Source organism: Falco biarmicus, chromosome 5 (assembly GCF_023638135.1).
Source record: "Falco biarmicus isolate bFalBia1 chromosome 5, bFalBia1.pri, whole genome shotgun sequence".
NCBI classification, from domain to species: Eukaryota; Metazoa; Chordata; class Aves; order Falconiformes; family Falconidae; genus Falco; species Falco biarmicus.
The window spans coordinates 51,769,237-51,841,325 of NC_079292.1; the positions used below are offsets into that span (position 1 = coordinate 51,769,237).

At 37.7% G+C, this 72,089-nt stretch overlaps 1 protein-coding gene across 4 annotated transcripts; it reads left to right on the forward strand.

The window, feature by feature from the left end:
• Positions 1–319: 319 nt before the first annotated feature.
• SLC6A15 (solute carrier family 6 member 15) lies at positions 320–39,100 on the forward strand. Of its 4 annotated transcripts, none has more exons than XM_056341216.1 (12): positions 320–558; positions 11,176–11,653; positions 20,359–20,516; positions 21,003–21,129; positions 22,964–23,145; positions 24,299–24,409; positions 27,932–28,173; positions 28,275–28,467; positions 29,675–29,867; positions 33,133–33,292; positions 35,896–36,058; positions 37,708–39,100. In XM_056341216.1, the coding sequence occupies exons 2-12, from the start codon at positions 11,365–11,367 to the stop codon at positions 38,077–38,079; spliced, it is 2,190 nt and encodes a 729-aa protein (XP_056197191.1). In that variant the 5' UTR covers positions 320–558; positions 11,176–11,364; the 3' UTR covers positions 38,080–39,100. The 4 variants fall into 4 exon arrangements, with proteins under 4 accessions (XP_056197191.1, XP_056197189.1, XP_056197193.1 ...); XM_056341214.1 differs by having other exon boundaries at positions 320–548; XM_056341218.1 differs by lacking the exon at positions 320–558 and adding an exon at positions 703–825.
• Positions 39,101–72,089: the final 32,989 nt, after the last annotated feature.

The following is a 72,089-nucleotide window of genomic DNA, read 5'->3' on the forward strand; positions in this document are numbered from 1 at the left end:
GCAGGGAAGCCCACACCCGTGTGCCTGCCGCCCGCCTCCAGGCCACCCCAGAGGCCACCGCCCCGCCAACGTGGGCCCAGGGCAGCGCCACCGGCCCCTCGCAGGCCGGGGACAGCGTGACCGTCCCGCGACCAGGCAGAAGGCGGCAGGGGACGGGCCGCCGCAGTGCCGGGGCGCGGCCGCAGGGCGCTTTGCGCGGCAGCGATGCCGGCGGACCTCTCCCTCTTCCTCTCCCGCCGCCACCGTCTCCGCCCCGCCCGCCTCCAGCGAAGCAGAAGCTGCTGCAGGCGGGGGGAGCTCCTCCCTGCGTCAGGAGGTGCGGCTCCCCCTGCCCGGCGTTGCCCTCCCCCTTCCTCTCCCCCCGCCGCTTTTATGTCTGTCTTTAAACGCCGTCGCAGCGAGGACTGGGCACATGTGCCTACCGCAGCCTGCCCGCCGCTGAGCCCCGCGCCCGCACAGCTCCGCTCGCCGCTCCGAGCCCGTGGGGGCACCCAGCCCCCCACCGCCTCCTTCCCGCAGCCGGCGCCCAGTGAACTCCGCGGGTGGAGGTAAGGCGAGGTGAGGCGGTAGCCGCCCCCACGCTCTCCCCGCTCTGCCGTGCGGCTGGGGCCGCGGGGGGGGGGGGCGCCGCGTGTGTGCTGGCGGGGGGTGGGGGCGGGGGGGCCCTTTCCGCCCGGGGTCCGCTTTGCTGCGGGTTCCCCCAGCCCCCCCGGGGAGGCTTGCCTTCGCCCCGGCGGCAGCCTCCCGCGGGCCGGGAGGGCGCCGGCCCGCCGGGAGACAATAGCGAGCGCCCGCTAGAAGCCGCCCATGTGGTTTAACTCGGCGGTAGGTTAGGATGCACGGGGCTGTTGCCGCTTTGGGGGCGGGGAGCCTGCGCCCGTTCCCTACCACGAGTGGCAGGCGTCTCGTTCACCGCCCGCCTGGTGCGCGGGACACCTTCGGTGCGTGTGTCGCGCGTTTCAGGGAGAGCGGGACGAGGGCTGCCTCCGTCGGGCAGGTCCGTGCGGGCCGCGCCACGGGACGGCCGGCAGCGGGACCGGCCTCGTCGCTCCGGCTGATGAGGGAGCGGGAACATCGCCGGGGGCGGCCCGCGGGCGCCGGTCCCCGCCTTGTGCCGGCGGCAGCGTGCGGGGCGCGGGGTGGCGGCGCGGGCGGTGGGTGGGGGGCGCCCGCGCGCTGCATTGTTGCCGCGGCGCGTGGGCGTCGCCCGGCGGGCACCAGCAGCCCCGCGTCCCGCGCCGGCGGGAGCGGCCCCGGGGCTGGGCTGGTGCGCCCTGGCGTCAGCCATGTTTGGGTGGGAATGGCGGCGAGGACCGCTGCTCAACCTTTGTGCGTCCTGCATTTGTTTTCCATACAGGATTTGAATGGTTGCGGTGCTCTGCGTGCTGGGGCTGGTTCATACCTAGGGTTTTCTCCCACTGATCTAATTTTTTTTTTTCTTTCTCTTCAGTTCTCTTATTGATTCTTCTCATTTCCCATGCCCGTTTTGGCAGGTCTTGTGCCGATTTTGCTAGTATTAGAGCAAAGTGGAATTTCTTCGCAAGGCTTTGCTTTTGTTGTGGAAGTAAAGGAGATGACTGAAATATGTCCGCGCAGACACACTGACCTGCCACATGAGAGGTGCAATGGGATTCGTTCCACTTAAGTAAATTGCACTTTATTTGTAAAAGGTGTAGTCAACACCTCATCCTCATCAGCCATTTTATTTTCTGTGTGGTATTGCTTCATAACAAGCTCTCTGCTGTAGTATTGTTTCCTAAGAGAAGCTTAACTATTTCTCAGTAGTACGTCACCATCAATATGTCACTGTGACATACTGCTTATAAGACAGGGTTCCAAATCTCTGTTTCCCTCTCCAAATAAAAGTATAAATGAAGTAAAGATTTTGTTATTTGATGTCATCTACGTGTGCACTGGGTGTGTTATGTAGACAGCGTACTCCATTTGATTAAAAAACTATGACAACATACTGAAGCCTTATTTTTCTATTTAGTAGCGTGTTTCCCATCAACAGCTCATCAAATAGGAAATTTAAAAAAATAAGGAAAGATTGCTTGGTTTTTGTCGTGGTTAATGTACAAGATCTTGGTTTACACGTAGACCATATTAAGATAAATATAGAATTACAGCCTGCATTCAGTGCATATCAGACACTCTGTTTGGGCTCAACTCTGCACTTCAGATTCAAGAACAAAAATCCCATTGGTTTTGATCTCTGTGTCAAAACCCAAACCATTTCATAGCTGTTCAGATGTGTCACCAATAGTGAAACTGAGTAAGTGAAACTGCTAAGGCATCTTGAAACTAGTTTTGCAGCATAAAATGATTTCTGTTGACCTTTAGTGTCTTGTTATTCTTATGATTTTTTTTTTTTAAAAAAAAAGTAGTGCAGATGAGAACCATATAGATGGAACAACTCTGTCAACTCTCTTCCCTGCTGTATATTGCAAAATACTGTATGTACAGAACTTCTAAAATGCTGAATTTATCAGAAAAGAAAAAAAAAATCACAGGTTATTTAGAATCACAATCTACTAATTACAGCAATTCATTTTGGCATAAATAGCAGTGTTAGATATACTGGAGTAGTTGCTGCTCAGTGGTATGGAATTACATCACTTGGGAAGTATTTGTGGTAGGAATCTTTTTGGGAAGGCAGATTTTTATTTTTTTTCCCCGAAATTCTCTAGTGTACAACCAGAAGTGTGTACAACATTGAGGACACATTCACCAGTCCATGTCACCTCTCTTAGCTACTTTCCATTGTTCTGTTTCACTCATACCAAGGAATAATGTTCTTGCTCAAAAGGCAAAATATCAGTAGAACAGTTCTGAGCCCTTTGCTCATAAAGTTTATAGATCAACATGGCAATAGGTTGTAGAAAATGATAATACCAGTAGCAGCTTTTCCATGTCACTGTAAATATCTCTGAATTCTCGGTTGCAGAATGACATTGATATATCAGCAGGTAGCATCTCGAAACTTAAGAAACTCCCTTCTTCCTTGAAATTTGATTCAAAGTAAATCTTGCCATTACTCAGGAAATGTTCTTGAATAATTGAGGAATGAAAGTATCATCGACAAATGATAACTGAGCACTACTCTGCTGAAGAGCAGATGCACAAGCCCATCTGTACAACGTGTGTGAAAGAGCAATGGCAACTACCAGAACGGTTGCTTTAGGCAATGGCAGTAACTGGGCTGAGCTTCCCAGAAGCCTACACTGAAACAGAGTGCTTCATTCTTACCCTTCACTCTTAAGACTGGGGGTTCCTTATTTTCTGTATGGGAGAAGGAAAAGAAAAAGATGTAACACTGTGTACGATGCCTTGAATCTAACTCACATGCCAGTAGTGTATTTCCCACTTTGGGGAAAAAATTTTTTTGCTGCTGGCAAATGGTATTATTTTTGCATTTCAAGTGTCGGAAATGTGTACTGCAGTGCTAATGATTCAGCATGCTCTTAAGCCAAAATGGAGAAAGGATGGGAAAGCCTACAGTGTTTGATTTTTCTATAGTGGAATTGGTATTAATGATTTTCTTTTTAAAGATGTGGGGTTTTACTGTAACATAAATTTAAAACATGATTTATATAATGGAATTAAACAATCAGATTTGAGGAGAAGCAAGATTTCTGCTAACCTAAGAACAATTCAGCTTCTTTGCTTGTGTATAAAAACCAGACAAAGTAGTAATCACATAAATTCTTCCCAAGGACAATGTGATTTATTTATTGATCCATCCCGAAGCACAGAAGGCAGAGAATTAAGGTCTCGGGGCAGCTATATATCTGGTAGTGTCTAACTTTCAGTACTTGATTTTGCAACTTAAAGAACTTCAGTACTTTAGTGAAATATTTCATATACTTTTATATCCTCTTACTTCTCAGAAGTGTTACAAGATTTTATAAAGTTGTGTTCCTCTTGCAGCTTATAAGGTGAACTTAGAAAACAGAGACTTTGTTTCAAGCTGCCAGCAGTTAAGCCTTTTGAGCTTCACTGGTCAAGGGTGGAGTATTGTCAGAATTGCTGAGATTACTTCCCTCAGCTTCAGCTGGAGGAGTGGTAACTATTGAATTTGTTCCTTCGGTAAAGTACACATAAGAAAAGACTGCAGAATAAGTGACGTGTTTTCTTCATCTGAATAGGAAATTACAGTAAGCACGTAATGTAAGTCTGTGAAGTATTTCAGTGAAGTTGATTTGTGAGAAGAAATATGGAGAAATCTGTGAAAGCAGGTGAGAAAATACAGTAAGGCCAATAAAGTGTTCAGAGATTATATGCAATAAAAAGGGGAGAAAAAAAAAAGACATTCAAGAGCTTTAGGTTGTAACATTCTCTCTTAGACAGATATTTCTGTTCATAGGTATTTCTATTGGGCAGTGATTTGGAAGAAGTTGTACATACAAGAAGATCACATCTATTGACTGAACAATTTCGAGAAAGAAATCTTACTGTATTTGTCAACTCATTGTGTTTGTTGTTATAATAATAGTAGAAAGTATTCTCCTGTAACTAAAATTTAAGGAGACTGGCCTGGGAGAGAAGCTGCCTGCATTTGAGACAGATGCAGGGTCTTGATGTAAGATAAAGCCAGGAAGAACATTTTGTGGGAACTGAGAACAAATTTTCCAGCAATATGAAACAGATGCAGTGTCACTGAAGTCGCTATAACTACCGTATTTGCAGCAGGTGTGAATTTAGTCTTGCATCTTTTAAATAGTTCTGCTATAGTCTAAATGGTTTAATTGTATAGAGACACCAGAATCAAAAACATTTAGTCTTTCTAATGCTTTCAAGTCTCCTGTAGCCCAAAGAGCTCTTACTTTATTACAATGTAATGTAGTATGTGTAACATGCATTAGCATGTCTCAGATAGCATCAGGGAAGAATGCAGAGAAATTGAAGTTTCATTGTATACAATATAACTATGTTTCACTATGATTGAGTTCAGTACTTACTGAATCTGTATGTGTTACTGACAAGCTTATTAAAACTAGCTAGGGAAAAATGCTCGATCATGTAGTTCAGGCTGAAGAGCAGCATAATGGCTGCTTCAGTAGGTAGATAAAAATGGGCTTGACTAGGCAAAAAGGCTATGGTGCGTATTCTTATTTCTGCCAAAGAATATGATGCTGCATTGCAGCAGTAATTCAGTCTGTGCAGTGAGTGCTGTAACTCGGTGTAACTGTTGCCGAAATAATTATCTATACACAGATACCCCCAGCGATAGCCATTCTTCACAATCACAATACTCCCAGGACACCTGGTTTGCTCCTGCAGTCTTCCTTCTCTCTTTCTCATTCAGATATGATGGTCATTAGCTATTCCCCCCCTGCCCTGGCACCATCCTGTCTGCCCCAGTGGCCCAGTTCCTTTTTTGCAGACTCACAGTAGTCCTTTGTTCCTAAAACTTTTGGTTTGCCTTTTCCTGTATTGGTTGTTCCCATCATGCTTTCTTCTGCCTGGCTCGTAGACTGGTATTAGAGATGCATTTTACAGGTTTCCTTCAAGTTGAAAAAGCTCATCTTCTTCACTTTTGCATACAGTTCTCATCCAGTGATTTCATACAGACTGAGATGTTTGGCATGAATATATCCATCAGGATCTGTAATGAACATCTGCTGTGGTGAGAATCCTGACTTTTAGTTCTGTATCCTCTGCTGAATCATACTGGTGTCTTCACTGGGAGTCAAGGTGGAGATTTTGTAGAATGGGAGTGTAAGATCATAAGCTTGTAGGACTGGACTGGTATACTGTACTATCATAATCTACCTTGAAAGCAGATATTATAGTAATGTGAACTGGCTGCAGCTTTATATTGCATTTTGCTCCCCCCCCCAGCAGCATGTTGATATGTTAGCTGCTTCACTGGAGAAGAACACAGAGGTCTGAAGAACAGAACATTAATCTTTTTCTCCCTTTAATGGCAAACATTTAACTTAAAAAGGTATCCTTTCTTTTATCTGGTTTTTGATGATCTACAGTAGCCTTGTAGAAAGTTGCTTTCTGTCTGGACTTTCTTGATAGTCTTTTATGAGGTATGAACATGCTATTTTAATACCCCACCCCCCCCAACTCACATTGAAAATTGAAGCTATTTTTGATCAAAGAAGATTTGAGGATTATTTGTAATGTGTTAAAATTTGAATGTAAATAATTTTGCTAAATTGTTGTGTTTTCCTCAGATATAAAAATAAAATAATGAAGAAAAAATAAAGTTCACTGTGTTAGAAAAGAATGGAGGGTTTATTGGACTTTCCTTTTTGGCAAGGAGTGCAGGTTTTAAAAAGGAACACAACGTAAAAAAAATCATGTTCTAATTTATGTCAGAAAAACATTGTTAAAAGTTCTTTATTATTTAGTTCTATCAGTTGTTGCAATAGTGTTGTGGAATATTTTAAACATGAAGTTGCTTTACAAATAGCTTTTTTTGTAGAGACTTGTGCTGTAATTGCAAGAACATGGGGCAGTTGTACTCATTATACTTCCAAATTTGTAAGCAAGTGAGATATTTTTTTTTTTTTGGTGTTTGTGTTTTCTGCACGCATTGTGAAAATCTCCAGCCTCATAACTTTTAATTGTTTACTGGTACTACACAGTTGAGAGAACTAGAAGTAATGATGTTCATCTACTACTGCCCGTATATTGGCAAGAAGAGCTCTCTAGACCTGTGTCAAGACGGAGCCTGACATAAGATCCATTACTAGCTTAATGGTAAAGAGGAGCAGGCAGCATTGGACAGAGCTAGTACAACTCCCTTACTTGGTATTATGTATAAGAAAGATGGGGAGAAAAGGGCATGCAGCAACATTTTTCAGTGTGTCTCGGTCCTTTGACTAATGAAGTTCCTTTGAGTCTTCCTGCAAACGCTTGCAGTTTAGTCAGCGGAGGCTTTACAGGTCTTATCTCCCTGTGCCAGTGTGTCTGAATGTGGGCCTGAAGCTGAAGTAAAAGTTCTATAGCAAGCTCAGATCTCCCAGGGAGCTAATTTGGGTCTGAATTCTCTGTCGCAAGGGATTATTATTGCTTAATCTGCTAATAATGTGGGAGTCTAATCAGGTTACTTTACTTCTGCATGCTGATGTATTAAGGCTTGCTGCTTCTTCTGTAGAAGAAAATAACAAAATTCCTACTGTGTTCTGAGAAAGGAAGTTTGGGTCTGCAGTCTGCATGATGTGTCAGAAAAGACTCCCTGTTTTATCTTTCAGTATGAAAAAGAAATAGAGACTGTAACATATTGAGGACAGTGCTAGTAAGACATCATAAAAATCCAGCTGATTTGTTTGATTTAGTAAGTTGTTTCCAAAAGTTTGTAACTCAGATTAGTTATTACTGGTAATTCAGTGACACAATTTTCTGAATGTTCTTCCGACTGAACCATGTACTGTTCAGCAATTACCATTCTGTTAAATTCCCTCAAACAATACACACACCTGTCAGGTCAGTTTTAAGATAAATTTTTGATTTTTTTTAAAGTTATTTTACATAAGAAAAGAGACAGCATCTTTATTTTTTCATTTTAGTAGTGGAAATATTCAGAGAAATATTAATATTTTCCAGTAAATGTGATAATAGAAATTTCCCTTCAGTGTTTTCACCTGACATATGACATCATTTGAGTTATGAAAAGGATGAGTGAAACTGCCTGGAAACCAGAATTAAATCAGTCGATCAAATTCCATGATCTACATCTTATATATGGGAAAAAAACCCCACCCAAAACCAAAGCAACCCCCAAACAAACAGGTTTGATAAGGCTAAGTTATACTTCAGACATTTTGCTTTTATTCCAAGGTGCTGGTAACAGTATAGTATAGTAATATTTTAAAATATGACACTGTTTAGAACTTGGAGTTTAAAATGGTCTCAGTAATGACTGAGTCTATTATACCAAATTCTGTACTTCACTAGTAAATACGGTGGCTTATATAGATTTTTAATGATACTTAGCACAAACAGTCCTATCACATAATAATGTATTACTGCACAGGACTGTGTAGAAGGTTAGCTAGTAGGGGAACTAACGAAAGAGCAGTTTAACAGAATTTGGCATGATATTTCCTAATTACTATTTGATGCTAACAAAGAACTTCAATACTGGACTAGATCCATGTGGTGTGGGAGTCTAAAATAGCATTTTACAAGTCAAAGTGCTGAAGTTCAATATGGTGATGTAAAAAAAAGAAAAAAAAAAAAGCTTGTTCAGTGGTTTGTGTTTAGCGAGACTGTGCTGGTGAACTTTACTAGGTATCTATGCAGTTTTCACTAGGGAGCACTCATATCTAGGCCTAACTCGGGCTGAGTAGTTTGGTATCTGCCTTCTGTGCACATTTGTTTTGGGTTGAAGAGGGAGGCTTCTGTGCATGTTTTGGAGTGTGTTCTGGGAGTGCTGAGCACACAATGGCAGACCCTGCACAAACCAGCTGGGACCATGCTTTGAACATTTGTAGCTGATGGTAGTGTCTGGTGAGGTAGGACTCCTTGTTTAGTTTGGTACTGACTCCTTTAGTACAGAGAACAAGTTGTTAAATCTGACAGTGAGAGACCACTTACGGATTTATGATGTATCCTGAAGGACTCTCCTGCATTATTGATTCAGTTTGACCAAGAATACGTATTCAGTTAGAAGACCAGTACTGTTAGAACCAAGCACCAGTCTGCTGAGCATTTCTCCCACATTTTTCTCAAGCTCTGCAACTATTGCAGGTCTTGTACAGTGATGAGTGCTATGGATAACATCCTGCTTAATGGAAGGTTAACGAAAGGGAAATTAATATGATACTGTCCTAGGAATAAAAGTATCAAGCCCAGTTTATTCTGAAGTGTAGTAATGCAATGTTTAACGCATGACAGGACAGAATGATGCAATTTCAGTTTGAATTGACTCATCTGAGAGCTCCAGATAAATCGTACTGCTGCCATGAAAGTTACTACTATCTAAAATAATTAATACAGATATGACCTTTTAAAACATTTTAATAAATACTGATAGATGTTTTATGCCTTTTCAACTGAAAATATATTTTGCTTATTACAGTTCGAGAAGGATTTCAGATCTACAGGCAAATACTGATGTAGTTTCACTTGTGCAGCTGTTATATTAAATACAGAGAGAAGATTGTTTTGTTTTAATGTATACCCTAAACTTATTATTAATTACTGGAACTGAGAAGCTGTGCTCTAATTTACATCAGTGGAACAGAAGGAAAAGAGAAGTTTGCAATGTGACTAAAAGTAGTGGTTGAAGTACCAGTTGCTGTGGCGTATAGTCCCAAAACTCCTTTAGGACTGCTTAAGTGCTTCAGCTCAAGGTATTACTGCGTTCTGGTTCTACCTAGATGTCTCGAGTCAGAGCTAAGAGCTACTGAACCATACATGGAATAGAAGAGGGTGTAGTCCTTTGAGTTTACAGCCCAAAATATCAAACGGATAAAAAGAGGCTGAAGATACATTACTTTAGCCCAGATGTACAGGATACAGTACTAGGATTTCTCTATTGTCTGAACAGCTCTCTTTCCCTATTATACTGTTCTGTGTATAGCTCATGCACTTAATTTTAAGAACTGGTATCAGTCACAACAAAGCCTGATGCTAGTTTCACCACGTATTAGAAGGAAGGTTTATAGTACCCTGAACCCTTCTGCAACAATAATGAGCATGAAGCAGATCACAAACCAGTAGGCTTTACAGTGCTTAAAAAATTTGGGCTGTCTGCCAGAGTTGGAGTTGCTGAGAAGAGACAGTAACAGGAGAGGGAAAGTGAAAAGGCAGTGACAGGAGTCCATGGAATGAATGAAGAGAGGTAACAATGGAGTTCAGTAGGCAACTGGAGTGAAGTTCAACTTCCAAATCCTTGGGAACTATTGAAAAAGGTAATTGTCCTGTTGGTCAGGAGGCTGCTGATAGTCCTTTTGGTGGCAGAGGTTTTAGTTCTGTTGTTGGGAAGTCTCATCTTCATAAGCTGTGGGCTGGGTTCTAGTGGCTTAACATCTTTCCTTCTGATCCATCACTGAGGCAGCCGTGAGATGCTTGGTCTCTCAATTATTGTGCTAACAGTCCAGAAATAATACCTTGCAGTTCCCAGCTACGTGGGAGTTCATCAGAACATGATACAGCCTTCGTCCTATGGACCAAATGTTTCAGCAAGTCCATAAGCAAAAGCTGAAAGGTCTCATGTATCCCAGAGTAATTTCTGATTCTCATCAGTTAGCAGCTTTTGATTAGACTACTTGTGTATTCCCTCGTTAGGGTTTTTGTGAAGCTTTACACATAATCTAAATCCCTTTTAAGGCTCTTAATTGTGCAGATGGCTTTGCACATACTAGTTTTATCCCATGTGATTAGTGAAGAATTTCTCAAAAAACATTCCTCCCCAAAAACTTACACTTACCTTCAGCATGGCAGCTGCAAGCAAGTCTGTCTTTTTAAGTGATTCATTGTGTTAAAGAAAAACAAATATTCAAGTGCAAGCATTTTTGTGTCTGTACGTGCATGTTTGAAACAGCAGGCTTTTTAAATGGGTTTGGTTACAGCTTTTCAGATGTTTCAGATATGCTTATTTATTTCCTATTTCTAAGCAACTATCTAAAGCATCAAAGCTCATTAAAGATGAGCATCTCTCCTTTGAAAATATGATTGTGATTATAAATTCCTTGATGAAGAATATAGGAAAATAAGTCACCCTTGCTTTTGAAAGCACTGGGTGCATCCTGTATATCAAATATTTAATTGCTGTATGACTTCCTGAAATGGTCTGAAAAACTTAGATCTGCTTCTCTTAAAATATTTTTAATAAATTCAAGTACAGCTGCTAAGTCAAAAAGTAATAGAATTGGGGTCCTAAATTTTATGTAAAGTGCATATGTCATTATGCCCGATAAGAAGAATCTTGTTATGCTGTCAGAATATGAGCGATTTAGGAAACAAAAATCAATCCCCCAAAAAACCCTTAGCAAGTGAATGAAATGTATTCAACATAAATATTTAAGACCAAACAGTGGATTTAATTCCTACAATTTGGAAATGGTTTAACATCCCTTTTTTATCTCTTTCTCCTCTTGTCAAGTCATTGAGATCAGCAGAAATTGGTAAACCAAAGCATATGTCTTCTAAATTATGTTTGTTCTGCATAATAGTGTAATATTCTTCTTTTTTTTTTTTTTTTCCCCACAGATACTTTCAGTAGAACAAGTGTTGAGAAGCAGAAGTCTTTACTCTTGGTTGCCTACTATCAAGGACTCATCAGGCACTATCTTCAGTCTGTTTCTTCAATATTTTTAGTGGAACAGGGGGAGAGCTTTCTTCAGCGCTTGTCCATCTGTCTCAGCTGAACTTGATCTTACTGTTTTTCTCGTATTACAAATGCCTAAGAACAGCAAGGTAGTGAAAAGAGAACTAGATGATGAGGTCATTGAGTCAGTTAAGGACCTTCTCTCTAATGAAGACTCTTCAGATGATGCCTTTAAGAAGAGTGAACTTATGGTTGATGATCAGGAAGAAAAAGATGTAGATGTTGAAGAAGGCTCAGATGTAGAAGATGAAAGACCTGCTTGGAACAGCAAACTCCAGTATATTCTGGCACAAGTTGGATTTTCTGTGGGATTGGGGAATGTGTGGCGATTCCCATATCTGTGTCAGAAAAATGGTGGAGGTAAGTCTTGTGATAGCTAGTTGTAGCTAAATGATGAAGCTAACCTTTCAGGTCTCAAGGTTAGCAGAGATATCCACAGTAAAACTTGCTCCATCGTGTCAGGTTTTTCTTTTAACTTCTGCCAGAGCCTATGAGGAAAGCCCTATATTCTCTCTAGAGAGACACATCTGTTAAAGTAAGTAGAAGATTCTTCTAAGATTCCATTTGAGGGGAGAAAGTTCTTGATATGACCTTAACAAGTGGTCAAACTAGTGGCTAAGCAAAACGCATATTTATGAAGGGGTTGCATTATTTAGGACAGTGCTATTGTGCTAAAGTGTTTTTTGTTGTACTTGGACAACAAATCAAGGCATTAAATCTGCATCCATTTTAAAGATCAAAGCAGTGTTCAGTCTTGAGTATTTAGCAGTACTAAGCTTCATATCTCTACTTTTTAATTGCTTTTAGCTCCTAGGCCATTTGATCACAATTTGCTTTTATGAGAACAACAAAATACTGTAGGAGTGGAAAGGAATTTATTTTTTTTTACTGATAATGAGTATTTTAAATCATTACATTAAGGGAATGCATTTGGTTTGTGCTCTTGCATAGTTAACTGTTTTCCTAAATAACAAGTTATCTTTCACTTTGAACAATAATGTTAAGCAGTTTGTTAGCTGTCTGTCTATGGTCTTGAATGTAGTAGTATTGTGGCTTAACCCCAGCCAGCAGCGAAGCACCACGCAGCTGCTTGCTTGCTCACTGCCACCATGCTTCTAGTGGGATGGGGAATCAGAACAATCTCAGCCCATGGGTTTCACAAGAAGAGTTTAATAATTGAAATAAAGCAAAAATAATAATAACAACAACAACAACAATAATTGTAATGAAGGAGGGAGGGAGAGAGAAGAATAAAACCCAAGGGAAAAAAATAAAAAAAACCCACAAGTGATGCACAATACAGTTGTTCACCACCTGCTGACTGATGCCCAGCCAAGTCCCTGAGCAGCAATCGGCAGACCCTGGCCAACTCCTCCCAGTTGATGTATGTTCAGCATGATGTTCTGTGGTATGGAGTATCCCTTTGGTTAGTTCAGGTCAGTTGTTGCTCCCTCCCAACTCCTTGTGTACCTGCTCACTGGCCGAGCATGGGAAACTCGAAATGTATTTGATTTAGAATAAGCACTACTTGGCAACAACTAAAACGATCAATTGTGTTATCAGCATTATTCTCATACTAAGTAACACGGCACTGTGCCAGCTGCTAGGAAGAAAATTAACTCTGTCCCAGCTGAAACCAGAATAACTGAAGTATGAGGCTGGAGACCTTCCTTCTTCTAATTGCAGGATTGATGTTTTTTATGTTATACTGTTCTCTACTGTACTACATTAATGTACATTCTATTGTAGCTAATTGCTGAAATCAAAACAAACGTCACTTTGTGATACAAAAAGTGAATCTGTACTACAGAATAGAAAATAAAGAACATTTTATTCATGCTGGATTGTAAAAGTTGAATGATGACTGATGTAATTGAGGAGTATAAAAATGAGCCTAGAATATACCCAGAGTATAATTCTGGACTTTGTTTTCTCTCAGCCAGTTCAAGCAGTAAAAATGAAGTTTATACTTCAAAATATTCCATCTTCAGGATAAAGTCTAAATTCTTTCATATCTAGTTGTTGCAAGATTTTTTTCACTCTCATTTAACTTCCTTTTTGTCTCCACTATTTCGGAGAGAAAGTCATTAAATGATTGATTCAGTGATTTGTGTGGAATCTAAAATTTTCTTAATCTGCGACTGATATTAACAGAAAACACATTACATGTCATTTCTCAAGAACTGTATGTAGCTTTTCAGTGGATGGCAGTCTTATGTAGTCTACTAGACAGTATAGAATTGATCACTTCTCATTACTAGTGGAAAAAAATAAGATTTTTTAATTAACAATTTTTAAACCAAACTGATATATTGTTAAAGGTTTTTTAAACTATTACAGTGTTTATATTCTGTGTAGTGTCAAGGATACCACATTACAGTGGTTTGTTTTGTATAGTTGTGTCCCTTTTGAAAGTCCGTGTTTACTGTTAGTTAAACAATTAGTTTGCATTTAGTTACTAATTTTGCAAACCCATTGGATTCTCCTTTGAACCAACAAAAAAGATCCATTGGTATGCTCCTTAGGCTGTTGGTTTCATAGTCAGGGACTTTTGAAGTTACTCTGCCACTGAGTGTAAATTTAATTCACATCAAATATAAATGTTTTAAATTCGTAATTTCACAATTTAGAAAAAAACAGAACCAACCTTCAGGAATTATGGCACTTTGATTAATCAAACTTGAAAAAATAAATATGGAGTCATTTCTGGTTGAAATCAAATGCTTTCCCTTGTGCTGTGATTGCAGGAACTTGGATGTGTAACATGATCTGTGGAGACATAGTATTTTCTGCGCATGGCTGAGACAAGGATGTATTTGTCTTTTAACAATAATTTGGCACCATTTTAGTGAATTGCAACCTTTGGAACAACAGAGAAAAGCAACCGATCATTAGAGCTAAAACTTTCTTGGTTTTCAAGTTAATGAGAATGCAAGATAGAGAAGGTGACACTAAACATGGAAATGTGTAAAGTAAATTGGTGCTTGTATATATATGCACAGATGGACAGATAATTCTCACAAGTGTGTAAAAGAATAGGGAGAGGGAGGGAGGGACAGATTCAAATGCATGGGAAAAAAATCTACACATTTTTATATGAGGCTTCAGTTCCTGCTACACTGCATTGATACTTGGATGTCTGTCGATATCTTTCCAGTCTCTGTTTCTGGGTCTGGTCTGTACCACCAAAACAACTCCCTTAGATTTTATTTCTTGTGATTCTTTAACAGTTTTTCCTCTTGCTTTAATTCATATAAACTCATAAATATTTAGAGTAATATCTGGCATTTTTTTTATGTTCAACTAAGTTACAGCTAGACTGGATAGCTCTTTGCTGGCTTCCACACTTGGCTCTTTCCAAGAAAAAAAGTTTGTTGTGAGAGGTGAGAGAAGAGGCTAGTGTGCAGCTGGGACAAACTCTGATCCGCATTGGGGAGGTAGCTGTGATGCAGGAAGTAGCAAAAGCGGAAAAAAAGATGTTGGGAGGAGACAGAGCACTCCAGAGTGCTCGTTTTCTTGACTTTGGAAGAGAGGGAGGGCCCAGAGGAGTTTCAGGCTCTGTGAATGAGGGGCTGAAGGTGCTCAGTAAAGTTTTTAGGAACTAACTGGATATCTGCCTCCTTCACCTCCGTCCTCACCACAGGTCCTCCTTACCTCTGGTAGGCAATGCCCAGTCCCCACCTGGCATTTAAGGCACCTCTCCCACTCTTTGCAGCCTAACAGATAAAAAAGCTGTTTCTTCCTTGATGCCTCACAAAGGTGATTTACAATGGTGCTGGGTAAGCTCTGACTTAGCTTTAGAGTTTTGTTATATTTATCATTTCACTATATGAAGGCAAATAGGTTTGCCTGTTCAGATAGGCATAGTTCCTGTATAACAGTTTCATAACTTGTTAGTATGTAGTATTGTTCAGAGCTGCCTCCGCTTCCTATGATTGTTGATGAGCCTTAAAAACAAACCGCTCAGATCTACCCAGTCTTGCTGTGAGGCTAACAAATAGTGACAATAGACCTATATTTTCCTGCTGCCTATTGCTATCGTCTGGTGAATAGCTTGCACATCTTCACTTCTTTCAACAAAATTTAAAGTTCATTCTGTTTGGTTGTCATTTTTCTGTGGGATTAGCAGAAATAAAATGGTACTTTCACATATTGGAAGTAACAAAACCAAACTAAATTGGCTGTTCTGCTAAAACAAGTGATATTTGAGTGAGCATTATTATGAAGACAAATAAACATCAGGTGCTTCTAGTGTTGCAGGTGTTACTGGGAGTCTACAAAATACTGCACACAGATTTTTGTGTTGCATTTTCATGAGAATTAACTCAAATTTCCTGATTTTTTTTTTTTTTTTAAGGTCGGTCTTTTTAATATTTCTGTGACGTGAAAAGTCCAAAGAGCTAGTAAACAATAACAAGCAGATAAAAGCTGTGAGCAACGTAGGGAAATCTGTAGTAGATTATCTTGCCATTTTGTTTTTAAAAGATTGGCATGGGTAGAGTCATATCATGAGTTTTTATGGTTAAGTAGTCTGGATTTTCTACTTAAATACAAGATGATTGAACAGTGAAGTTCTGTAGTCATATAAAAAGCACAGCAACTATTGATAAGAACTGCTGAGGAAATAGGTGAACCGTTAAAGACCGAGTAGTCATTAGAAGCTACAGTCTCATTGTCTAATACAGGTGGAATGGGAACAAAGCAAGTATTCCCTCGTATTCCAGCGTTGAGTATGTACTCAGTGGCTTCATTATTTAGCTTTTTGTCAGTAACTTATTATCAGCGCTTTAAACTGTATTATCAGTCTCAAAATTTAGTTGTACTTCAGTGTGCTGAAAATGTCCTATTTTTATTTTGCAAGTGTAATTCTTCCTTAAAGTTTATTGGCTAAGGGGATTTTCATCTTTTAAGCATAGTTTTGTAAATAGGCACACCTGAACATATTTAAACTGTGAAACGCTAGTGATGGGAAAACTATCCTGTCAGTAGGATAGATTACAAACCTACAGATAAAACATAAAGCCTTCTATCAGGGTTTTCCTGATAAAAGCAGTTTGTATCCTGTAATGGTAAATAATTTCACTTACAGAAGCTTTGTAGACTGTAAGCCTATACTGTTTTGTTGCCTGCTTGTTGTACCTGTTGAAATTTTAGCATTTGACATAGAAAATAAGCTTATCTTCATCTGAACATCAGCTTCTTGCTAGCTTTCTGTTAGTAAGTTTCCAGTAAGCTGCAAAAATCGGGATGTCTCTTCAAGACAGTGTTAAAGCTCACCTTCATTGGTTAAGAATTGAATCGGACAGCAGAAACGCAATTAAAAAATAGCACAACAGCAGTTGATACATTTGGAAAGCTGTTACATTTTTCAGGTTACATTGAAAATGGGTAGGAGAAGAAAAGTTCTTCTGTAGTATCAAGATGGTAATGATTATATTGTCTTGCATTACTGCTTCTGAAGTTATTTTCCAACTCTTTAATCACTGTGAATCACGTAATTTTGTGTTATTCCGTGCCCCGCGCGCCCCCCCCCCGCCCCAAGTATTTATAAGAACTTAAATCAAAATCAGTGTTAATATTCTACTTCCCTCAATAATATTGCCAAATGCAGTACATATTGTAATCTCGAGAGAGACAATTTACCAGTTATCCCATTATGGTGCTTTGTTAAATAAAATTAAGAAATCAGCACAGTGCTGTGCACAGTATTAACATTCACCAGTTTATGAAATCTTTTGTATCTTTTTCTTTCGTTCTAATGAAGAAGGATGAGCTATTTTTTTAGATTTATTTTTTCCTTATGAAGTTGAGGTGATTTTTTTTTAATATGCAAGTCAGTGTTGAAGGCTGAAATATGCAAAAAAAATGACTTGACGCTAGAACAGTTTTGAAAATCTAGAAGGGAGACCTGGGTGTCCTGAACTGCATGGAATTGTAATATTCAGAGGTCTGTTTAGCTTGTAGATGTAACGGACAATATAACTAATTGTAGAATGCTGTTCAAGGCCAGCATGTAGTTTATTGTTCTAATTCAAATAAAAGATACCATTCTCCAATATTGTAACTCCAAGGACCATGTTTACATGCACTGGCAAGTAAGAGACAGGCTGAGCTGATTCCATAGTGATTCTGTTTGGTGATGAAGTGAAGATGTCTTAATGGTACTTTGAAGTATGTCTAGCTTCAAGGGAAGCCTGAAACAGAATACTTCTCCGGAGGTGCTGTGGTTTTGTGTTGACTACAGGGCACAGAAGCAATTTGCAGCTGTGATACACAGTTGTATAATCCAGCTATGTCCAAACTGCATCACACTGAAACTCATACATGCACTGTTTTCCATTATGCCCTTCTTTTGGGGAGGGGCTCAAGATCAGAAGGGAGCTCAGCAGGTTTGAATGATCAGAAGATCAGCACTTCAGGTGCTCTGCACAAGCCCTGCAGTATAGAGGTGAACTCTGCTGACTACTCACGCTGAATTACAGGGTTGTGTCATGTATAATGTAATGTGGATTTAACACCACATTTATGTAATTCATGTAGTTGAATCTAACTGATAAATCTTGCAATTTACATTGATACTGCACCATAAAACACGCACGTCAGCCCAGTCTTTAAACATGTGCTTAACTTTGCAGCCTTGTGATTAAGGTTGTGGACTGGGACACTGAAGAGCTGGGTTCAGTTCCTGCTCTAGTACAGTCATCCAGTGGGATACAGGGTAAGTCATTTAGGCCCCAATTTTTTTGAGCTGTTTAGGCTTCTCTCTGCTCAGTTACACAACACCTGTCTCATGAAGACCTCAGGTATCATTTACAGTAGTGTTATAAGATTTAAAAAACTATGTACTGTTGGCTTTCAATTAATTGTATGACCAAATTTCTAAAGACAGTGATGCCAAAGGTTCTAATTTGCAATGTGAATTAACAGTATACTTCTGTCTCACAGGAATTTTGAGAGAATGTTCATGATAAATCAGGGATATTTGATGGTATTATTTTGTCTTATATATTCTTAAGACAGGTAGTACCCCTCATTTTGAAATGTGGTGGTTACTCTGTTCCTCAGTTTTCCTCACATTTATTCCCTTCTGTCTGTTGTCTCTCTTTTCATGGTAGAAAGTAAGTCCTTTGCATTTTTTCTGTTATGTGCATGTACAATGTGAACCACAGGAGACACCAAAGTACTGAATGGGAATGTAGCTGCTACCTCAGTAGAAATAATACTTAAGTTGACACTCTGTAGTGTGCTGAAATGGGTAGACAGACCATGATGTTTGGCTCTGGGAAGGGAGTATTGTAAACTCAAACCCAGTATATTGTTCAGAGCCTGGCATTGGTTTTGACCAAATGCTACTCAAACAGTATCATCGCGTATGATATTACCATATGAAAATAAAACACAAGGAGCTATTTAGTTGCCAAGAATAGCCTATAGACTGTGAGGTAAATAAGATCAATATTCTTTGTCTGGTGCACCAGTAGTTTTTTTCAGATTTTACGTCCTCTGTCGTTTTCCTACTGTTCTTAGACTCAAGACTGTACTTAACTCCATGCTTAGGGTCTTTCTAAGATCTTTGTAATAGAAGGTAGTGTCCAAGTTGTGTGTATTTCATGAAGAGCAAAATAGCAAGTGGACCTGAATAGGAGTGGGTGGTACCAGAAAATCTGAGGCCTTCTGCACAGGTTAGGAAAGTTTAACTTTACTAAAATAAACTGCATTCCATGAGGTAAGCTGTCTACTTATGCAAATGACAGTGTATTTTGATAGACTCCTAAAAAAGCCCTAGAAAGTTGATGCTGGATGAAGAAACTTAAAGTAGAACTTAGTTGGAGTGGAGGATAAATCCCAGATTGGTTTCTGAACTTTGCTTGGCTTCTTCCTCTTCATGGGGTTGAATAGACTTGATTATACAAATTAATAGCTCTGAGCGTAAGCTTCTGAGGTCTTTAAATCTTTGTTCTGTAGCTTGTTTCAACATGCCACAGGCTGCATCTCTGAAGTGCTTTTCTTTAGCCTTAAAATGGTTGCAAATCAAAAGTCCTAAGCCCTTTGAGTTAGTTGGCCAGCACAGGACTCTATACTGCAGCATAAGACCCACACATTTGAAAATCACATGTCACATTGCTAATTGCTGATGTCTGCATGTTTTGTTAGTTCTAGTACTAAGTACTCCGCAATACTGAGGAAGTTAAGACTCTGAACTTGTCAGTGTGCTTAGTGTATGGTTGTATTTGCTTACGATTAGTTTTAGTGAAATAAATGGAGATATATCCTGAAGTTAGAATTCTGTATGACCGCTTCCTGGGAATAAGACCTTGAAAAAAGGAATTGTTTTTTATATATATACATATATATATATATGTATAAAAGTGAAGCAACAGTTACATTTTCCAATATGTCTTTAAGGAAAGCTTGTGAGTACTGCAAGATCTGGATCTATAATACTCCATTTCATTTCCATCTCATGTGTCTAGTCTGTGTCTGTAGCCTGGTAGAAATGGACTGATACCGTTTTCTTGCTTAGATGGGTAGAATCGTTATTCTGTAAACTGTGAAATCCCCTTTCTTGAGTATCTGAGGTGTACATGGAGAAATCAACAGACAATCTCCTTAAACTATGTAAGACTGGATGGAAATCAGAATGTTTTATGCCCGGTGTTTTCTATATTTCCTTTATAAATTCAGCCTTCCTGCTCTGTTATAAGTCAAGGTATAGAGTTTTATAAGAAATGTTGATTCATCTCCTGATTACCTCACTATATTTCCAATAAGTGCAATGAAATGCCCAAAATTTCACACAAGCAAACAAATAGTTTACATAATCACTTGCTTCGGTAAGGATTGCCTCAAAATGCCACAGTGCTTTAGAAATTCAGTGTGTCTGGGTTTTTCATCTTATGTATGGCCAAGATTCAGGTAAAATTATTCATTGCATGTGATGAAAAAAGCTTTGCAGTGAATGACACTAATTGAAACTTGAAGCTATTACAAGTTTTCACATTTTTTGTGTTGCATTCTTAAGTCTTCTTCCACTCACTCTGATTTATGTTTTGTTCCTTTCATAGGTGCCTATCTTGTGCCATACTTAATCTTGCTACTGATAATAGGGATTCCACTCTTTTTCTTGGAGCTTGCTGTGGGGCAGAGGATTCGCCGGGGGAGTATTGGTGTGTGGAATTACATCAGCCCCAAACTTGGAGGAATTGGATTTGCAAGCTGTGTAGTAAGTTTTTAACATTAATTGTGGGGTTTGCTTTCAGTCTATATGATTTAGACTGAATCTGCTGCAGGGGAAGGCCACTGATTCGTAGGTGGGCGTTAAAGTCAGTTTACAATGCTTTGGAAGATCTTAAAACTTAAATTAGTACGTTAAAAAATGTTGATACTGGTGTGTCTATAAAACTAGCCAACTCGTATTTTGTGATTCTTTTGAAATTAGGAACTAGGGAACAGAGTAGTCTTCAGTAGAAAAAATGCATGTAAAAGTGTAGTTGTTACATGATAAATGCAGAGAAAAGTGAAAATTTAGAAAATGTCAGATACTTTAATGGGGCAAGCCATTCAGTTCTAATTTCAGCTTATTTTAGTTAAAATTATGTTCAGTGGCTGATATGCAGAAATATGCAGAAGTTCAGTAGGCTTTCTTTTCCTTTTTAATTTACAAATGTAGTTAATGTAACTTTTTGGTCTGCCTTTTTTTTCCTAATAGGTATGTTTCTTTGTGGCCCTGTACTACAATGTCATTATTGGATGGAGTCTGTTCTACTTTTCCCAGTCTTTTCAGCATCCATTACCGTGGGATCAGTGTCCTTTAGTTAAAAATACATCTCATACCTGTAAGTCTATATTAATGTTCTTAAAAATCATATAAAATCAAGATTTTCAAAAAAGGGTAACAAAATACAATTCAAAGACATGTTTGTGAGAAAAAGTGTTGTATGCAAAGCTGTTTTTCCATCTTTTATATTTCTATCTTTCCATCACATTATAATTTATAATATTTGGAATAAATGCAACAAAGAAACCTAATCTAAAATAAATGTACTTGGAAACGAACATCACTGTGAACAGCATTTTAAAGAGTGTGTTGCAGAAAAAAAAAATCTGTTAACTTTTTTCTCTGATGTTTGGTACTGCTCTTCATGCTTTCTTGGTGAAAAACAAAGGTGGAAGAAGGATATTTCTACACTTCAATTAGTAGGATACTTCTTGGTGAATGTGAAATGTGTTGCATTACTAACAAAGCAGAAAATGCAAAACTAAACATCAATAAAATGCATGCGATAAAAGCATTGTTTGCTTTGTAAACCGATAGAAATAAGATAATTGGTCAGTGGTTTGTTGCTATAATGAGGTGGTCTTTACCTGGACATATTATACAACAGCATTAAAAGTTCCTTATCCCTTGGCTTTGGTTCTCTCATAATAGTTATACACTTTGCGTTATCCTTGCTATTGAAATATGAAATATTTCTTTTAATTTCTTTTTATTTCAGATCCTAAATTTTCTTTAAGTACCTTTTGTGGTGGTTTTTTACCCCTTTAATAAACAACATAACCAAGGATGTTTGAAAAGTTTTACGAAGTTTTTATATTGTCTATGCCGGAGTTGCTTGCTTCAGTTGTTTGAAATAACCAGTATTTGTGAATGTTGGCGCACAGTCAAATCGACTGTATTCCACAAGCTATTGTCCATTAATTGAGCCACAGTGGTTGTTTACATACTCTTATCCTGTCTAAATATTAAGATATGTCAGCTTAACTTCAGCAGAGGTCATCTGAACTAAGCTGAAACAAGGAAAAGTGTTGTAACTGATAACATCCTATCGTTTTTGACAGTTTATTTCAGTGAAGATCCGACACCTGTGTTAAGTTTCTTAAAATCAGTATATTTTTCCTTAATAACTCTGACTCAGGACCTAGTCTAGAGATGTGATTGATTGTCAGATATAAGTAATTTATTCAAATGTTAAGTAAATATTTTCTTTGAAGATTTTTTTTTCTATGTGCTATATGTCTAGAGACACAATTTCTTAAAATCTTTGGTATTACGAGTAAAGCAGAATTATGGTATCAAAAAATCACTTCTGGAATACACAGCAATTTTTTTTTAACATAGAATGGTTCCTACACAGCTTTCTCATCACTTTGGTATCATCATGTTGTTATTTTATCATTTATATTTATAATAGTAGTTATGTGCCTGTTGATTTGAGTGTAATATCAAAGCAGACATAACTGAGAATTTGTTTTCCGTATTTTTTCAAAATTGTGTTCATTTTCAGAGAAATACTTTTTATAGTATGTAAGTCACAGTACCATATGTAGGTAATCTAATCTGATGTGTAATAAATGCAATGCATGTCTTCATCTAGGCCTGCCTACTATGTAGTACTTCAGTGAAAAATAGATTCTGCTTGGTACTCAGATTGGCGGTATGCAGAGGGATACGTTGTTGCAAAAGGTTTTTTTAAAAAGACATACCCAGAATCTTTCACTGATACGTTACTTTTTCTGTTAGACAATGTCTTAAGACTCTGCCAGTTTAATTTCTCAGGAAATTATGATGGCACAATTGAAACACTGAGAATTGGTAGAACATTGTTACAAAATGTTGGGAAAATACTTAAGTCCTGAACCCATTCTTTACTTGCTAACATCTCTTGACAGTTGTGGAGCCAGAGTGTGAAAAAAGTTCTGCAACCACTTATTACTGGTACAGAGAAGCGCTGAATATTTCCAGCTCTTTGTCAGAGAGTGGGGGTTTAAATTGGAAGATGACTATCTGCTTGCTGGCTGCCTGGGTCATGGTATGCCTAGCCATGATCAAAGGCATTCAGTCTTCAGGCAAAGTGAGTATACTGTTTACCTAAATGACGGTGTTTACTTTGAAACATTTTATGACATTTTTGTGCATCACACCCTCTGTTTACTCTCATGAAATCTGTAGGAGCAGGTTAGCAGCTGTGACTTGCCCTAGTATTTGTATAATCTCAAGTAGAGGAATGTTAGTAGTTAAGCTTTAAAACTGTAGTAATTTTAGTGTGAACTGTAGTAATTTAGCAGGAATTGAGAGCTGAAGAATCATTTCTGTTCTCATCAACATAACTGTTGAAGTAACTGCACCTCATCTTTACTGTACTGCATACGTCTGTGTGTTTCTGAATGTCTAAGGAATTAGGTTTCCATGCATACTCACAGTATGATAGTGGTGCACCCAGGTCCTCAAATTTCCACTTTCATTGATATGCATGCTTCTGTCATTAACACAGCTGCTTTTCAGGATTTGGAATTGTTTCTTTTGACTAATGACTAACCAACTCTTTACATCTGAGTACAGTCACCTTGTCTTGTTCCTTTCCATGCAGCCAGCTGGATTGGTTAGTGAATGATTTGCCAGCTCTGTTGATCTCAGTGGGATTTTCAGATGAAAAATAATCTGTTCTAATAGCAAAATTCTTTGCTATTAACAAGTTTGGCACTGGGGTGGAAATTTCTGTGACTTCCTCAGGGTATTTAAGTTAAAGAAACAACTAGCAAGTTTAGTGAGAATAATTTTACTAAACTTTGAAGTACAGAATAGATTTGTTTTTCAGTGATGGAGAATGTAAGATGAGTTTATATTCGTGCTGCGTATCTTTACTATACTATGTACTTGAATTAAAGGGCATTTGTAAAGTGAAGCATTTCTGAAACAGTCTACTGCTGTCCTCGTTGTCATCTCATTGAACTCATTTGAATTTCCCTGGAAGCCCAGCAGTTTGTTATCAGTTAGTCAAAACAAGGACAACTGTATTGTTTTAATACAGTACTCGATTTATTTTACAGTCATGTGATTGTGCTTTCTTCTGCAGAGACATGGGGAATGGGAAGTGTTCAGCATATTCCTTAAAGCATGTGATTTTCAATTCAGTCGTATATCCAAAAGGTACTGAGTAGTGAATGAAACTATTGAAACTATAAGTCCATGAATATTATGTGAAATTTCTTATTAATGTTTTTCAGATCATGTATTTTAGTTCCCTTTTTCCTTATGTGGTACTTCTATGCTTTCTGATCAGAGGACTGCTCCTTAATGGGTCAGTGGATGGCATTCGTCACATGTTCACACCTAAGGTATGTGCTTAATTTCTGTTTGCAGTGTGTTGAAGTTTCAGTGGCAATTTGACCATTTATGAATGCTGTCATTTAAGCTTATTGTTTTCGTAGAACATTTGGCCATATTTCTGTTTGGTTAAGTTGTAAAATTATTATTGACCTTGGTGGCATGATATCAAGCCCCAGGGTCTAAAATCTCTTAAGTGTTCCAGGGGTCTGTGTAGTTACCTCCCTTAGGTGAAAGGTTCCCAGGTTTAGATGCCTTTATAAAGCTAAGTAACTGAAGGTGCTGTTTACAAGATTTGGGATGTTTAGAGAGCTCCAAATACTGAAAAGAGAAGTGAATCTTAAATCTTGCCATACTTTAGGATTGAAATGCCTCGTTCTGGCATGTCACAGTGAAATGCCTTACCTGGAACGTTGTCATGGCTTTACATAATTAACTCATCCTTTTTGGAAGAGGACAGATTTGTTCCTCCTTAGAAATAAATTGGTGATGTTCGCATAGCAGCCTGAAGTACAGGAGACCTGTCTTTAATACTGAAGTACTGTAAGTACTCCCCACTCAGCTTTCCTTACCCTGTTTCTTATGGTTGTTGTGCCTAGATTTTTTTTAATAAAAATGTATTTTTTAATAAAAAAAATACAGTTTTTATTACTGTCAACTTCGTTACAGGGAGTGTCTTAACAGAACTTTAGATTTTATAACTACGGAGGTGAGGAGGGATATTATGAACCATTGTTCTATTCTATGATTGTTTAGCCTGGAGGTCTAAATTCTGCCTCCACCCATCTGAAATGCTTGTAACTGTACAGGAGCAGCATGTTTGAGTAGCCCGAGCCATACTTGGGAATGTGTAATGCTGGGCTTTATATTATATTATGAAATGGACTTCCCAACAAGTCCATTTCAAAATACAGTTGAGCAGAACAGGACTGATGTTTCAAAAATGAAAGCCAAATAAGGTGATCAAAATCAGTGCACATAGTGGCTAATGCCAGATGACAGGGTGTTGTCAATTGTTTTGATTCTGTGGAGAACTGTCGTCCTATAAAAATGACCTTTGTTAGCTATCACATTGTTACTTCTTGCATTGTGATACGCAGTTATGCTCCACTTCACTCATTTCCACCCCTTTAGAGAGCTGTGGTTCTGCAGGAACTTGCATGCAGCAGATTTGGGAAATCTGAGGAACAGAGCAATGTAATGCTTACTGATGAAGAGAAACTCCTATGGCAGAGATGGGATCCCCTTGAAGTTATAATTTGGTTTCTCAACCACAGTGTTAATGCTTTCTTTAACTAGGAAAGTACCATGAGATACCGAGGGGAAGTAAATGCCAAAACTCCCCTTGAATACAAATGCCTTTTCGCTCTTCACTATTTCATTTTTCTTGAGTTAGACCTAAAATAAGTTGCAGCTGATGCTTACTTTGTAGTTACATTAACTTAATTATACAGTTGTTTCAAGTGTTCAGATAAACTATCTTGAAAGAAAAATGGTTTTTAATTTCTTCTGCTGGTTTCCAGTTCTGCATTTTGAAGTTTAAGTTGTGCTTTAAATTTGAAGTTAGGAAGCCTGTATGTCAGAGACAGTATATGTGAATATAAACCTGCAAAAATATTTTCATTATAATCTCTGGTTGTTAATGTACTTGAGCACTAGTTTGGCCTGTAGGTTTGTGTGAAACTACCTGAAGGAATTCAGACTCCCCCACCTGTTGTTAACACAGTGGAGTGAACGGAAACAGTTTATTTGGGCAGGCAGACTGTAAAAGGGATTGCTAAACTATCTAGGCTGAAAATGATCCAGGTAGATAGACATGAGAGGGGAGGGGGAGACATCTTCTCAGCCTTGATTAGTTGAGAAAATGACCACATCTGACCACCGATGATCACACATTCCCAGCGAAGAGTTGTGTCAGCACAGCAGAGGAATGGCACACATGGGTGCTGCTACAGGAGCACGTGGCTAATGAAGAAGGGGCATATTTCTGTGTTTGGTGTGGCTGATGAACAAAGCAGAAATTCTAATCAATAACCTTAATGAAAAGCCTGAAGGTATATGAAAAGCCCACTGAAGTCAACTATTGCAATGAAACTGTAGGACTGTGTGAAGATTAAACACAGAGTCCCCAAAATTTATAAGTTTATTTTGAAATGCTAGGCAGTGTGTATCTGAGAACGTACCAACTCTGACGATAACAAATAACGTATTGCAGAAACTGAGAAGTGTTCTGCTGCTTTCCTAAAATTAAGACTAATTCTCGAGCTCCCTCTAGTGGAAAAGATGTGGCATGGCTGTGATGCGAACATCTCGAGCTATGTGCAGTAGCTTATTCGTGCATTAGAATTTTTATTATAGGTACAAGTCAGGAACAAGTGTTTTCTCATAAACACTTTTTAAAAAAAATGTTGGCTTTTAGCTATATATAAAGGAACAAAGAATGTATCTGGTACCTGTCTATAATAAATATTACACCTTTATGGGAAACTGGAAAATTTTTCATAACTTTATTGTAACTATAGCAGATTTTTTTTCCTCAAACTAAGACAATCAGTCTAATGATGCTGGTATCTGTGCTGATGCTTTTTAGTTTTACTGTTTTCGATAAGCCTAGGGTTTAGAAAAAATAAGTTTTAAAACTGCATGTTTTACATGTTTTACTTACAAATGTAAGGTCTTTCACTGTTAAATGAATGGAGGCCCTGAATCAACCTGGGAAAACCTGATGTTTAAATTTCACATGTACTTGTTTTTTATGATTGATTGTCTAGATCAGAGATGGACAAATTATGACTCATAACTTTGTTACAAAAAGATATTTTTTGAAGTATGGTCGTCTGAACGAGCAATAGAGTTTGATTTTTTTGATAAAAGGCTTAGTTGTCCCTCAAATACATGGCCCATTTAATTAGGGTAAATTTCAAGGCATCTGGCTTAAGGGAGATTTGACTCATGGACTGTACAGACTGTGGTGGCCAGCGTTTATTTCATATGTTGCACTTTGCTTTACATGTTTGCACGTAAAGGAATTCTGTATAAGCATATGTATTTATGTTGGCTATTTTAAAAGTAACAACAAACCAACTTTAAAATACTTATTGCATTTGTAAGAGGGTTGATTGTCCTAAAATACATCTTAATTCTGCACTGAAAAAAAAAATACAGTGAATATTGGGGGGGGGGGGGGGGGGCGGAAGGGAAAGATGGATGTTACTTTTTATTTCCCAGTATAACTAGCTGTTATTTCAATTATCATATAGCTCCAATAGTGTCTCATTGTTGGGAGCAGACTGTATAGCATGTTTTTCTTTAAGGATTATATAATCTAAAATAAGAAGAAATCCTTGCCCATAAGTTTGCTCAACTTTAGGTGTCACATTCCGCTTGTATTTTCATGAAGATAAAATGAATTTGTAATGGAGTAGTAGCGTTTTATAATGTAGGTTGTCTTCCTGTTATTTTTTTTCTGTTGTCTTTACATATAATAGAAATGCATTTTATAGCTGACATATATTATGTCTAATTTCAAACAGCTTGAAATAATGCTGGAGCCCAAGGTCTGGAGAGAAGCTGCTACTCAGGTGTTCTTTGCCTTAGGGCTTGGATTTGGTGGAGTCATTGCCTTTTCAAGCTACAACAAGAGAGACAACAACTGCCATTTTGATGCTGTACTGGTGTCCTTCATCAATTTTTTCACTTCTGTGCTGGCAACTTTGGTGGTGTTTGCAGTTCTGGGCTTCAAAGCCAATATCATAAATGAAAAATGTGTTATCCAGTATGAATATCCATTTCTTTTTTTATTATTTTTATTGTATATTTCATTTATGAATTAACAGATCATTGAGTTTGATTTCTCTGTTTTATTGTGTTTTACAGAAATTCAGAGAAGATTTTGAAACTTTTGAAAATAGGCAATCTGAGCCAGGATATGATCCCACATCATATCAATTTCTCAAGCATTACAGCAGAAGATTACAATTTAGTTTATGACATTATTCAGAAAGTTAAAGAAGAAGAGTTTGATTCTCTTGGTCTGAAATCTTGTCAAATTGAAGATGAACTTAACAAGGTGAGTGTAATAAGTCCTAAATACAGAGATTATGAACAGATGCATAATTTTCAACCTGAATTAAACTGTGAAGTGTACTTAGGCAGAGCATCACTACAGTGTACCTATGAGCAGCCCATCTGTAGATCCTTGTGAAAACGTGGTTCTGAGCAGGGTTGCATTCAAGTTTACGTGAGACCTGAGGACTTCTGGGTCTGATGGCTTAATATAGTTTTCACTGATCTGTAATTTGATCATTATATCGCTGTCCTTAGGAGGTGATAAGTTTTTAAAGTTCTGGTCTTTTTAGAAAAGTTGAGCATGAGGATTTTTTCCAAAGACTAAACAGAGGTGTACCTATTCAATGTCTCAAATGATGATGTCTTCCAGTGTTAAGATACAATTATTAAATATAAATACTACTTTACTAGAAAGTAAAAAATTTATTTTTTCCTTATTAGATAATTGTTTAATGAATATAATCCTGTTTTGCAATTTTTACAGTAAGCCATACCTGTAAAAGAAAAGATATTTTTCTAGCTTTTTCAGAGGGACTTCCAGTTTTAAATGCTGATATCTGTATAGTTGCAGCAGCATCTGAAGCTAAAATCAGTGACTTATACATTAAAAATTCCTATTGTATTCCTGCCATTTAAATTTGAAACAAATAGGTATGAAAATGAAGTCCTTTATATCCTTACTGGAGAAAAGAGAGTGTATTTTGTAGCAGTCCTGTATAATAGCTCTCATGCAAAATTATCAGAGAAAGAGAGAAAGAAGTTTTGATTCGACACAAGAAGAAAATTTTTTACAATGAGAACAATCAGCCTTTGGAATAATCTCCCCAGGGAAGTGGTGGATTCCCCAGCTTTGCACACTTTTAAGAGCTGGCTGGACAAGATACTGAGCCATCTTATCTAGACTGTGCTATTGCTGGGAAAGGTTGGGTCAGATGGTCCTTGACGTCCCTTCCAACCTGGTATTCTATGATTCTATTCAAGAAGTGTCTTGTTAATATCAATCAGCTTAAGAGGTTCTTGGCCAAATCCAGTGTTTCAGCAAATATTATTAAGTTTGCAGGTTTGGAAGGTAGCAGCTCCCCATTCTGCCTTCAAGATTTAATCAATGTCACTAAATGAACACAAAGTCAGACTCTCACACTACTAAAAAAAAAAAATAAAAAATACTGTCCATGAATAATAGTGTGGATTTTTTTTGTCCCTGACAGGCAGTTCAAGGAACTGGTTTAGCTTTTATTGCCTTTACAGAAGCAATGACCCACTTCCCTGCTTCTCCCTTCTGGTCAGTCATGTTCTTCCTCATGTTAGTAAATTTGGGCCTTGGAAGTATGTTTGGAACCATTGAAGGCATCATTACACCAATTGTTGATACCTTCAAAGTCAGGAAAGAAATTCTTACTGGTGAGTTGCACAAACTTTCTTTTCTCACTAGAACAGTAAGCTAATTTTTTTTTTCTTCCCCAAAAGCATGAAGTCTTGTTCTTTGACAAGGAAGTTCTCAGTGCTGACATTTTACAAAGCAGTAGATCACTCTATTCTGTACTTCCATGCGCAGCCAAATTAATACCTGCAAATAAAACCTTTTCCTGAATGTTAAAAGAGCAGGAACGCCCTAGAACTTGTATTTTAATGGAGGATTTCTGTCACAAGTTTCTGTGTGTCCTGAGCTCTTCCAGAATACTTGCCATTTCTGTATCAAACATCAGGGAAACAAAGGAAAAGGAAAGAATGAAAATACATTGCAAATTACTACAAATTATTCCCGAGTAGGCCAAGTGAAATCTTAATTTATGAGAAAGTGTTTATTATGTTAAAAATCAGTACAGTTATTCTCTAGCAGAACATATTTTTCCCCTGTTGAATGTGGAAAGGATCTTATGAGTCTAGTTGTTGGGTTGTTTTTTTTTGTTATTATAAGTCTAGTGGTTGGGTTGGTTTTTTTGTTATTATTTAAATGTCCAAAGTTATGAGGTGTAGCCTGTTCGTGTAACTCTGATATTGTAGCAATTTATCTTTTTGAGATAGAATGTCAGCATAAAATGTGGAAGTTGAGTTTCTGAAAATCTTCAGGACAGCAGCAAGGGACTTGAAGTGTATGCACAAATTCAGATTTTGTATCAATACCTGTGACAAGAGGGATAGAAAATATAATAATCTGCTTTATCCTTACCTAACTCTATGAAGGAAATAATAGTATGTTTTGTAAGAGTTAACCCTTGACACAGCACTTCTCTGCTGCATTCCTGACTGCTTTTCTTACTAGTATTTAACAGAAAACATTTTTGCTTTGCAAATGCAAGGATAAAATTCTTCATAAAGATAAATCAACTGATTTTTCAGAAGTCCTAACCTATTGAGAACTTGTTTGGTGGTGTGTTGTTGTTTTTTTCTATTAGCTTTTAAATCCTTAGTGTGATGCATAAAAATTAGTTGTTCTTTCTAAGTATATATGTAAATACTATGTTATATAGTAGATACTGTGAAATAAGAGCATTTAACGGTAATTCCTTGTTACTGCATGTTGTGGTTTAACCCTGGCTGGTAATGAAGTACCACACAGCCGCTTGCTCACTCCCCCCTCACCCAGAGGGATGGGGAGGAGAGTTGGAAAGGAATGTAACCCTTGAGGGTTGAGATAAGAACAATTTAATAATTGAAATAGCATAAAAATGAAAGAGCAATAATAACAATGATGACAATAACAGTTGCAATGAAAATGGGGAGGGAAAGAATAAAAGCCAGAGGGAGAGGAGGAAACACGTGGTGCACAATGCAGCTGCTCACCACCCATTGACCGATGCCCAGCCGGTCCCCGAGAAATGACCTGCCTGCCCTGGCCAACCCCCAGGTGTATATACCAACCATGGTGTCCCATGGTGTGGAATATCTCTGGCTAGTTTGGGTCAACTGACCTGGCTGTGTCCCCTCCCAGTTTCTTGTGCCACTCCAGCCCTCTCACTGGCAGGGCCTGAGGAGCTGAAAAGTCTCACAATACAGCACCGTGCTAGCTCCTAAGAAGATAATTAACTCCATCCCAGCTGAAACCAGCACACTGTGTTTGACAAAAAACACTGCTTAAGATAAAGGAATATTCAAGAACTACCTTTCTCTTGTAATTTTTTTGAGTGGTATACGTGCATGCTTTTTGCTAAGCTCAGTTGCATTTAAAGGGTTACAACTTGATGTGGTGTTTTTATAAATTATAAAACTGAAATCCCTGGGTTATACTTCATGCAGTATCAGTGGGACTTAACAACAGTTATGTCTGCACTAGAATTTGTGCTTAAACCCCACAAATCTTCATTTTTTTTACAGAAATGTGAGCGCATTTGCAACTTTTTGCACTATTGTTCCAGTTCAGTCCATCTCAAGTTCAGGGAAACAAACTCATATGCTTAAATTTTGTATTCAAGTGTTTCCAATCTGTCTTTTCCAACATGTGTGTGTTCTGAGTTATGATGTGTATACCTACCAGAGCCTTAATTTACAACTAAAGATGCATATTTTTTGGGTGTAATGTGAGACACAATGGGAAAATATAAGAATAGCAAGGATTTCTAAATTTGCTTACACATGATTCTGGTGGTCTGATTCTTTTCTCAGGGTCAGTAATAAAATTCAGTGTGAAAAATGAGACTTGGTTCAAGGAGGTTTTATCTATGTCTTTCTGTCTTGTGTTAGGAGTTTGCATTATTTTGTAGTGATTAGATCTCTAATTATATGAGTTTCTATTCTCTGAAAGTCATAGTTCCTACAAGGTTGAAGAAAGTGATTGGTTTTCTACCACAGTATTTAAAAAAGTGTCATTGTTTACTTTCCACTACTATAATCAATACTAATTGATTTTCTGGGATTTATGCAATGCGTATATTCTGTATGGATATTTTATATTTTGGCCTAAGTTCCCAGTGGGGCAGGGTGGGGGGAAAGGGCACTTTAGCTGGGAGAATCAGTCTTACTGGTGTCCAACCTCCAGCAAATTTCACAATTTATTGAAATTTTGACTTATTTTTTGTCTACTTAGGCTTTCAGTCCTATTCTTGATGAATTTAGTAGGGAAAAAATTACATTGAGATTCATTATGTGGGATCAGGTATTCAAGAAACCTGTTTCAAGTTGTCCCTAAACAAAAGAAGGGGAAGAAATGTTGTTGCTTAGTGGACAAATACATTTAGATAGCTTCTAGTGGAACTTTATGCCATGAATGTTCTTTTAGGGGAAGTCTGTTCAGCCTTTGTATTTTTTACAATCATAGTCTGAAACTTGGGTTCTTTTAACGCTTAAAGTCCAAAAAGTGATCTAATGACCAAGTAATATGTTGTATGATGTTCAGTTTAGAAGTTGTATTTAATTTAGCCTTATATTCACATTAAGTTAAATGTTTAATAAGAAATAGTCACTTGATTAATCTCTGCTGCTTAATAAGGACTGCTGTAATACAGCAATTCCAGTAATTTTAATTACATAACTTTTCTGTTATGCAGAGAATAGTTAGGTTTCCTAATACTCTTAAAATTGGGACCCCCTAAAAAGTAAAATGTTACCAACTTCGATTATATGAAATAATGTGTTAAAAGTATATCTGTGCTGGTTTGAACTCTCTATTTCCTATTTGTCTGTAGGATATGGTTGTAACTATAGCTGTTACTTTTGTCCTTTATTCCAGTCATCTGCTGTTTGGTAGCATTTTTTATTGGCTTGATCTTTGTGCAGCGGTCTGGAAACTATTTTGTGACAATGTTTGATGATTACTCAGCTACTCTGCCCCTGCTTATTGTGGTCATTTTGGAGAATATTGCAGTCACCCGAATTTATGGAATAGACAAGTAAGTGAAAGAAATGATCTCTCTGTCCATAACAACAGTATTCATTACAATAATTACTACTATTTTAATTATATTGTGTGAAGTATTTGTGAAATACACATAAATGCAAATAAGTAGGAAGTGGGTCAATCTGGATGTGAATCCAGTCTGTTTATAAGAACAGGTTTGGAGCAAGATATACTGTAGCAGGAGAGTGCAGTGAAACCCAAGGAGCGATTGCAACAGATCCAAAGAGAGAACGCAGTAAAAGAGACAAAATTAAGAGAGTTAGAAATAAGACAGCAGTAGAAAGATTTCAAGAAATAATAACCATGGTCTAAGCAGCAGATGAGAATGAGTATTCTGAACAGTTCTGCAGTATTCCAGGCAGCCTGAGAAAGGAACAAAGCAAACTCTAATGGCAGTAACAGTAAGAAAATCTCAGTTTATGCATTCGATTTAGTTGAGGGTGTTTTAACAATGAATTGTCATTTGCATTAGTTGTGAGAGAGGAAATAGAGGAAATTACAGCAAAGACCAGGGCCAGCACAGCTGACAGTGATGTTAAGTGACCTTCTGTCTGTGATGGCTGAAGAGAAAAGGCCATCAAGTCCCACTAAATTTTTTTTTTTTGTTTGCTTCTGACTGAAATAACCAGAATATGTTCACTAAGCAAGATCATCAATGTGTGCCACACTTAAGGAATAGAAGAGTTTGTATAAAAAATAACTCAAGCTATCCACAGATAAAACAGAGTATGCTATACTATCATATTGAAGTAATTTAAACATCTGTGATCCCTTTTCATGTACAAAGGGTGACATAGAGTGGGTGGGTTTTCATTTGACTTTTCACTTGTTCGATCTGATTGATCAGCCAGTCCCTCACCATAACGAAATAAAACTGTAATAAGAAAACTTAATTTTACTGTTTCCAGACATTGTTTCTGGTCTATGCAAGTAGTTCTGGTCTACTTGTTCATTAAGGGGGAATTCCCACTTGGGCCGGCCACATGTGTAATCCTATAATTGATCACAGACATGAAAACATGCTGTAGATGTTTTTACACATGTAAACAAAAGATAAAGGAGATGATCTGGTTATCAGGTTGGTAATGTTCTGTCAGCTAGAGTTCCCAGTGTGAAGTGAGATAGGTAAGTTGCTGACTTTTGGCATGTGTGTGAAGAAGTTGGTGTTTAGATGTAGCTAAAATGTAGTAATAATTCACTTCTGAATCAGAGTGAAGTTGATCCATGTTTTCAGAAGGGCTTCTGACAGGGTATAGTGAAAAGTTAGCAGCCAGATTTCTCATTCATAATGGCCACCTGAACCTCCCTCTGGAGTATTCCTAGTATTTCCTCTAATGTATATTTGTCCAGAATACCCTTCTTCAGGAGCCTAGCGTTCTTATTCACAGAAACTACCAGAATCAACAACTTCAGATTGTCATTGGCTGCAATAGCACCAAGGGGTCCTCCTCGTAGATGAAGATACATATATATGTCTTCCTAGCCACATTGTCTTTGATCAGAAACAAAAAAACATTGCATCCAAAGAGATTACAGCCAAAGGATAGAAAAAAAGATATCTGTAGCCCTGTAGCCAAGGAGTAAAATTTGCTATGCTGCGGGCGGTGCTAAAGAGCTTGGTAGTTTTTCAAAGAGGATAAGTGGGATGGAGATGATGAAAGACTTTGAACATAAATCTGTTATCTTCATTTTAATTGGATAAATAAATGGAGAACCCAGGAAGAAAAAGCTATCTGTAGAGGGCACAATCCATTTGTAAATTCAGCTCTTTTTAACAATGTCTTTTCACTGCAGTGTAAACAAGAGATAGAACACCCCAAACTACGCAGTTCAAAAAAATATTTGAGTGTTTATATGACAGTAGCTTCACATGTGTAACTGCTTTGAAAACATATTTATTGCTATGAAGAGCTTTTTTGAGTTGCATATTCAAACGGGAGTTGGAACAGAAGAGAGTTAAAACAGAATCAGTGCTTGTGCATGCTCCAAAAGAATTAATTCTAAAAATATTCTCTCTTTTTCTACTGGCTCTGGAACCATATACTCATCTGTCAAGAGCACAATAATAGGAGTTTTGTTCATATTGTAACTTGAATTTTGAGGCACAAGGAGGCACATTTAAAACTTCACTAAGTTTTATTTCAGTAACTTACATGATGCACACCACAGCGTATGCATTAAGTTGTTTTTTTAAACTGCAGCACACATGTGGGTTCAAGTTAATTTTGCAGAATCTGTAAGATGTGCTGGTTGTATGTGTCCTCAAAAGCAATGACACATGCCTTAGTAAACAACCCAATAGACAATATAAGACAATACAAAAAAGAATCTTACAAAAGAAAGGCGAGATTAAATATCTTTCCAGCACAGTCCAGCAAGCAGTTTACAAAGTCACCATGCTGTGTAGCGATTCCTTCTGTTCATCTGTTCTAACTAGTAATACAATCTGTTTATCATCCCATCAAAGAATCTAAACTCCATTTCTATACATGCATTTTTTCAGTGTCTGCTCCCTCAAATTAGGTGCTATGTATCAATTACAGTACTTGAAATATCAATGTATGCACTAACAATAATTTTTTACTCCCTTCACAGATTTATGGAGGATCTGAAGGATATGCTTGGTTTTTCTCCAAGCCAGTATTATTACTACATGTGGAAGTATGTTTCACCTTTAGTATTGTTATGTTTGCTTGTAGCTAGCATTGTCCAAATGGGATTAAGTCCTCCTGGCTACAATGCTTGGATTGAAGATACGGTATGTATATAACAGATGCCATCACTATCATAATGATCATATCTGAAGTATTTCAGAAATACGTGAAAAGAAAAAAATTGCAATTAGAAATTCAAAATCAGCATAAAGAATGACACGGTGGTTTTATCTCAAGTAACACTAATGTAAACCCAACCATTTTTTAATTTTAGAGTATTTCAGCTTTAAAATGTAACTGCTTAACACAAACCTTCAGGCTTTTTGTAACTTTGTTGATGTATGTTGAAGAAGTTCTTAAGGTTGGGAGATGTTACCTTTCATTTAATTTACTGCAGAACATGGTTGGGTGATAACACTGAATAAATAATTTCAGATATCACATCAATGTTATGTGGAATTAAATATTGATATTTAGCCATGTCATAAATTTTCCCTTTAGGAACACATATCACATTGTAGGTAACAGCTGCATTAAAACCTGTCTCTGGTAATAATGTTTTGATTTGTAAAAAAACTTGTCTGCGTGAACAGCAGAGTGAGTGCTGCGTGTTAGCTCCATAAAGAGATTCAGTCAAGGTAGCTTATAAGAGTTCTGCTAGCTTGTAGGCTCATCAGCCCTCAGCTGTTTCTACAGGCTTGTCATACAAAATATAGGGAGAGTAAAATGTCAGAGAAATGGATCTCGGCGATCCTTCTGAATGGACAGTTGTCTGAATTAAGCAGTGGGGAGAAATTGCAGCAAAGACAGGTGAAGTGTAAATACAAGAGGCTGTCTTTACTATAGGTAGATTCCTGCCTCTGACCAGACAACCACTACTACTTTCTCCAGATTCTCAGAAAAATGCTCATTATGTTTGATTCTTGCCCTCAAAAATTAGAAAGAGAAATACCTTGGAATGCCAAACATACCATTCCTTTCCATGTATAAAATCGGGCAAACTGAGTCTGTTGGCCAGTGATTCATGGATGCAGTAGAAGTGTGGGGTGCGGGGTGCAATCGCTGCCCCAGTAAATGTGTTAGTAAATGTGTAGCTTACATGAAGTTTATACAAAGTGGAACAATTCCACAGGGTGATCTGAGACAATCCCTGTCTAGACCAGCTATTAGCCAACAGAACAAGGACTTACTTCCAGGCACAGTTACAGATACCACTGCATATTTGCCTGTTCTGAACATCCTTTAAAGCAGGGGTCCTCAAACTACAGCCCGCGGGCCAGATACGGCCCCCCAGGGTCCTCAATCCGGCCCCCGGTATTTACAGAACCCCCCCACCCCCCGCCGGGGGTTAGGGGGAAACCAAGCAGCCGCAGATGACTGCCTGCCACTGCATCCGCGCGCTGGCTCCCTGTTTAAGGAGTTTGAGGACCCCTGCTTTAAAGGATCAGGAAACAACTATAGACAAATGTAGCAGAAAGCCTAATGTGAAAATCTTGATTTGTGTTCTGCTAGAGTGCTCTGAGCATCTTGGAAACAGTGGGACAGTGTTTTGGTCCTACTCAGTGGTGGTAAGATAGCAGTCCTACATCTTCATGACACTTCAAATTTGAGATCTGTAGCGGTGCCTGCATTGTAGGTGCAAGGTGCCAAAAGATGAGTATGCGTTTGAAAACTGCTGGCCTTGGCGTGGACTGCAGCTTCGCTCTTTTCTAAGTAAACATGTATTGTTTCTTTTTTCTCTTGGGTTGCTCAGGCTATGGAAGAGTTCCACAGCTATCCAACGTGGGGAATGATTGTCTGTATATCTCTGATGGTGTTGGCTGTACTGCCAGTCCCAATAGTCTTCATGGTGCGCCGTTGTAATCTTATCGATGACAGCTCTGGTAGTTTGGCATCTGTATCGTACAAAAGAGGCCGGATAATAAAGGAACCTGTTAATATGGAGGGAGATAATACAAGTCTGATTCATGGGAAGAGTCCAAGTGAAGTGCCGTCTCCAAATTTTGGCAAAAACATATATCGAAAACAGTCTGGATCACCAACTCTGGACACTGCTCCAAATGGACGTTATGGTATTGGGTATCTCATGGCAGATATGCCTGATATGCCAGAATCTGATTTGTAACTGCAGAAAAAAAATGCTGTTTGTTTCTCCTCTCTCACTGATCATGGCTCTCCTACGAGAAGTGGTCAGCTTCACTTATGAGGGTGTGATCTCAGGTGCTCCATAGCAGCAGTCTTTAAAATGTTGTGATTGTACGTACAGGTTGAGAAAACTCCCTTTGGATTAATTCTCTGGATTTTCATTTGCACTGAAGGGAACACACTGAAAATCAGTGGCAGCCTACATCTGCCAGTATAGCCAAGAATCTGAATTTTTTTAATTGATTTCTAAATTTAAAGCTTTCTATCTCTGAAGCCCAGATCTCGTTCAAGCGATAAAATATTTCTGATGTAATATCACTGAAAATCTTTTTTTTTTTTTTTTTTTTTTTCTGCTTTCAGGTTAACTCCCTAGTATTAAAAGTGAGCTCAGAGGTAGTTCACCAAACCCGTGTTTGTGTAAACACTTGTATATACCTTATGTAGATATGCTGTACCTATTTTGTTAGCACCGATAATTACTTAGGCTATTAGCCAAGTTAAAAACAAACCTGCAAACTATTTTCTTATGTAATAGCTGTATAGAGCAATAGTATTAGAAAATCAAGGTGTAGACTTACAGGAAGGTGAGGAAAGATTCCCTGTTCACTGGGGACTGCATAAACTGTGGCTGTATATTTTATGTAAAATATTTGCTTTTTCAGTGTGAAAACAATGTTAGAGTGAGTCACTCCAAGAATCTTAAGGATTGTGCAGATTCTGCATTTTTTTCTATGCTGTGTGCCTAAAAAAGACCTTGTTGATATTTATTGTGGTTACCAGATTACATATATATTATATTTATATAATATACTTGTAATGTAAATATGTATATTATTCTGTATGTAATCATTTCAAAAGTTGAAGCAAGATGGCTTTTTTTCATTAGTCTCCTTCAGTTTTGCTTCTGTTTTATGCAGATGATTTTTTTTCAGTCAGTAATTGTTAAGAACTGTATGGCATTACATTTTAACCTATGAATAAAGAGATTGATAAGTTATGTATGTGATTTCTGAATACATTTATTATAACACAGCCTGCTTTTCCCTCAGCTGGACTATCTGAAACACTAACATTTACCGGTTGAATGGAGATGCTAAAAGTACCTAAACCCAAAAAATACTAAATCAGTCATCTTAATAAACTGTTGGACAAGGACTTTTTTTGTGAATAAATTAGTTGATGTAGCACAGTAACGTGGCATGATGCTCTGGAAGCTAGTACATGATGTATTCCTTACCTTGAAGAGCTTTAAAGTTAGGTGTAAATTCTGACTTCACTACCTCTAATAAACGAAGGGTAGAACCTAGTTACATTGTCCCAGCATCAGACAAAGAACCAGATTAATTCATTTGAGGTAAATGAAAGTCTTGGAAGCTGTGCTTAAAGAGCTTTTCCACACTGACATACTGAGAACTGTACTATGGCAAACAAATGAAAAATAATAGAATCTTAAATCAAAATACCTTAGCAAAGGTAAACTTTGCTTTATAAAGTTTAATTTGATAAATTAAATTTGGTAACATTCCTTAGGAATAACTCTTTTGTCTTTAGACAAGAACCCAAGATAATCTTCCATTTCTAACCTGGGAGCTTTTGAAGTAACTTCCCATTATGAGAAAGTTGAACTAGTAGCATTAGCTGAGAAGAAGCTGTATTTAATTATGAGGCTTATCTTACATTTGTTAAAGTGTGCACTTAAAATAGTAGCTTTCTAAAATGTATGTATTACAACGTATGGGAGAGAGCTGGCATAATTTAAGCAGGTAGCTCACTCATAACTGCTCAGTTGGCAATATTAGTATGTGTACAGTGGATTGCCATTGGAGGCACAGCAAGCATGTACAAAATATTCTTGCTGGGGCAGAACAGTAGCAGAATTCCACCACTGTATCGCATTGGGCTTCTAAAGTGTATCCTTTCTGTGCCCAGTCCAGAGTTCAGAAACCTGTTGTTACAGGCTACTTCTCTGTAGTGACACGTGCTTTTAGTTATATAGACCCTAGTTTTAGATGTGAAGTGATGGCCAAGTGTCTATACAAGACATGCAAAAAAGAATGCGAGCAAGATCTTACTGTTGAAATGAAATAGCTACTTCTGTCTAATGTTATTTAAACAGACTGCTGAAGATTGTTCTGCTGGGGAACACATCTTGTTTCTGCCCTTTTGCCTCTCCTTGAACACTTCTATTACTTAGATTTTCCACTCATTTAAACCACTGCTGCTCAATCAGTTGCATCCTAATAACGCCAATTAGTATGTCTCACCTCAGCTTCATGAAATTTTTCAGGCTGGAGAAAGCCCAGAATGTATGTCCTGTCTACTGCTAGATGTTTATTTCATAATTTGATCTTAACCATGATCGAACACCCTGAAGTGCAGAAGTTTCTTTAACCTGGTTTAGTCAGATGGACTAAAAATGAAGGCACTGCTTGTCCTGCCTAAAGGAGTCAGACTGGTCCAGAAAAAATAGCTAGATGTGAGTTTTAAAAACACTAATTACTATAAAGAGTGAAATCCAAGTCGTTGGATATTAATGAAGGAACTGCTGAAACAAAGTATGACATTTTATGTACAGTTGTTAAACCCATGGGAATTCACGCTGCTTTCATACTTGAACATTGGGAGCAAGTTGCTACTTGCTGTCCTTACAGATAAAAAGAAGTAAAAGAAGAGAAGAGGGCAGGAGAGAGAGGTTTCATATTATTTATCTACTTAAAAGCCAGAATGTGCGTCATGTCAGTCATAACCACAATTAATTTGCATATTTTTTTTTAAGGAAAAGATCATTGCAAAAGGCAGTCATGCTTAAAATTAAAGAAAATCCCATTTGTGTCTTACACAATCAGAAATAGCCTAAGAACAAAATCATCTGTGTGGAAAGTGAAAATAGATTTCCAATATAATTTATTGCAGAAGGCCTAAGGTTTCTGAAACCAATATGCTTTGTGAGATCTGATTTTCCCAAAGAAAGATAACAGGATCAGTCAGCATCGGTATGGCACAAAGGCCATGTCATTACCTCCGTATTCAATGGAGGTTCAGTGAAGTGCAGGGCAGAGATTATACAGTCTTGATGCCTGTTTTTAGTCTTTTCTGATGTCTCAAAATTTGATCAATACCGTACATTGTCATAAAGAGCAGAAAAAAGGAGAACAGAGGAAGAAAAGATACAAGAATGAAAGAGAATAAAAAAAAAAAGCGCAGCAGATACATGTTAGTTGATGAATCCTCATGCTGGTGTAAGGTGAACAGTGATCTTATCACACTAGGGAGGAATCTGTTGTATCTGTGATAGCAGCAGAGAAAAGAAGGATGTATTTGCAAGTGATTTTTAGATACCCTGAAAATGCTGAACTGTGTTGACCACCATGAAAGAGTAACACACGCTGTTCAGCTGAGATGCAGTCAGTGTATGCAAAAAAATCTTCCTACTGCTACAACATCTTTGAGAAATTAGCAGAAATGAGTTATGCCAGTTTTAAGAAATGCAGGAAATTTAATATAAACATTTAAGTGCCTAGTGAGATTCTGTAGTTTGAGAAAAAAAAGGAAAAAATTGGAAATGCAAAATGTGATTTACTTCCTTTGCCACTGGATGGTGCTCATATTTCATGTGTGTTGGTAAAACGTCATGTTCAGGAGCTTTTAAACAGGGAGAATGCAGCATTTTTACTCTCTACCAAGACAAAGAGCTCTTCAGAATGATCATGGTCTCACCAAGACTCAGAACATTACCAGTTTTCTGTATCTTCAGCTGCTTTAATAGAATTTGGGCGTTTTATATCCAAGAGAGATGCAACAAATCCTTAATGCTACTAAAAGCAGCAACACACTGTCAGTATCCCAGTGCCAAGTAGTACACTTTTGGGTCTTGAGAGCAAGCAGCAGCTTCTTGATTGAATATTTTGAAACCATTGATTTCCTAACATGCCTTTTTTCAAATATCCTCTTATTTGCTAGTCTCATTCCTTAAATCAGTGAATTAATTAGTTGGCAAATTAATTAGTAGAATAAGAGAATCTCAGACTACAGTATTACTACTAAAATTAATAACACTATTAAGGACTTCAGTGCTTCTCACTACTATAGTCACTAAATGCTGAAAGTTGCCAATGAGGTAGATGAGAGCTGAAGGAGCAGCAAGGAGCACAGAGAAGGGACAGCAGCTGAAGGAGTGACAAGCCTGCCACTTTTCTTCTGAGGAAAGCAAGTACTTTGATATCTAGCAGTGTTTTAAAGGTAGTACGGCTACTAAAACATGCCTCGGGTAGCTGTTTAACCCTTTTGGTTAAAAGGGTGTACAGCATTTCTCACTAGCTCTGGCAGAACCACCATGTCTTTCATCTGTACTATATTCGTCATTACTTAGTACTAAATGAGTGGAAAATATTACCTAAGTCACTCTTGTCTCAAATCAGCATCAATATGTGTCTGTTGTTGATATCTTCCCAACAAAGTACACAGAATGGCAATGAGAGCTCCCATGCTGTAAAAAAACAGATGTAGACATTCTCCCTTTTTGTTCAGTCCCGTTTCTTTTCTGGTTTTGAGATGTCCTCTGGATGTCTCATGTCCAATCCAAAGTCAACTGGTGGAAAAAGAAGAGTATGTTTTCCATCCCTAGAAGTTCAGGATAAGAGATACTCTCCTAAAAAAGATTTTCTTCAAAGCAAGTCTAGTTGATTTTCAGGTATTTGATTCAAGAAAAAAGGAAATACATGCAAAGGAGGAGTCAGGTTTGCAATTCAAAGAATAAGAAATTAAGAAAAAATTTAAAAGAGTGTTGAAAGGAGGTGGAACTGAATTGGAGCTCATTAAAAGAAGGAAAAAGATACTGAGGAAATAAGTCTCACTTAATGACAAAGTGTAAATTGAATAGGTAGTAGGTGACTGGAAAGAAAAAGAGGTATGCAAAAGAAAAGGACTTCAGAAAGAAAACTGGTTTTGATGGCTGTGTGAAGTATGGTGTAATCAAACCTGTAGAAGAAATAGTCTACAATTAGATAGAGCTGTTAAAAAGAGGTATGAAGCCAAGGATGGTTGAAGTTTTGTTAGCATATGAGGAGAGGGAGAGAGGAGGAATGAATCAGGACAAGAGAATGCTGGGCTGGGAAGAAAGACTTGGGCTGTGTCAAAATCAATTTCCCTTTAAGTACTCAAGTGCCTTTGACATACTGAAAAGCTTGGTTATTTTCATAAAGCATTTTGAGATGTTCTGGGGAAAGATGTTAATGTAATACAGCCTTCCAAAATTGTTTTATTTTAGCTGTCTGATTTGAAGACAAAACTATCAGGGCAAAATAGCAGGTAAATTGTGCCATGAATTTAAGCTTTAAGGAGAAAAATAATTACTTAAAAGCACAGAAAACTCAGTGTATGAGGATACGAGGTGAAGAAGAAGGAGTTTTGGACTAAAAGCTCCGAGTTGGAGGCTGCTGTGTTCCTGTGATATAACATTGTAGTATATCTCCTGAGCATTTGCCTAGCGTCAAGGATATGAATAGTCCCAGTGATTACTTGCAGACTTGAAATTAGCCATAAACTCAAAGCACCTAAATGGTATGCATTTTACTGCCTGGTCCCATGAATGGAAACGAGATACCCAGCCTCCCATAGGCAGTGCATCTGGACAGTGACGGGTTCCAAAATTATAGATCTATAAATGGGCAGCATTTGGTGTGGGACTTAACTGTGACAGAACCCCTTGTTCTCAAAAAAGGAGAAACTGAGGCACTGGACAAACTGCCAAATCAGACAGATGAGACATCAGTGTCTTTGGGTCTTTATGGAAATTGGGTGTTCAGCTCAGTCCAAGTATAAAATACTTCGAATAAAAAAAGTGTTTAATAACATGGATGTTGTTATTAATGTTCTGCTCTCCCTGGGAAGCATAAAACATAAAAGACATAACCTTACCTGAATAACAAATAATGTCTTCCAAAAATGTTGTAAGCAACATATGTACACCTTGCCTAAATCTGTACATATATATATACATATATATAAACATGATCTAGCTACAATTCAACTGGCTTCCTGAGGGAAAAGCAAAAGAGGGATGGAGAGTTGGCACTTAAGGATCTGTCTATACTCCTCAAGAACATTGATTTTCAGATGAGTTTAAGATTATTCCATAAAAAGTCTTACAAGCAGCAAATGGCTAAAAGTAAGTTCACTAGATAAAGAAAGAGCTTTTGATTTAGAGAAATAAGAGAGTTCTTGAGACACATTTTGAAATTTCATAAGAAACTGTAAAATCTTCCCTGGACCTCAGGCCCGCTGAGGTCAGCTTAAGAAAGCTGCCGTAGACCTTGTAGATATCCCAGTGCAAGATCAGTCTCTTATACATCTTAATTCACACATTGTTATAAGTTTCCTTTTGATTTTGATTCCTCTCTGCCACCCCAGAATTTGTCAGATGGTTCCCATTTTCACCACAGACTGCACAAACAGCTGTGTTGGCACCATGGATGTGGTGGTGTGGAGACAGGCAGGAAGGGCTGAGAGCAGAAATTGCTTAAACCTGCACTGCCACTGAAAAAACAAACATGGAATTTTGCTTTCAGCCTTAGAAATGTTCAGTTCTCTCTATGAAAACTGTTATGAACAACTAAATAATTGCAAAAATATCCACAGTCTCTTAAGGGTTTTACAAAATTTACTGTTGGCAGGTAGCTGAAAATTAGGCAACACATGGCACACAGATATATGGCCATATAGTCATATAAAAAGTGCTGGTAACACTAAATCATGAGTTTACCATGATCATTAAAAAACAACAGAAAGGACTGAATTGCAATTCTTAAACTTCTTTCTACAGCCTTTTCCTTCTGTTTTCAGGGATAACTTTTTCTAGTCGTGCATATCTGTCTTTTCCTTGTTACACAATCACCAACCTTCAGGACTCAACAGTCTGGCGAAGTACTTGGAATTTGCAGAAGTAGCCTAACAGCATTTATCACACACAGACGAATTACATTCTATCTGCATTGGATTTTTTTTTTAATTGCCTTTGCAGTTAGAACATAGAGAAGCTGAATCTGTATTGCTATGCTGGGCAGAAAACACTTGTGCCAATACTGCACAGGTCAGAAGTCTGGTCCAGACCACCCCCCGACTGTGTACACATGCTGCATCTCTCTGTATTGGCTGTGTAAAGAACCCAGACATCTAATTAGCATTCTCTGAAACACTTCAGACCATTCTTAGATGAAGCACCTGTTGTGGGATGTTGTGCTATCAAAAAGCAACTGAACAAATCTATTTGGTGAGGAGGAGGAAGAAGAGGGTGTTGTTATCTTCCTCCTCTCGCTCCTGACCACTTTGGTATTCATCAGACCTTCACAGACAGATCAAACTCATTCGCCCAGCAAAACACTTTGATCTTTATTCTAGTTCATTTTTTGTTAGATTGTGAATTAAACTGGTGCATCACAGGACGAAATGCATACGCAAGCACATACATGGGAGGCAGGAGGTCACTGTACAGTTAGGAAAGGAATAGACAGTTGGAGTGGAAAGGGGAATGAACCTCTCTCTTTTGGTAGTAATGAAATTATATCCACTCAATCATGTAACGCTAGCCCAAGATGGAGACCTACGACTGGATAATCTGAATTTTGGCCTAGCGGGAACAATTCTCACATCCACTATATCATTAAAAAGCCTCTATTATGTGTACATGAACTCCCACAGTATTACTAATTGAATTCGTAAAGTGCATTCTTATTAAAGCAGGTTAATAATCTTCTAGAACAAATTGTGAGGGAAACGTTAGTGCCTTATCGTGGTTTTAATATGAATATAATAATTTGCCACTCCTTTACTTTTTAACTCTGCTTGCTTGCTGCTGCTGAATAGACTCGGTAGGTTTCCCTGTAATCTTGTGTGCTTGAGTGTACTGTTGAACTCTCATCATCACAGCTGTAAAACTGAATGGCTAATTTTATTTTTCAGAATATCATTACTTATCTACGGGAACCCATTTCTTCAAAGACAATGCAAATGTGTCTAGATCAATCAGATCTGAGATTCAATTTCTAGCACATTTACAGACATTTATGAAGTTTTGAGTGCTGCCCAGGCAAAATACTTCAGAAACTCAGCATGTGGTGTAACAGATTTTAAGGCTGTGTCTAGAAATGAAGAAAAATGCATAATGAAAATGTAACACTTCAGTGTCCTTGTTGGCTTTATGCATAATTATTTATATACCATACAACATACAGAAGATCTCACTTGAAGATGCAACATCAGGAATAAAAACAGAAGCGTTTACAGCTATGTTAGACAGTTGAGTTTCTTCAGATGGAAGATTTGAAGAAAAATGACAATAAGTATCACATTGCTCTTAGAGGCATAAGCATACTCTATCTCAGCAGCTTCAGGAACAGGTTTGGGCATAACCCTTTTATCGTTGTAGAGTGGATCAGCTCCTCAGGACTATGTTATCTGTGGAAAGTATGCAAATAGTTAGAAATTCACTGAGATCACGATATGGTGATCACTTCAGACAAGAAGACATCCCATACTAGTGAAATTAACAAAGTACTTAGGTAAACACTCAGGTGACTGGACAATGTCAACTAAAACGGGATCTATGGAATAAATCTGTGGAAAAGAAAATGCAGAGGAAAACATGACATTCAAATGTTAATATCTCAGTGATATAGACCTGAAGATAATTTACTTTAATTTGATTAATAAAGAAAATTCCAATGTTTCTAACTTTTGTGAGCATCCTGAATGAATTTCCTCAAGATAATGTTTTACCAAGCAAGGAGAAACGAGTGCTTAGCTTTAGTGAGACTTGGTTGTAATTCTTTAATGCAAATAGAACAAAAGCCAAGGAAACCTCATCCAGTCTCAAAGCTTTTGAACATTCTTAACTATTGCCTTTTATGGCAGAAGCAACTTGTGGGGTAGCATCATTCTGCTCCCCAGCCTGAATCTCCCTAAACCCAGAAGGTTTATGACAATTGTTGAAAAAGGGAGAGAAATACAACAGCAACAATATGAGATACTAAATGGGATGCTCAGTCATATTCCTCTCTATTTTCCTTTTTTAACAGAAAAGTACAGGAGTAAACTTCAAAATTGAGAAATTAAGTCCTCTACTCAGTTTTTTATTGCTTGTATGACGTTAAGAAGGTGAGTCAGGTGGTGCAAAACAAACCATATGAATTAACCCCTCATTCTGTTAACTGCAGGTCATAAGGGGAAAATGTGGTATTTCATGCTCTGTATATGCTACAATGAGGAAAGTCTTGAAACTGGGACAGAAGATTTAAGCTTTAAACTTCTGTTTACTTTAATGGGTGTCGTGCAGCTTAACCCTGTGAAAGTGTGTCCCTATGCAATCATTAAGGATGAAGATTTTCATTTCTGAATCTTTCATGTACTATGCATCCTGGCTCACATGTCACATATTTGAGCCAAACTGTGCGGTATGTGCCAGTATCTTTTTCATTTTCAGTGCTCTGGCCCCTAATTTAGGTTGACAGTCTGGTCTTGAACTAATATAGCTGCATCACTGAGAGCATTAGAAAGAATTCATCCGTGCTGGCAAGTGCTTCCTTTCCACATGGAGGAGTCAGTTCTACTCATTTATAGGCGCTATTAAGACTAAATTATTCTATTTGTAAAAAAAAAAAAAAAAAAAAAAAGAATACTTTTGCCAAGATTATGTGTTATACAGGAGGAAAGAAGAGAATAACTTCTAGGTGGCTGTATATGTGGTATTTCCCCACCTTTAACTTTTTATCTCTATCTTTTTTTTTTTTTTTTTTTAAAAAAAGAAAAAAAAAAAGAAAGGAATAAACACAGGTTTGGGAATTTATTCCAATGTGGCCAGATTTGTTACCAAAGCTGTGAGATCATTGCCATATTTGTTATGAGGAATGCTTGGTAATGTTGTAAAAACCTCCAAACCAGCATGGGTGAGGATTCTGCTGGTATGGATAGAGCTGCATGTATCCACAAGCTACACCTCCTTCCCAGCAAGTATGTTAGCCCTGGAAAGGGTCAGGTACCAGGCTATAGGAGCCAGGACACTGTCAGCAATTGGGAATGAAGGATGAAGGGTTGTGAGAGTTACTGGAAACAACACTGCAGTGCAAAGGGGGTTGCACAACCTACACAGGACTTCCCTCTTTGCTGGAGTTGTGACAACATTGACTCTCCAGAAGTTTAAGCCTAGAAGAATGTAAGAATAGATTAAATTATTTCCCTTCCAGAACCATTTTGTTGGTTTCTTTTTTCTTATTTTTTACATTAAATCTGTACTTGCACAAAGTTCCCATGAAATAAGATGTGTGATCTCCATTTTACAGGGAAGACAAAGACAGGAAAGATCACAAATGAAGCTTGTGACAGATCTAGATACAAAGATCAGATCACACTCATTGTAAAGGAGAGGAAGAAACCAACACCTGCCTTATGAAGTCAAAGAAAGAAATGTGTCCTTACTTTAAAATGTATTTTTCTGGGATTAGGAGATGCCGGATACTGGTGCAATTACACATGGCTAGTGCAGAGCTGGCTAGCACCATAGCCTTTGGCCAATGTGTCTACCTTTGGTTTTTCTTCTGTGCTAGTTTTATAGCTTTTTTTTAACTAATAGCAAGAGCAGGCATCTAGCTCCCATTCAGGTTACCTACTTTAACTGAGGATTTTAAATATCCTTTTTTCCCATTGCTTTTGGTTTTTTTAAATATCCTTTTTTCCCATTGCTTTTGCTTTTAAGTGTCGTGGTGTAATCCTGGCTGGCAACCGAGCCCCACGCAGCCGTTCACTCACTCCCCTCACAGTGGGATGGGGAGAGGAGCGGGAGAGTAAATGTGACAAAACTCGTGCGTTGAGAAAAAGAGAGTTTAATAGGTAAAGCAAAAGCCACACACACAAGCAAAGCAAAACGAGGAATTCATTCACTACTGTCCATCGGCAGGCAGGTGTTCAGCCATCTCCAGGAAAGCAGGGCTCCAGCATACATAATGGTTACTCGGGAAAACAAACACCATAATGCCAAATGTCCCCTCCTTCCTTCTTCCCTAGTTTATATACTGAGCATGACGTCATGTGGTATGGAATATCCCTTTGGCTAGTTTGGGTCAGCTGTCCTGGCTGTGCCCCCTCGCAATTCCCTGTGCCCTTCCAGCCCTCTCTCTGGCAGGGTCCGAGAAACTGAAAAGTCCTTGAATTGGTATAAGGGTCACCCAGCAGCAACCAAACCCATCCGTGTGCCATCAGCACTGTTCTCACACCAAATCCCAAACATAGCACTGCACCAGCTACTAAGAAGAAAATTAACTCTATCGCAGCTGAAACCAGGACATCAAATTGGAAAAATATTTATTGGGGATTTTTGCTTGAAAAGTAGAAAATTCAAATGCCATGTTGATACTTTCCAATGGTGTGTAGTTACATGTAGTACTTGACTGTCCTTTGGGAGAATGAGATCGTGTGGCAGCAGATGCTGTATGGACAATGTACATGTGGAGCTGTGACGTAAGGTGAATGAATGTCCAAACAGCTGAGCACAAGTGTACAATACAAGTTTGAAACCTGTTTTGCATATGCAACAAGTATCTACAAACATGAACAGGAGAGAATTTCTTAAAGTTCAAGTACAGAATTATGCATCAGGGAATACCAACTCTAAACCTAAATTTGACACAGACTTATGTGACCTCATTTAACTCATCTCTCTTCATATCTGTTATTTTCTCCATAAAGTATGAATATGTCATAACCTGTATCTTAACATTCCCATAACAATAAATTTTTCACTGATATATTAAAGACAGTCAAAACAGGATAGTGACTATTCTTCTTCTTGTTCACAAAAGTTTTCTATTTTAAGTATTGTTTCTTCTCCAGAAGTCATAAGGGAGTCTAGCTGCACTCAAGTGAAGGAAAATTATATTTGATCAGCAGTGATAAAGTGCTAGGTCTCTTACAGTCAGTATTAGACTTGAGCAGCTCTGCAGGCAGCAGAGATTCCCCTGAATTTTCCTCTTCACAGAAAACATTAATCACTTACTAATTTAGCCAAAGCATAGAGTTTGAGTAGCCTGGGATCTCAGGTAATGCTCAGATTGCTTGTATCTTAAACCAGATATACTGGGGTCCACTTGGAGACATAAATATATGCTCTTTCTTACCCTGAAGGAAATTGGCTTTGTACTTTCGTAATTAGGTGTATAATTCATTTAACTTTCCTTTTTATTAGGCTGTGGCTGGTCAGGACAGAAATCCTCTTTGTAAGGGCAGGAGTCATTGATGTACTGTTCCAATTTTCTACCAATATTAGTACACTGGGACTGGAATAGTACAACCATGAATTTGATTGCTGTAATAAGAATAATGATGACTTAATGTGCAGAATAATGAAATTATGTCCCTTCACAGGCAGAAGGAAATTCAGGTAAATTTTAAGATTTCAATCAAAATTTTGCTCATAAATTCAAAACAAAATAGTAAAATACCAGCTGAGATAAACAGATAAAAAAAAGTACATTTCCATTTCTTATGAGAGAGTCCTTCATTGTATACTGTTAAACTGCTTCTGGTCCAAAGATTTTGCCAATAAGAGCACTGATTCCAATCTGTGCAACACATCTGGCGGAACACGCATAGCTCTTGGGAAATAGATTAATGGAGACAGAAATACGGATAGGTACAGAGACAGATAGATCAGTCAACCCCCATGAAAACCATTCCTCTCCATGACAGAAATGCCTCAGAGTTTCTATGACACTGATCTGTTTTCTCCATTATGGTAGTATAGAGCACTATATTCTGGGCAGAGTGTCTACCTATTTCATTCTCTCAAGTGTAGCCATAAGTGTGCATCCAGCCCATTCAATACAGTGTGGTGCATAATATTTCAGTTTTATGGAAACAGGCTTAAGGTAATCAAGTATAAAGTGGGTTAGGCAGAACGATGCATAATGCTGCCCCATACAGAATGGGAACTTGAAAAAACAACCATCAGGGACATTAGCTGGAGCTCTTCTCAAGCAGTTTAGCACCATAATTTGGTGCTCTTACTCCAGGTTTGATTCAGTCAGCATCATGTAGAGTGAGGGGAATGCAGGCAAGGCTGCTTTCATACAAAGGACTACAGAACAAAAAGAAAGGTTTGTGTGCAAGTTTCAAGGAGGGTTTGGGATTTTGTAATCATTTTGCAAAGATGACAAATTGAAGTTGGTTGCTTGGAAATTCTTTGTGGAAGAAAGATGCTCATTTTGTACCAAAACTTTCTTGAAAATATCCAAATTTTTCCAGCTATCTGATAAAAAAACATTCAAAGAAGCAGAGTGAGAACACAACATTTTGCAACCTTGTACTAAGACCTGATTTTACTTGTAATGGGAGGAGATATTCCTCTTTTTAGAAAAACTTTACCATGTGTAGACTGTTGGCTTTTATCTTCGGTGAAATAGTACTGCTACAGTTAACGTACATGCAGATGTTGAGACCTCAGTTGGAGTAGATCTTTGTAGACAACTGAAGGCCATAGCAGCCTGATTTTGTTATTAGGACTATTATATCATGGGGACTGTGAGTACTCAGCTCCTCAAAAAATCAAAGCAATTGTTTTCTCCACGGTGTTGTAGCTAACAGTCGCATTTAAACTCTGGCAGGTTATACAGTCATTAAAATGAGGCTATTTTTGGCAGCTGGGATATTTTGATGCTCAGGGGGATGAGGTGTTTTGTTGATAGTTTTCCTCAACCCACTACAGAAACTGCCGGTGATGGGTAGGTCAGCCAATCGGAGACATTTGCCAGAGCTGTGGATTTCATGAGGCTCAATTTCATTTGAAAGTAAGTTTTCCCTGTCCTTGTAAAATGTGTTTGTTCTTCAGAATGATTTCATTCTAACTGATAGGCTTGGACTTCAAATAAAAGTATCAGTGTATTAGTAATATCCCTGCAGATAACTTGTCAAATGACCACCCACACAAAGTAGTAGGAGTCAGAAGTCATGGCTCAAATTCATTGAGAACCACAGAAGATATTGCAGGTTGCCATTGTTGTTGCCTGGGCATTTTAACATTTGTTTTGAATCAGACTCCTGAGCTTTAGAAAGATACAACTCATGGACACAAGAAGACACAGTACAGTATAGTCATGTAGCTGCTGAAAATGTACAGTACTGCTAGCCAAACTGGCTAAGCAGAAAAAAAATTACATGTAGTGCTGTGATGTGTCATTCTGTTTAGTAACAAGGGACTAGAGAAACCCCTCAAAATGCAGAAAAAGCTAGTTATCAGCAAAACTTCAATTTCTTTTCTCCATATACAGAAAATGAATCTAATGAAGATTTGAAGGGAGACATATTTCTAAAGGTGAACACCCCCCTCGCCTTAAGAACTTTACAGCTATTTATTTCAATTCACAAACATAAAGCAGAAAGAGATTTCATTCTATCTGCTGCTGCAAAGAAATGCGTACTTATTATTTAGTCACATTTTGCTATAAGCAAAACTCAATTTTCCTAAATCGACTGGACGGTCTGTTTTGCAACTTTTCTAGGGAAACAGCCTTTTGGTTTTGTGGAGGGAGATGAACGATTTGATACAAAAATGGTCTGTTCTGTTTTCATACTTGGAAAGTATCTTTTATCGTCATGCACAACAGGAGCCAACTAATGAATAATCGGAAGCAAACCAATTCACTGCTTCATATTTTCATAAAACCATCCAATGAGAGCCCTAGTGTACCTTTTAAAATTTCGTAAGTAGTGGTACGTTCTGCCAGTGACTCCCACATAGCCAAGACCCAACAATCAGGGTAAACGCATACGTAAGAGATTTCTGATTTTTTTTGGGTGGGGAAAAGATATTGGAAATCAGCTGATATATAATATAAATGATAAATAATTTGATGATGATGTAGGACTCTTTTTGGTGAATGTGCTTTACAGGGTTAACATTGTCTAGGAGTGGGCTCCTGCTGCTGCTCCAGCTGCTGCTCCACTTATTGCATAAGAAAAACATCAGCTCTGCTTGTTCAAAGTAATCCCTGTATTCTAAGGGATGTGGGGATGGGGGTTTGGTGCCAGGTTAGTTAAGAGCGAACGTGTGGCCGGGGCAAGAAGAGGGGGAATCAAGGTAGTTAGCATAAAATTACACCAGACTCCTCCTGTATTTGAGTCTACATTGCTGTGGTTTAACACAATGCCTTTTCCCTGCAGCTAAGAAGAAAATGAAAAAAGGGTTAAGGTTGCTGCACCCATGCATCTTAGCTTAGTAGAGCAAGACATCCTGATCAGTATCCAGCTCTGCCTGTTCTTAAGAGACCATCCAAAAACCATTTAACAAAGGCTCTAGGAACATTTGAGCTGTCATCCTCTACTCTGAGAAAAGAGAACAGTTCCAGGAAACCTCTATTCCAGCATGGAGGTGAAAAATGAGCCACCTGTAAATGCCATCCAGAAAAGGAGAGATGACAGTTGGCTAGAACAGGTAGGCTGCTAACACCTGTGGTATGACTGAGAAGGCAAGAATCGAACCAGAAGAGCTTGAAAATGGACTTGATGTCAACTTAACTCACAATATACATGACTCCCAAATCTGAACAGCCCTCATATGAGCTGAGAAAAACTCTCATTTCTATTTGCCAGACTAGGGACTGCATAGCAGAAGGTTGGAAGAAAGATTCAGTAAAACCTCAGACACTGCTTTTCCGCAAAATACAGTGTCCTTAAAAAAAAAGGGGAACTGTACTGATCAACTTGGTTGGCCCTGTGACAGACTAGTGGTGTGCAGCTCTTGTGTGCACAGGTGCTCTGTGAAAAATTTAGCCTTCCTCTGGCAGCTTTTCTTGCTATTCCTGCTGTGCAAAGGCAAGCTTTGAGGAAAGCAGGTCAAAACTGTTGGCAATACAGCCTGCATTTAAAATGAAACATAGTAAGAACCACATGATAGCATATGGAACAATGGCTAATCAATCATTAATCACTCTTATTTTCTGGAGCAGAGCATTATTGTTAATGTAATAAGAATGTATGGTTACTCTGATGGAAGACAGACTGGAAAGCAAAAAACTATTTGAACGTGCCAGCCACAACAGCCTATTAGGGTTATTACTTAATTGTAAATTTGCTTCAGGTTGAATGGTAGACACCTTGTTTTTGCTGGTTTTTGCTGCTGCTGTCAGCAACTGCATAAAAGTCAGCTTCTTGTTGTCTAAAAGGTCAGGGAGAAATACTGTGCTAATTATTCAGAGCTGGACACATTTATGAGCAATTTCTTATGTAGCTACTGAAAACGTTCTGCAAATGTATCCAAAAATCAGTGAAAGTTTCAGCCTGAAAGGAGGTAAGTGGCTACCTATGGTCATAACAATCTGGGACTATATGTACAATATGGTTCGTCATAAGCATGTGGCTTCACCCTTTTTTAGAGCGGTTTCCCCAGTAAATCTCACTTGAATTATGAAAACTGAAGATACCAAAAATCTGGATATGGTGAAATGCTAGTGATCCTACCTATAAAGCAGGTTTGGGTGTGGGTAATTATACAGAAAGAATGGGCTAAGAAGTATCCTGAACTGTCTTATCTTTGCTTGCCATTTGTAACCATTTACTAAAATGTTACCATTCAGACATGCAATGCACATTATTAAATTCAAATACCTCAATAATAAAGAAACTATCCTATGGAATTGTTGGTTTTCTCCAAAATCTTTCCAGTTTGTCTTACGAGATAACACCCAGAATAAGATGCATTAAAAGGAAATCACTAGTCATGCACAGAATCCACACATTTTGTTTGGGTGCAGAGCTCTGTTTATGAAACAAATCTGTTTGCCTTTTTCACCTCTGCAAGCACGTTACTGTAAAATTGTACCTAACTTTCCTTGGTCTTCCTGGCAACCGCTTTTACAACCTATCACTCACATTTAATATCCCTCTTAAGAATTAGCATAGATTTCAAGTCTACAAGGAATCATCATAGCTTGACCTACTTGCAGAAGCTGTAGACTTGAAACTGGCGAGCCAGAGAATTTTTTAGAAAACATTCTCACCTTTATTTAAAGACTGAAGATGATACAGAATTCATTGCCTCACCAGGAAAGCTATTTCAGTTGTTAGCTACCTTGTGTTACAAAATGTATTCCTCAATATTTGTCTGAATTTGTTGTATATTAGCCTCTGGCCATTGAATATTGTGAAGTTTCTGCATGTTAAAGATGCTCATACTTAAAGAAATTTATTCCACACTTACCTACAGAATGAAATAAAACCATCTTTATTTTCTCTTGAATTAACACCATATACAGACACCATCATCAAGTAATGATTTCACAAATGCCATGAAGGGAAATGTAGTAGGAAATCACAGTATCTACACTTGCACCTTCCAATCCTTATGTTCTGCTTACACATAAGACACCCACCATGACACTCCCAAAAATTGTATTTGCCAGAAGGAAATGTCAATTGATTACCCGTCAACTGGTTATCTCAGTATCTTTTTCTTTGTCACTACTTTCTTAAAATTGTCCTCCAGACTGTATAGCTTTTTGACTTTGTATTTATCTGCACAGGCTTTGCACAGATGTATATCAGCATGGATATTGGTAAGAACTGCTCTTTCATTTTTCAGTACTGCAGTGGGTTGACCTTGGCTGGCTGCCAGGTGCCCACCCAGCCACTCTCCCCCTCCCACTTCTTAACAGGACAGGGGGACAATATAAGCTGAAAAAGCCTGTGGGTTGAGTGAGGGAGACCTCTCACCAATTACTGTCACAGGCAAAATAGACTCAACTTGAGGAAGATTAATATTTTGTTTTGCCAGTTGAAAATAGGTTAGGTTAGTAAGAAACAAAACCAAAACTAAACATACCTTTGCACGACCACCTGTTCTCTCTAGGCTCAACTTCTCTCCTGACTCCTCTACCTCCTCCCATCTGAGCAGTGTACATGGATGGGGAATGGGGTTGCAGTCAGTTCATAACACTTCAGGTCTGCTGCTCCTTCCTCCTCATGCTCATCCCCTGCTCCATTATAGGGTCCTGCCCATGGGTTATAGTCCTTCATAAACTGCTTCAACATGGGTCTTTCCTACAGGGTGCAGATCTTCCAGAACTGCTCCAGTGTGGGTCTCCCACAGGTGGTGGCTCCTGCCAGGAGCCTGTTCCTGCATGAGCTCTCTGCAGGCTGCTGGTCTCATCAACCTGCTGCATCATCGAGACCTCTGCAGGCTGCAGGCTGGATATTTGCTCCAATGTGCTCTTTTATTGGCTGCAGGGGGACAGCCTGCCCCACCACGCTGCCTCCATGAGCTACGGGGGAACCTCTTCTCTGGGCTTCCTCCCCCTCCTCCTTCACTGACCTTGGTGTCTGCACAACTGTCTCTCACATTTTTCTCACTCTTCTCTCCCAGCTGCCCTGCCGCCCCCTGCAGCCCCCTGCTACCTGCGCCCCATATACCTACGCCTCACCTCTGCAAAACACATATTTAAGAATTGTCATTAAAATATACATTAATCACACAACCTGCATAAACTTCACTTACATCTAAAGAGTTCCCCACACCAAACGAGTATCATCACTGCACCAACAAAAGCCGACAATATCCACATACTCCACCCCTCGTCCCTTTACCACATTAGAACAAAACACTTCCCCACAAATATTCCACTTTCTGGCAATGTCCAGACCAAGGTTTGCCCATTTTCTCTCCCAGCTACTTCCTTTATCTGGAATCCCTCCAGAATCCACGAGTGGCACCAGAAAGGACTGCAGTGGATCATCAACAAATACAATGAATAACAATTTCATGTTTTCTCTCTTTCACTGGTAAACATACTAAAAATCATTAGACACATACATATTAACTAGATTCCTTTGTATCTTTCATTCTTATCCTTTTAACCTTTTAACCATCCTCCCAGCTTAATGACAAATACATGTATTCATATATCCGTATTTTTCCTAGATAACTAATAAATGTATTTTTATACTTCCAAATCACACACCAGTTTTGTGACAAGCATCAGTTAATCATCTTTCTGGAACTTCAATACCTTTTTTTCATAAACCTCTGATAGTGTTCCTTCAGACAGCTTTCGTCTGACATAATAACATTTGATACAGATGATTTAACTTACTGTGGATAAGAAAACACAGTACCAAAAGTTATGCTAGAGTATAGGTCTGTATTTTAACTGGCAGACTTAGTAAGAATTTGGAACTGTGTACAAAAACCCTCTCTGGCCCAGTAAGTACAGACAGAAGAGCAAAGAATGGGTTTTTTTTTGCCTCCCCCTCCTCCTGTGCTTAGGGAAAGTTCATTTTCACAAACACTTCTCAGAAACTGTGTTTGAGGCAGTGGAAACTGCACAGCGTCTCAGGCAAGCAAATCCTCCCTCTACAACAAAGGATCTAACTTTGGGACACAGAATCCTTGCCTGAATATGTCAAAACCCAGCAGCATTGGCATTGTTGAAATAAGCGTATGGCAAAAAGAAACCAAGAAAAATCTGCACGTTCCTGACACCTAGTCTAATATCTCATGGAATATAGTCTGCAAGAATTTGTCCAGGAATCTGCGGCAATGCAGCCTTTGGCTGCACTGACAGATATCCAGTCTTTCTTTCCCTCATATTAAGAATCACCTTCTCTTGGCCTGATACTATGTCAATGCTTTTATTGCTGTGACAGCCCTATGGCCCTGTATGTCAGCCCTATGATACATGAAGGGTTTGCAATCCCAGTGTAGGGTCTCCTTGAAGTTTATGTTTTTCAACAAAACTAGAGTACCATTTTCCTCCATCATGAATCTTTGTGCCAGCTGAACTGCAGAGAATAGGAAAGAAGTTGTCTCTTGGTATGAAAATGTTAGCCAAATCATCAGGCAACGTTCATGTCTCTAATTCTGTTGCTCAGTGCCAGCCTAGAATATGGTATTGTACTTTTAACGATACAATCATAAAGATCAGTGTCCATTCCACTGTGTTTATATGAAGTTAGAAAATGTTTCCATAGTATGGAGGGTAGCCATCATCTGTTCCATGTCAGATTAGGTAATCTTTCCTACTTAAGGATATCTACTCAAGTAACTGCTTGTTCCATACATTTCAGAGTTTTCAAAGGAAACATATGTTCACTGTTATTGTCATCAGAACAAGTTTTTAAAGGATCTTTAAAACCTTTGGGGTTGCTTCTATAATCATAACCAAAGTTAAAACCCTTTGAAATAAAACACTATTTAAAAAGAGAATGTTATATTATTATTCCAATAGCAGGAAATACAATACTCATTAATAAGATTTTATGTCTTGAAAGTCTCTTTCTCACACACATACTAACTGTAAATGTGGATCAGAATAACTTCATACTGTATTCTTAAAGGTATTTTAAGAAAACTAATGTGGCATGGCATTTTAATTTCAGAAGCGTTGCTTTTCCTTAGTTCTAAACTGGTTTTTATAACCTGAAAATTACACTGAAACAAGAAGTAAAGCTGTTTATTACAGAAATACTTAATATAGGCAGTAGATTCAAGGCAATACTACGAATGAAAAAACTCATTGGGAAATTTAAAGCTTTAAAAACAGATAAGCAAAAAATATCTAGAATACACTCCAGCAGCCTCATTTCAACAGACTCATGCTGCAGTTTATTTTTCACTGATTTCAAATTGATGTTAATAAACAGTTTAAGTGAAAAGAAAGCATTTAAGCCCGATGTGTACCTCTAAGTCTTTGATGATGAGTTAGAAGTCTAATCTTCCTCCACAGGAACCTTCAGGAAGATACGCAATCTTCAGAGCTCTCTGTGAATTACTGAGTACAGAAAAGGAACAGGCTTCTATCTCAGGTAGCCTAACATAAAATATATAAAATAAAGATTAACTTGATCCTGCCCATTTGGTCAGTTAAGAAACAGTCATTCAAACAGCAGCTTTCATGGGTCTTCAGGAAAGTTACTAAAATTTTGATTTTTCTCATTTATCCTTACACTTAATAAGCATAAGAATATTTTCGTACTTTCATTTCAAAAATACACGCGAAGGAAACATCATCTCTCATATGAACAAACTCCTGTGTCCAGATGTGGCTGCTTGTCAAGAGGGCTCTGAGCAAGGTCTGAAAGGGTATTGTCTTGGCCTGTTTCAGGGTATGTGGTTGCCAGTGTAAAGCCAGTAACAATAAAAAAAATAAATCTATGCTTTTAATGTGACTTTCTTCAACTTCTATGTTGAGCAATTATAAGAAAAAAATCTTAACTATAAATCAAAAAAAGAAAATGACAGCTTGGTTTTTTGCCTATGAAAAAGAATGGTTTCCCATTTTGATTTGTATATTTATAATGAAGGTCAGAACTCTTCCACTGGGCCATATTTTAAAAATGAACAAACTCAAGTCTCTTGCAACTTTTCATGCCATATTATTTTTGCACTCTGAATCAAATTCTCATTTTATTTGCTTGGGGTTTTATATTTCAGTCACAGTATTAATTTTTATTTTTAGTTATTTTCAATTTTTAAGTCTTCAGACTTTTTTTTCATAATAATATTTCCAACCACTTTACTTTTAATTATGTTTCCAGTTTTAACTACGCATCATTTCACTTAGGTCAACTTTCTTTTATATTTTAGATTCCTTTGAAGGGCCTTTAGTTCTGAAGTAAATCTGCCTCTTTTTATTTCCTCCTTCCCTTGTAAATTCTGCTCAATTTATTCTAGCCAGTCTGGTTCTGATTTATGTTTCATTTATTTACATTTCATTATTTTCACCTTTTAAACTTTTTGCACCCTGTGATTTCTCATTTTCCAATTCTTTTCCACTGCTTGGATGTATCTCCCCCGCACCTATTAAAAAAATGTTTTTTATTATAATAGCTATTTTTCTTCATCCTAGAAGAAGTCTTTCTTCAAATATTTTTTCTTATTTTTTTGAACAGTCTGCTTTATTTTCAGCTTCTTTGCCTAGTGCTTTTGAAAAGAGTTGAAAACTGCTGCTCTGTAAAACATGGGTTGTGATTTTTCCTATTATGTTTAGCACCTAAGATAGCTAGTTTTTTTCTGTAACTAACACTTTGAAATAGTTTAGGATTTTATTGACATCTCATTTTAAAAAAGAAAAAAAGAGAGGGTGGGAATGTATCAGTCTGTCTGGCGTGTTTCTTCTCACCATTTGACTGTGTTACATGTAAAAATGAAAAAGGAAATAAGGATCTGTTTTGCTCTGTATTAAGACTGGCCCTAACATGGAAAGAGAAAAAAGGCCTTGTTATGAAGGGAGAGACTGATAAAAATCATGATGGAATATTGAAAATAACATTAAAGGCAACATTTTGGCTCTAGTACTTTTTGTCAAGCTGTTAAAATGAGACAAAGAGGTAATCTTGTTCTCTGTTACGTTTCACACTTTTTGGAAAAGACCTCTTGACAGAGACAAAAGTCTTATCTCATATTTTTGTTTTCTAAATCTATTTTCAATTTTAAGACTGCATTTTATTAACCATTTCTGAGGTCTAATAAGCTTTTCTTCTACAGACACTGCAATACTATATTTCCTTTTAAATTTCAGTTTCACATCATTTGAAGATGGAATGGCTTTTAAAACCGAACCTGGCAATGTAATGATGAATACACATTATGCAGCATTGGACAGGGGACAATGTTCAAAGGAGATTCCTATTTGTTTCACAGGACATTAAATCAATCCCTGCTTTTATTAGATTATAATTGCACAACGAGATGTGGAATACTCAATGACTTTCACAACAGGAAACTCCTGTTGTCCTCTATATTTTGTTTATTTTAGCTTGTTTTGTAGTGTCAGAATATCTTTCTCTTTGGTGAAAAAATGGGAAAATTATTTAAACATTTTGATCTTTAACGTTTATTGGCATGATGAGGTTGGTGCACAGGTGTTCCCAAAGCTACAGCATAAACTAAATTTATATTGGCTGAGTATGGCAACATGGTTTCTCCAGTCCTCATGCCATGAGGCAGAATGGGTGAATATGTCTCATTAACAACTCATTAATTCATATCTTTTGCAGCTGCCTGTAATACACAATAAGTTGCTTTATACAAGATGACTCCCAACTTGATTCCATGTTAATTGCCTTACTATTCACGCCACAAAGCTGAGATGAAATCTGCCTTATATTATTACAATTTCATCAGAAGGATTTATCTAGACCACACAGTGAAATGTTTATAAAGGTCAAAACTGGAAAGATATTTTTTTTTTTGTATTGTAGGATTTAATATTTGTCCTTCTATAAACTGAGAAACTGTTGCTTTTGAAACTAGATTATTCTTTTATAGCAGCAAAATACAGGCTTAAGTTCTTGTACAGAATTTAGATAGCTACATAACCTAAACCCTCAGAAATCTCTGCTTCCTAAGATTATAGTATTTACTTTAAAATAAAATGAAACATCAAATTGGTGTTTGTGTGCAATCAAAAATTTCATTATAATGTCTTGCTTTTTCTTTTTTCCTTCTTTTTGAAGGCAGATTTCCTCTGAAGTGCTTCATCTGCAGGGAAATAAGATGAAAGGTTTCAAGGACTCTTTAATAAATCAGAATAGAATTGCAGAACATGAAAACTTATTATCCTGGCCACCACTGTCAAATACTTTCAAAACTATGTTTGATGACAAAGAAATTACTAAGTGGTTGCTCCTTTGGGTAGGCAACCTAAATCACACAGTATTTGGCTTATTATTGGTGCTAAGAAATATTTTCTATCAACATTTTTAAAATAACAAAATTAGCTTTCAATTAAATGGGAAGTGTGCATATTTTCCTCAAACACTCTTGACCAACACCAAATTTTGTGAGAATGCTGACTCCTTAGCCAACACATATAAAAACTTTTGAAGTTTATGGAGAGAAACGTCCAGGTTTCAGTTTCCTAAAATAGAAAAGTCATCAGTGTTTGAGTTTTTAGGTTTGACAAAAAACCATAGATTTCCCATTAAAAAATGTGGAGGAAAGGGAGAAATATGTTTCTGAGAAACTTCTCCATCTTTACTTCCCAATTAACTAGTACTTTGCAAGAGGTCGAATTTATAAAGGTCTGCATGTAATGAAATTATATCTTATAGACTCTTCCATTTGAACTTCAATTTCTCTGTTGTTTTAACTGAAATCCTGAGACATGCACATTTTTATTACCAACTCACATTATCAATGTTAATAAACATTTAAATTTTATTGACCTGCCTAAATTGAATTCCTATACCATTATTAACAATTATGAAAAATGTACATTGCTCTGCTGATGTACATGGGTTCTGTATTAAGAAAATAAATCATCACATGGGCAATTCCTTTCCTTTAGTATTGTCAGACTTATAGCAATTTCAGAAGGGCAAGTCTGCTTCAAGAATGAGGACTTGCACAAGTCTGAGCTCACATGCCAACATAGATGCTAAATAAATGAATCAATATTTGCTTTCATCATTCAGAAAGTTATTTAATAGCCATTGCTTGCAAGACATGCAGTATAACAAAAAATACTGGTTAATCAAGTTGCCTCCATATTTCTTCTGACAGAATGTATGCAATTACATCGATAACACAGAGGAATTATATCTTCACTCCTAGGGGTGCCTATGTAAGTTTAGAGTGTAAAATAGTACTAGCTCACTTTGCTGAGCTCTCACTCATATACTTTTTAGAAGTAGTTGTGTACTAAACAGAAGAAAAAAAACATAAGTTACGTAAATGGCTGTCCTCGCTGTCGACACCTTCAAATACAAAAACATCCCAAAAATTTCCCCAAGAAGGCACAAAAGACACTAAGGAAAAAATTAATAGAAAATGAATTTGTCAGATTAAAAATTCTAGGTGTAACCACTCATTTCTTGCTAGTTCAAGGTAGTAAAAACCACATGACAAAATGCATATATTCAATATATTACATAAGAACTCTAAATGAAAACTCCTTGGTTTATGTTTTTATATATTACATACCCACACTTATATAACTAGATGGACAGAAAGATAAACAGAAACACAAGCTAGAGACAGTGAGGGAGTAATCTACCATCACAGCAAGAGAGCGCTCAAGGGAAAAAAGCAATAAAAATATTAAAGAAAAAATATAACCTGGATAACATGAAAACTTGAGTTTGAACTTTAGTAAGGAGCTCCAGCAGAGATGGGGAATAACTATAACACATTCCTACAGGACAGTATTGCCTGTTCCTTTTGCTGGTAACTCTGGATTTCATCTGCATTGGAAATTTGTAAAAAATCAGGTTTTGCTCAAGGGCAGATTCCTGAGGGACAAAGTGAAACAGGAAGTACTGTTAATTTTGTTCTTTGAACAGCATCCCATTGTGCCAGAAATGCAATATTACAGTTCTGTATAAAAAAAAAGAAAAATACTGTTTTGTTTTTCAAAGGGACTTTTCTTTTTTGTTGCTCACTGGTGATGTAGCTTTTATTAAAGAGGACATAAATATCTGCTGTATTCTGAGAAAAGCATAGCTGTTTTGTTTGTGTTATTTATTAAATTAATTTCCTAATTCAGAGTCAGACTCCTAAACACTTCAAGCTGCAAGTAATTCACCGTGAAGGAGCTCAGCAGTTTTCCAACTCCACTGATTTCAATGGGTAAAACACTGTGCTATGAGAACACTTTGGACAGTTGTCTAAAAGCTGTCTTCAAATCACTGCACTTGACCACGACCCACACGGGGCTACAGGTGAAAGCCCAGTCTTTACAGCGGTTGCAAGCTTGTGTCAGGACTACACAACAGGTCACCCTTACCAGCCTAATTTCTGGTAGGGCAAGTAATTCCCCAACCACCTATGCTCAATGTGCTACAACAAAATCAACAGCAAGGAAAGAGGCTCTCAATAATTACTACTTTATAGAAGCTGGTTGAGTATGGATGCGAGTTGAAAAGGTGGTTAGCCATATGATTAGGAGAGCAATGTATTAATCTGTTTGTGGATAAAAGATGGATGCCATCACAGCTCTAGCACTGGATATCTTGTCAAGTTTATAAAAGGAGATTATGTAACATCTGGATTTGATAAGACAAATTTACACATAGGGATAATATCATGCATGGACTGCAAAAGTGAGAGACACGAATGCTGTTGCTAAGGGTGCAAGAGCACACTATAATAAATGCTTTGTGGACTGGCTTTTTTACAGTGAACCCCTTGAACGCAAGCAGATGAAACAACTTACACCGCATCCACCCATGACTTTTTTGTAGTGTCAACAAAAAGAAATAAAAACAGAAAAACGTTGGTTCTGCTGAGTCAATCAATTCTAGGGGATTCTTATACCCCTTTCCCCCTGAGACCTAGATACAGCACATCCAGGAAAACATCTGTGGGAACTATCTGTAGGACTACCTTGGGATCCCTCCAAAGTCAGCCTAAAAGATGGTTATTTATGAGCAATAATCTACTGGAAGCTTAGTGGAGGGGGAACACAGGAGTGTCACAGCTGGAATCTAGCCCTGGTAAGGGTTCAGCTGACAGAACCAAAAAGTATCATGTGTACCAGTCATAGCAAACAGATCTATAATAGTCCCTTTGTTTTTGACTGTGTTTGCCTTAGTCTTGCCCCCTCTTAGCCAGCTCCCAGTGTTTGTAACAAGCTGATGTAAGTAAACATTAACCATTTCTTCAGCCACATACAGCTTTGCATACAAGAGGAAACCATGGCAATTAGACTTCATTCAAAGCAACTCCATCTCAATTGCCACATTCAAGTTAGCATCAGAGTCTCACATTTTTTCTGCTAAGATCAATAGTTTGCCCAGCTTTGAGGGTAACTGCTTGGGCCTGCAGCTAGAAGTTTACCTCAAAACAGAGATGCTCTTTTCTACTTTTGAAAGAGACTGAATGTTTGCACCATTCCCCATATCTCACGTGAAAGTTAAAATTAGACCTTAACATACCTTGTAGTTAACTGCTTCTTGCAAGAAGGGCACTAGCTCTGAGCTTACAAAAGGAAGATTCATATCCAAACTTGGCATTTTATACCCCCAGCCTCCTTAATCTCAGCTTCACCTACCTCCTTTTCCTACTTAGTTACCTAATCATAATGGAAGATACATATATCACTTCATATAGATCTGTCAAGCCCATTCATATAGAGCACTGAAGTTTGCATTACTCTGATTCATCCCAAGCTGTACTCCCTCTCATCATTAAAAAAAAACCCAAATACCTCAGCAAGGAGCCAAAAAAACCCCTTGAAAGAAAAAGTAAAAAACAAAAATAACTTCAAATTTAATTGAGCTGCACTACTTAAGTAATAGCCACCTACCCTTTAGAACTTTATATATACATAGGAAAATCCCTGCCAGAACATATCAAGCTGCCTTCTTTGATTACCATTCCCAGCAGCTGTGCAAGGCATAGCCTCTGAATCACCTGGTGCTGACTCACAGCGATCCATCATGTCAAACAAACTTAACAGTAAACAAAGAAAAAATTATTTAGGAAAATAAATCTTCAGGTACAACGTCAGAGGCAAAAAGATTACAGGTAAAAAAAATGTGAAATATAGGTCTTGCTTAAATGTAACAACCAGATGCCTCTTCAATATTTTTAAGCTAGCCTCCCTAAGACACTTCAGGAAACCCCACCTGCTTAAAGACCCCCATCAATTCTCAAGACAAAACTTGCTAGGAGCTGCATCAGTTGTGGGACTGATGACTGGGCATTCTCTTCTGAGTTCTCCATAATCCTTTTCATCCTTAACCTGGTTTTGTGTCTCATGCATGCATGCTTGAAGAATTACATCTTTATCTCTTGGTTATCTTCTAGATTTTATGTTTTGGGTATAAATTCAAATTCGTTTGATGACTTAGTTCTGGTGAAGTATGGTTATATATTAACCAGCTGTAGAGTATATGTAACTGCAGGTATTTTTTTACTTTTCCTTAGAGAAGGTTATTGGTTTTTGTTTGAACTGCTGGCTGGCTACTTCCTGCCAAGCATGAGGAGTTTAATTACACCTCTAACCCCTGTTAGAGCTACTATTAACATATATTAAATATTTTATGTAAATCATTTCAATACACAAGCATTTAGCCAAAGTTATGCTATCTGTTTTTTACTTTTCTTCTGTAAAAGCTTTACTACAGAGACTTTAATATTATTAACAGGCATAGCAACCAAACACTTTGGGCTACCTCACTGAACTGACAACTCCAGGATTCTCTTTCTGTTTAACCTCATGATTTTCAACAAGGCCAAGTGCATGGTCCTGCACCTGGGTTGAGTCAATCCCCAATATTATTAGAGTCTGGGGAATTAATTGATTGAGAGAAGCCCTGCAGAGAAGGACTTGGGGATACTGGTGAATGGAAAAATTGGACATGAGCTGGCAATGTGTGCTTGCAACCCAGAAGTTTGTTGTGATGAGAATGGTGAGATGCTGGAAAAGGTTGCCCAGAGAAGCTGTGATGTCCCCATTCCTGGAAGTGTTCAAGGTCAGGTTGGACAATCTAACTATCAGCATCTCATCTTAAAGACTTTGTTTGAATTTGTTTATTTTCTTTACAAGTTTTAAATACTTATATTCCAATTCCCTGTCATGCTTAAACAATCTTCTTATGAGGAACAACGAACATAACAGATATTTGGAAATAAGGATTTTTTGTTACTATAAACATTTCACTAATTAAATAGACTAAATAAATACAAAACAGCTTTCAGTAACAGCAGGGTTGGAACTATCACACACAAAAAAGGCCTTTTCTAGTTTCTACCCCTTTTTTCTGGTGATTTGCTCACCTGTCCAATGCTCCTCTGGATCCTAAGCTGGAATTCTCTCCTATTGTAACAGAAATGGAGGGGACAATATAATGAAGATGGGTCTGCATTTTGAGCTCTTTGCTTATGAGGAGCAAGATGTGGTGGTTTTGGGGTTTTTTTTGGGTTTTAGTTTTTGTTCTGTTGTTTGGGGGTTTTTTTGTTTTGTTTTGTTTTTTACTTTATGTTTTTAAAGACAGTTTGATGCTTTCTCATTGGTTTACAAATAAAGTTTGAAAGGTGTACAGTAGCCTTCTCCAGCCTTATTTGAAAAAAAAGAGCTACTGTGTGTTACACAGGAACTGCCAGTGTTTTTCAGATCTTTATCCTATTGCTTAAAACATGCTAGGCAACAGTGGCCTGGCAGCTGGACAGTTAAAATGAGATAAACCCAGGTCAAGCCAAGGCAAGCCTGAATAAATCCTGAGACCCTGTACTGTCAGGCATTTGTGGCTTTTTATTAGTACAGACAAAATAATATTTACTGTGCTAAATCTACACTATCATTCCCTTTTAGACTTACTCATTTTCTACAAATACCATGTCTATGTTTTTTCCTAATGTTTGGTACTGCATGTTATTACTAAGAGAAGCCCTCTTCTACATGTCAGTCATTTGTCTAGCAGCAACCATTAAATGCCCATTGCAAAAAAAATATCAATGATTTCTCCACTTTTTCACAATGACTATCATAAGGGCAGTTTATAAAATACCTCATTTCTTGTTGGAGTTAAAGGCATTTTAGATAGTTTTTGTCTGTTCCTTTCCAAAGGCCCCGTTGGTTCTCACCAAGAAAACAAGTGTCTAGAATATGCGTATGGCTGACTTGGTTAGCCCTTGTCTGGAAGATGTGGATAGCAAAGGTGATCTGGAAGATGTGGATAGCAAAGGTGATCAGTGATCCATCTAGGTTATGTTGTGCAAGCACATGTAGGGCCCTCGAGGGTGACAACAGGCAATCTGCAGCTTCATAAGGTTATTTCCCCTTATTTTTCTTATCCACAAAGACAGACAACATCCTTCACCAGACTAGATTAAATGAAACGAAACCTTACTTTGCTGTTCTCGAATGTTTTTCTCCCAGTAGAGTATAACCTCTGCTTTACTTGGTTTCAATCCTTTTAGAACAAAGATAAAACATACACATCCTTTTTCAGTGAGCTGGTGTACTGAAATATTAAAAGAAGAAAGAAAATGATACAATCAGCTCAGGACAGGATGCTTATCAAAGTAACTCAGAGTAAAAACATGTAGTTGTAAATGCAATTAAATTATATTCAACCAAATCACTGTCTGAATATACAGTCTCCTTGATAGTGAAAAATGTAAGTAATCATTTGCAATATTAGGGTAAATACATAAAAAAAGAAAAGCTAGTTCTTGGAAAATGTTTTATTCAAGAGCAGTATCACCAGGTTGGTGGCTAAAAACATCATTAATTGATACTCACCTGATGAAAGATAAAAGTTAATTATTGTCATAGCCTGAAAACACTTTGGAAAAAGTGTCTGTATTACATATTTGGTAATGTATTTATAGCCAAATACATGGGGTTTCATTACCCACTTTGACAAACCAAAAAGTCTTGTTATAACTCAGGTATTATTATTTTTTATTGATCTAGATTATATTTTTCACATCTTAAGGAAGACTGTACATATGTGAATCTACATATTGCCATTCCTATACTCAAAATCTTGTACGGGCAAAAGACAAACCACCTTATGGAGGCAAGAACTTATTGCTTGCCAAATAATATAGTAGCAGTGGAATCCAAATTGAAAGAACAACAACAATTATTACTATAGTCCAGTTGAAATGAGATACACTTACAGCTGGTAATACAGTTAAGGTTGAGGTCTATAAATATCTGAGTATCTACTGTGGAGGTTATAGTGACTTGTCCACATCGTTTTGCTTTAGGATGAGAATAATGTTGATAACACACTGATATTTTAGTTATTGCTAAGGAGTGTTTACATGAAGTCAAGGACTTTTCAGCTTCTCACACCACCCTACCAGTGAGTAGGCTGGGAGGAACAGGAATCTGGGAGGAGGCACAGCCAGGACAGCTGATCCCAACTGGCCAAAGGGATATTCCATACCATGTGACATCACTCTCAGTATATGAACTAGGGGGAAAGCTGGCTGGGGGTGGCTGCTTGGGAACTGGCTGGACATCAGTCAGCAGGTGGTGAGCAATTGCATTGTGCATCACTTCTTTTATGCGTTCTAATTCTTTTATTGTTGTTATTATTTTCCCTTCCATTTCTGTGCTATTAAAATGTCTTTCTCTCAATCCACAAATTTTACTCTTGTTTTTTCCAATTCTCTCTCCCATCTCACTGGGAGAGGGGAGTGAATGAATGGCTGTGTGGTAGCTGCCTGCTGAGTTAAACCACAAGAACTAGTTCAGGGAGAAATCATATTTCCTTGGATACAACCTTTTTGAAAAGAGATTATAACTGTGAGATGACCAAAATACTATGTGCTTGTTACAAAGCAAAAGGGTTTTATCAAAAGGTGTTATTTCTTTTCTCATATGCTGAAAAGTTAAGCCAGTCCTTCTGAAAAACAAACTATTTAAAAAAGCATGTGAGCCATAATGTAATACTTAGGTGCAGATCCAATTTAGGACATGCCAGTCATATATATCTATCCAATCTCATTGACTGCTGCTGTGCTATAGCTGTCTGGGTTTAACAGCCTGAAAAGCTTCCTTTATTAGTCTCAGTATCTCTTTGGGTATTTTTTAGACTTGAATTTTTTGTTGATCTGTAGTCTTGTTGGCAGAAATTTAGTCAGTTAGTGCACTAATGACTGAATGAAGACAAAGCGCTCTGCTGTCTGTTTATCACATTTGTACTAGGACCCTATAATTTTCTCAAAAATAAGATGCAGACGACCTTGTCTCATCTGTAATGCAACTCTGCTGCAGATATATCTCGCAGTGTCCCTGAAAGATGATGTGAGAAAATTACTCTTGAAGTATTCTTCACACTATTTTATGGGAAGATTACACCAATTAATATTTGTGGTTCTGAGCATCCAAATTTTTGGAAGATGTTGTTTTTAGCAACATAAGAGTCCATACTTTTAGCTTGCTTATTACTGTTGCTGCTGATCTAAGGAATGGAAGCAAGTCCTGTTTCTTTACAATTGTTTCCAGCAATGTCTTAATGCAACATTTTCTGGAACAAAACTCGGTGGTTGTACAATGAGATGGAACTTATTAGCATTCTGTAGATACTAAACAACTATTCGGTGTTAAAGAATGGACTAAGGAAAAAAGTAACATGGTCCTCAGCAGTGATTTTGCATGGGTGAAATTAGACTCTTTATTAGCAGATTTTCTGTGGAGGTTGGTGGTGGTATAAAGAATTAGACTAATACGATAGAGGAAGCATTAAAGGTACTCTGTGTAGGCACAGAGTACTGTTACTTTGTTCTCTGTGTGAATAGAGAAGAGCCAATAGAGAGGAACTAATAAAGAAATGTGGGATCTGTATTTTAATAGGCAGGCTTATAATTAAAGCAACCTGTGATGGAGGGAAGAGAATGTCCTGGATAAACATAAGTACAGATTTATATATAGATTTAACAACTGTGAACAAAAAAGCTGGGATATCCTTTAAAAATTATCATCCAGCTTGAAAGAAACTATTTTGTATGCAATTCTACAATTGAAGACTTGATTTGGGTCCAAAAAGCAATGAGGCAAAATTTATGAAAGATAAACCAATAAAAGGTTATTAAACCCAAACTACTACATCTTGCTAAAAGAAATCATCAGCTACAAATCACCAGAGGCTAAGACATTATCAGGGAAGCGTCAGTATGTTCTTTTCTTGTTCTTTAGGCCTGACCTCTGCAGAATGGTGCTAGATATATGGTCTGAGCCATTACAGATGTTTTTATAGTTTTATGATTACTGACATAGCAAAAAAAAAGAAAGTCATAGGAGACACAAGTAACCACTATTCAGTTATGATCTGTGAATCTGGCAAGAGAGATTCCAGAAGACATTGCTACCTGTAAGTCATGTTCACAAAGAAGAAATCTCTTCTACAAAGGAATAGAAACAGCATATTTAATTGTTCCAGTGTAGAAAGAGATGTGAATTCCTGAAAATTTCCTGACACACTGTGGAAGTGAAGCTGGAGTAATGCCTCATCCTCAAATTCTGGATGATATAAAGGACTTAAAAATGCCTATGAACTTGAAATGTTACAGAAATATGTAGATTCAAAATAGTAAGGTAAATCAGAGATTGAGAAGGTCTGGCAGAGGGGTTTAAGTGAAAATATCAAGCAGAACGTGACAGTAAAAAGTGTCACAGCATGTTCATCCAGAGAAAAGAGCAGTTTTGGCTGCAGAACTGGATGACACTGGCAGGACATATATGACTTTTTTTTTTTTTTTTTTCCTTTTTGCTGGAAGAAGCTTTCATATAAACTTAAAAATGCAGCACTTTTATTCAGAAACTGAACTGTCTTTATTAGGAACTTTAACTTATGTAGTATACCAAGAAATGATGCAGATGCAAGTAAAGAAAGATAAAAACAAACTAACAGCCTTTGGTTTATGGAAAGGGAATACACTAGAAATTCTTCTGTTGCAGCTGCTCTTCTTAGAACATTATGGGAGAGCAGACGCAAAGGAAGAATTTCTAGTCTATTGAGAAGCTCACTATACTGCAGTTCTAAATCAGCAATCTGCTCCAATAGATTGTCCTCAAAAACAAACGCAACCCAGCAAATATGATGTATGACAGTTAAAACTGCATTATTAATATTTTCTCTATTAATTTTTATTATAACTGAAGCTATTAGAATTTTCAAACCTTAATTGTAAAATAAACTCCTATCTCCATTTAAAAAATTTATTCCATTCTGTCCATTGCAAGATATTGAATGAAACACAGATGCTGTTTATAACAGTCTGGATCTCTCTGGGGTGTGCCTTTCAAGTCAAATACCACACTTGATGAGCCAGATCAACAACACAGAATCTTTAGTTCCAAAAACCAATGGAAGTCACATAGCCTTTTTTTTCTCTTTTCAAATTCTTTTTGAAATTATCTGTGATAAGAAAATTAGAGTTGCAATGAAGCAGGTTGGAAAGGAATTTAATTGCAGTCTGTATGGTTTGGAACTGTTATATTTAATGTTCCAATAAATAGTATGTATTTCTTCATATATTACAATATACAGAGATGT

Coding starts and splice junctions, on each gene's coding strand:
- SLC6A15 (XM_056341216.1), top strand. CDS start 11,365: ATGCCTAAGAACAGCAAGGTAGTGAAAAGAGAACTAGATGATGAGGTC. Junction 20,517..21,002: donor TTGGATTTGCAAGCTGTGTA/GTAAGTTTTTAA, acceptor TTTTCCTAATAG/GTATGTTTCTTTGTGGCCCT. Junction 23,146..24,298: donor GCATTCAGTCTTCAGGCAAA/GTGAGTATACTG, acceptor AATGTTTTTCAG/ATCATGTATTTTAGTTCCCT.